Source organism: Myodes glareolus, chromosome 13 (assembly GCF_982192425.1).
Source record: "Myodes glareolus chromosome 13, mMyoGla1.1, whole genome shotgun sequence".
Classification (NCBI taxonomy): Eukaryota; Metazoa; Chordata; class Mammalia; order Rodentia; family Cricetidae; genus Myodes; species Myodes glareolus.
In genome coordinates, this window is record NC_142038.1 from 3,633,672 (window position 1) to 3,705,760 (window position 72,089).

At 37.4% G+C, this 72,089-nt stretch overlaps 1 long non-coding RNA gene across 2 annotated transcripts; it reads left to right on the plus strand.

Annotated features, from left to right (window-relative positions):
• The first annotated feature begins 28,428 nt into the window (after positions 1 to 28,428).
• Positions 28,429 to 57,995, plus strand: LOC125390321 (uncharacterized). 2 transcript variants are annotated; one of them, XR_015005293.2, is made up of 4 exons: positions 28,429 to 28,647; positions 30,755 to 30,848; positions 32,814 to 32,876; positions 57,664 to 57,995. It is a non-coding gene; the product is annotated as an uncharacterized LOC125390321 (long non-coding RNA). The 2 variants fall into 2 exon arrangements; XR_007228695.3 differs by lacking the exon at positions 57,664 to 57,995 and adding an exon at positions 38,928 to 39,780 and having other exon boundaries at positions 28,431 to 28,647.
• The last annotated feature ends 14,094 nt before the right edge of the window (positions 57,996 to 72,089 follow it).

Below are 72,089 nucleotides of genomic sequence, written 5' to 3' on the forward strand. Positions count from 1 at the left end.
ATGAGGAGAACAAGCCTGTGGGGTGAATCAGGTACCAACAGCAGGGGCACTGAAAACAGTCAGATTCTGGATATAACTGAGTTCCACAGTGATTTTCTGACCAAACTGGCCATTTTTGCAACATATTTCAAAGAAAAAGATCCTTGCTACACACAATCACTTATTTAGAAAATCTCTTGAGAATCTGAAAGATCCTAAGTCAGAGAAGGCTATCGTTAGCATTTCTGTAAGAGAATAAAAAAGTTCTTAATCAAGAAAAAGCACCCTCCAACACACACATATACATAAACACAAACACACAGACACATACACACAAAATACACATACAAACAGAAACATACACACACACAAATACATACAAAAATAACAGCTGATACTCAGATTTACTGTGTTATGAGGTGTTAATGCATTTCTGTCTTTCCCATAAATAAATACTGTTGGGGTCTTTTGGAAATTTAAAATCATATTAATTTTGAAATTATAATTATATCTTATTGTTGAGGGCTATTTTACACTGGTATTGCTGTGGTTGGTGTAATAAAAAGTTGAACAACCAACAGTTCAACAGGAGAGCATAAGCGGGGCTTCTAGGTAGAGAGCAGACTCTGGGAAGAAGAAAGTTGGAGTCGCCAGTGAGACACGGGAGAAGCAGGAAGGCCAATATGGAGATGAGGTAATGACCACATTCCAGAACGCAGATTAAAAATATATGATCTAATATAAGTTATAAGATCTAGTTGAGAACAAGTCAAAGCTAAGGCCAAACTTTCATAATAAATAAGTCTCCATGTTGATGTTTGCAGGTTGGTGGTTCTACGGAGAAAGTAGAAGAAACTACTACAAAATTTGGTATCCAGCATCTGGCAGGTAAATCCACATGGAACCTGAAAGTGCTAAAAAATTAATACTTCCAAACTCAGCTTGGGGTGACCATGGTCTCTCTGGTAGGATAAGTGCTGGCAGTGTACAAATGGATGGATAGTTTTATATTATTTTTTCTTTATTTTACATCTCTAACACAGATTCCTATCCTTCACCCCCTCCCATTTCTCTCTCCTCCTTTCTGTTGCCCATTGGTTCCTCCTCTGTTTCTGTTCATAAAGAGGCAGGTCAACTGATGGGTGTCAACAAGGCGTGTCACATTAAGTTGAGGTAGGACTAACCTCCTCCCTTTGTATTAAGTGGGGGAGAGGCAACCAAGGAAGAATAGGTTTCCAAAACCAGCTCAAGTATTAGGGATAGGTCCTGCTTTGACTTCTAGGAGTCCCACAAGTAGGCCAAACTGTATAACTGTCACATATACATGTAGAAGGAATAGGTTGGTCAATGCAGACTCCTACCTGCCAGTCCAGAGTCTGTGAACTCCAATGAGGCCAGGTTAGTCATTTATGTGTGTAGCATTATGATGGCCTTGGCATACCCACCCCAAGCTAGGCTCCTGCAATCCTTCCTTTTAGGAGGACTTGCTACTGAGCACTAGAAAGGGGTTTATAAGCAGCTCAGTGACAGGAGACTAGGTAGAAACGCCTACCTATGATCTGGACATTTAGAATGTAAAGAGTCCAAGAATAAGAAAATAGAAATGTAGGTTCCTGAAAGATGAATGTAAAAATAAAGAAATATAAAGTTGTAAGCCTAGGAGAATGAGAGCAGACTGTCAGCAGCTTTCTCAGCAGCTTAAGGATTAACTATTAACAGCTTTACAAATAATAGCTCTTGTCTGCAAGACTGAAGCGGCCCTCTGCAAACTAAGGGTCTCTCTGCAAATTGAGGGTCAGCTTTGAGAAAAACTCCTGGCCACTCATGACTAGCAATTGATGTGAGCTGAGTTAACTTTTAAATGATGGGGTGTGCCTGACTTTTTTGTTGTGCATTGTACCATACCCTTCCCTGCTATGAAAAACTGTATCAGGGGCAGCGCAGAGCTTTGGAAAACACCATCAGAGGTGCTAGAGAGAAACAATGGGCTAAATACAAACACTAGTTTAACTGAAAAACCCTGTTAATGAACATTGTAAAAAAGGCAATTTGTATCTGAGTTTTACTTCGAGGTTGTAAAAATTCTTTTGTTCATGCCTAATGCTTGCTTCTTGCTATAAAATGTGGAGTTTAGAAATGGCCCATTGACACAGATACAGAAGCCCATTTCTGGTCGTGGTCACAGTTATAGCTGATAAACTTTGTGTTCCCCATGGTGGCTTTTTTTTTCTGGAATAAAGTCTGCCTATGGTTTAATAGACTTTGGTGATCTATCCCCCATCATTGTGCAATCCCTGGAACCAACAGTATGTGTTTCTTACTTGACATTGTTCTTGTTGGTTGTGAATACACTGGTTATGTAGTCCAGGCTATCTATAAACTTCTCTATGAACTCTAAAATACACGGTTTTGCCTCCAGAACTCTAGGATTCCCCACACCTGAATTTTCAATTTTATTTCTAACATTTTTATTATTTGTTTAGCAGCCTATAATATCATTGGTTTGATCTGATATCGCTACTGTAAAGTTTATTATCAATATATATTCCATTTACAATGTTAATTTTACTTTACTATATAAACTAACATGTTTTTAGGCTCCAGAGATTTGGATGTAAAAATTAGGGAAAAACCATTTTCTGCTTACCATACTCCTGAAGAAGGAAGCAGGACAAAATCAGAAGGGATATTTACCTCAGAAGCACAGATGAGACCAGACTCACATACCAGAATAATGATCAAGTTGATTTTTCAACTTAGTGAGGAAAATAATGAACAACATCTCTGAGATGGAGACTCAACTGTTAGTCACATTAAAATTTACGGAACGATCAGTGAAGATGAGTGGCAGACGTCTGGTCCTGAGAGGAGGGAAGAGGTGGAGACAGGCCTTGGTGTGGATGAGAGCCTCAGTAGATGGGAGAGAGGTTGCTGAAAACTCTGAGCCAAGAAATTTAGAAAAATGAATCCCGGATAATCGAAACAATCTAAAACTGCTGTATATATCACTAGGAAACTTAGAGAAAGAATGAATTCAAGCAGGAAAAAGAATTTTCTCCCCTTGAAAGTGTTTTGGAACACTATTGGATTTTGCTAATATAAATTGATGAATGCAGAGTTTTATCAGATACAAGGGATCCCTCAAATAGTCACTTCTAAGACTAAGCCATTTTTTATTCCAAAGGAAACTTTGATATGCCTCTTCCCATCTGTGTGTGTGTGTGTGTGTGTGTGTGTATGTTTATTCTCTTCTTTTATGTTTCATTAATATGTGATATTTGTGAATAAAGACAAAATATTTTTACTGAGAAGATGTCTGTTTCTAGCTCAGGAAGTTACACTACTGCTGTGGAACAATCCCTTTCTGCACTATGAATGCATAGTACTCTCATTGGTAAATAAAAAGCTGACAGGATGGTAGTTGGGTAGGAAATTAGGCAGGAAAGTCAAACTGAGTATGATGGGAAGGATGGTGGAGTCAGGAGAGGTGCCAACTAGCTGCCCAGGAAGCAAGACCTGCTAGAGAACTGGTAAAGCCGTGAACCACATGGCAATACATAGATGAATAGAAATGGATTAATATAAATGTAAGAGTTAGCTAGTAACAAGCCTGAGCTCTCTGCCTGTCATTTGTAATTCATATTTAGCCTCTGAGCTGGTTATTTGGAACCAGGCAACTGGGACAAGAAACGTCCGGTTATGACTACCTAATTGTACCAATTACTAGATTAAATAAATATTGGCAATGATTGCAAAGGAGTATATCTGTAATCAAATATTTAAAAAATAAAAGAATTTATTCAAAATGACTTGCTATAAAATATTTTATGTATTCTGCCCAATCTCATGTGCTGAAGCTCTATACTTATAAATGATGATAGGTAACTATATGTTTGCCCATTTGGGAATTAATTCTGTTCATGATGGGAGGTGTGAGTTCATGAAAATTAAGTCTCCCAAATGGAATTAGAGTCCATATAGTAACACTATAAGTCACCCTCCTGTATTTGTGTGTGTGTGTATTCCTTTATCATTGCCCACATCATTCCTTCTTTCTCTTTTTCTTTCTTCTTCCTCCCTCATTCCTTCTCTCCTCTCTCTCTCTCTCTCTCTCTCTCTCTCTCTCTCTCTCTCTTTCTCTCTCTCTCTCTCTCTCATGTAATGACACAGTTTATACGCTAGCAAAAAGACTCTCTTAACCAACAAGTTACCTGGCACATTTTACAGATTATACAATGAGAAATACATTCCTTTGCAATGGTTAAACCTCTAAGTTTCTTAGTCAAGGTATTTCAAGCCAACCAAACTACTCCTCAAAGAGATATTAAAGAACTGTCTTAAACTATGAATTCCTGCCCTGAATATCCTCTCTAGGCTATTTTAACTCAAATCTATCTGCCTTTTACACTATACACAAAGAACAAATCTTAGTTGAAGTATTTTGTAGTAGATAATCAATAAAATATTTTTTGCTATTACCTTCCATTCAACATCATGAAGAATATCTAGCATTACAGATTTGAAACTTAGCCTTTGAGGTCCATGTCGATAATTTAAATGAATGGAACATTTAAATAACTTTGTTCTGAACATTGACTCAGAGCAATTTCCCTGTAGGTGTTGATTAAAAGCTAAATCATGTACACATGTTTCTGAACACATGGAGATGTTTAAAACCAGGCCTGTTCATGCTTTTATATCTGTAAGTATTTGAATATGCAAGTTATTGCTTAGTTGTTTGGATTTCACATATTTACACGAAAGGAAATTGCTCCAGCTCAGACAACTGCAGAGGAATAGCAGGGCTGTTCTGGATGCCATACAGATGCTGAATAATAGGCTCAAAGCAGAAGTGCGGAAGATAGTTGAATACTGATGCTCAAATGGGAGTCTGAGAAAGCTGTCATTTAAATGTCTCAAACCTTTTGTTGGGCTTAAGAAAGCACCGATGAATGTGCATATAGACCTCACTGTGGAAAGATTATCGCAGCCAGACCCCCTCACAATGCAATTGCAGAGAGCTGGGGGAAAGGATTACATTTTTTTTGCTTCCCTGAGAACTTGAAAAGACTTGCAAATTGCAGATTAGGCCAAAACCCCTTATCAATCTTTTTTATGACTCCTTCGCTATCAGCTTTTAAGTGTAAGTGCTACTACATTGAGAGTCTCTGTTTAAAAAAGTAATAATGTATCTACTGATTGCCGTAGAAAAATCATGGAGGAAACTCACAGCAATCATTGACTCTAGTTCCATCTTTCTGTAAAATAGACCTTCACTGTAGAGTCAAATGATAACCACACAATGAAGACTCACTAAATTACCCACTCTGGCTCCCAGTAATTAAGACATGACTTGAAGATGAGACTTCCTCTGATCCATAAACCTGGTTTTATGTGACAGTTGAGTAGGGACCATAGCTATTTTTGAAACTGGGTATGAAGCAGATAGAGGAAAAAGATGAAGCACTACTGACAGAAAGGAAGAAGGGGAGTGTGTGGGCTACAGAGAAGGGAGGAGTTTTCTGAGCAGTAGCATTGCTGGTTCTCAGAGGCCTCATCCATAGTGACCACATGGACTACATTGACTTGTCTCTAATCTACACACAGTTTTCCTTGTATGATCACATCGAGCAGTGGGAGTGTGATACACACAAATCAGCTTGTCATTGGGGAAGTTGGGGTTCTTTTTTTGGGTTCTTAATCTCTTTGATAAAAGATTTTATAAAATGAACATAGAAGGAAGCTCAAGTACCATTTTATTAAACTTTAAAGGAATAATAAACAGGACAGTCAACTAATAAATCTTGGTAGTGTCAGACTCAAAGCTAAAGTTACCTGTAAGTCCTACCAGCCCAGGGACCAAATAACTTCCTGGGATACTACAAGCTGTAATTGGAATAACATAAATGTCAAGCTACATGGGTAAATACGGCAGCCATATGGGTATGTCCTGAAATATCTCCTATAATATGTGTCTTCTTGTACCAACTCTCTAGTGTCAGACCATCTTTCCAAGCATAATCACAGCATTAACTCTGAGTTGACCTAAAATATAAGTAATTTAAGAGGTCACAGATTTGAGTAACCCTGCTAGGATGCTGGAGACAACACACCTGGCATACGGCTTGTAATAATAGTGACTAAATAACTGCGGAGCCTTGACAGTGACTGCTCTGAAAAGCACTTGGCTCTTCACTGACTGCAAACACCTAAAAGACTTGGCTTCTGTCATCATATTGCACTTGTTCCTTTTCCTTCGTGACCCTTGCATCATATTCCTCTTGACTCTACCTGGAGATACAATTAGCCTTTGATTAAAATGTCTTATTTCCCGTTGATATGTGCCTCTTCCTCATTTTTGCTTTCTCAGCACCTACACTCCTTCAACTTGGTCCTAAGGCTGGAATGTCTCCACTTATTGGTGATATCAGTCATAACTGAGTGTATCTGCTTACTGCTCAGTATCTCACTGAGTATGCGAGCAGAATACTTGCACATTCCCCCAAATCAATAAAAGTCCGATACCCATTCCCCTGTTAAGTCAGAACTTAAGCACACCTTTGAACACGCTTTGTTCCCTTATTTCCTTCTGGTTGTGTGCTAAAGTCTAAGAGGTACCTTTACCTATGTATTTTTGCTTGTTTATTGTGTGCATGTATGTGGGCGTGCATGTGCGTGCCAGCGTATGTATGTAGGTTAGAGTAGAAACCAGTTCTGTCCTTTCAACATTGTCATTGCCAGAACATTTAGTCAAGTCAGTTGATTTGAAGACATCAGTAGCAAATGAAATAGTAGTAAGTGAAATAGTAGTAAAAAATGAAAACTTAAAATAGAATTACATGAGTTTTACAAAGTTCAATCATAGGATTTCAATATGTCAATTTCAGATAAACTGGTGGCCATGAATTTACCCACTGAACCTTCTCACAGGTCTGCACCTTGCTCATGATGTTTAGATTGGCCTTTATTTTGTTTTTTTCCAGATATCTGATTTCACTGCCTAATATCACAAGGATAGAGAAGATCATGGTGGTTTTTTCAACTGACCCATGTTATTCTCAGTATTACTGTACCAAAATATCCAAATTTGGGGGTTTCTAACACAACTGTATTAACTTACAACTCAGGGATAGCAGAAATATGCAATAGGGCTCTCCAGGGTAGAAAACAAACTGTTAGAGAGACAACATCATTAGATGCTCTAGAAACAAGTGTTCTCTTGCCTCTTCCAGCTCCAGGTTCCCCAAATGCTTCCTGTTTTTCATGGCTCAGAGTAATAGAATCTACCTTCACACTGAAGTGCTGTGTCTAAGAACAAGGAGCCTCATTAACTCACCTGAAGAATCCTCTGATTATATCAGCCCTACCCAATAAACCAGGACTCTACTGATTTAAGAATTAACTGATTAGAGAATGTAATTCCATCTCTTGACTTTATTCCCCTTGGTTACACAAAATGCACTTCTCCGTTCTCTCAGGGAAACTGCCAGGAGTCTAGTGATCGGCCTCTCACACCCTGTAATTGTCAACCTATTACATCAACAATTTGGTATAGTATTTCTCATCTAAAGTCATATCTTCTTTGGGCAAATTTACCTACAAAACATTTAATGTTCTCATGTTGATTGGAGAAAAAGAGCAAAAACTGGCATCTTTAATATGGATGGTCAATAAGAAAATCCAGACTCAAGAATGGCCAATGCCACAGACTTATTATGTTTATACTAAAGAGGAGAGTTGAAAATGAAGGCCAGTCAGGCAATGTAACATATCTTCAAACAATAGCCACCATCTAAAACAATGACCAATGTTCCTAAGACCAAACATAAAAAAATTACTGAAGATATTTTCTATTTAAGAATTCCTCAAAAATGAATCAAGAGTATCATGCTGACCATATACTAGCTATCTAATTGCTTTTAAATTTGGACATTGTTTTTTGAGGCAATGTCCAACTCTGTAGCCTGGGCTAACTCCCATTTAGTATGCAGCCCAAACTGACATCAAACTCACAGGATTCCTGTCTCAGCATCCCAAGTGCCGGAGTTGTAGATATAAGTCTTTATGTCAAACTAGAACATTTACTATGTATTTTTATTTTTAATTAACATACATCTTATTTTAATAACCCCCCAAATGCAGAGCTAGCCTTCCTACAACCATTCCATGTATACATATGGCAACCCAGTTAGAGGCTATGTTTTCCAGATTTCCTTTTCTCAGAATTGAGAATATTCCTTGTTTGTGCTTTAGTTGCAAGCAATAAATTCTAGAAATAGAGGCAAGCAAATAAACAAACAACAAATCAACAACAAATTCATGAGACTCTTGGGTCAGAAACGACGGACTTTGTTATTGACTGTCTAAATGTGTCACTTTGCTACGGATGTCTAGCAAACTGTTATTCACTGAGTAGCTGCGACAACAGGAATTTATTTTCTTCCTGACCTGATTAGTTTTCCTGAACCTCTTCCCCATGGCATGAAGATATCTGTATTCTCTGTCTTTCCACGTAGCCTTTATTGTGACTGTATCTAAATTTTTCCCACTCAAAAGAACTCCAGAAATACTGCAGTAGAGTCCATTACAATAACCTCTCCTTCTTATATACTGCATCTCAGGAGAGTGGAGCTTTGTGATAAAATCTGGGGAGACTACTCTTCAGGTTGGAGTATAATATACAATAAGCATTTCCTTATTCCAGTTCCCCAAGGCCCAGTCACCACAGAGGATATAAGAAAGTCAAATGACATCATTTGAAAATAGTGGAGCCATGCTTACCATCCTCAAGAGGTCCCTGAAAGCCTACAGAGATGAGATCTGTCATCTAGTATTAGACAGAGGTCATCTGTCTCTTCAGAGCATCTAAGGCATAGTCAATGGAAAGGAAGCAGGAGGTAGCCAGAGAAAACCTACAATTAGAATGCACCAACTACTGGACACACATGGACGCAATATGTTCTTTTAAGAAAGGCCATTACTGTGGACACCTGGTGACTTCAGTCAGGGGATCTTGCACTGAAGGTCTCATGCCCGTCTAATAAGAGCCATGGAAATGGGCTCTGGCTCAATACAGTTTGGACAAAACTATATTTCCTAGGAGTCCATCTTGCATTGGCCTTTCTCATCCATTTCTGTAACACTTAGGTTTCTATTCAATTTCAATATAAGACCTGGGTGACGTTTCTGGACAGAGATATACATAGAGAGCTTATGGGCAAGTTGTTGACTCCTTTTCCAAGAAATTCTTAAAGTCACTATCATTAGTAGTATAATCCCAGTGGAAGGCAGAGAGTCCCAGAATTAGACAATGCCTAAGTGCTACCATTGAATTGTGTGTGTGTGTGTGTGTGTGTGTGTGTGTGTGTGTGTGTGTGTGTAAAATTACCCCCAGGAATAAGAACCACCCAGGCTCATTAAATCAGCCAGGAACCATTAAATTTTTCTGAGAGTTTTTTCTTTACCTCTCAGTGAGTCAACGTTGGTAGAGTAAACAACAAGAGCTACTGAGCTGTAAAGCAGTTACCTTCCCTACTCTTCCTATAAAACTAGTTAATAAATACTTTCTGCCATCCAACATGGAAGCCAGCAGTGGTAGCCATAATTTGCCTGGCTCCTGCCCACTGCAGTCAAGAACATCTCCCATTTCATGATCATAGTGAATGTACATCTCGGGAATGAGTGTCTGAAAAAAAATTGAATCTTATGTTCACTCAGGACATATCAAGGTCCTAGTCACCATAGACCAGCAAATTGAGTCTCGTCATCTGACACAGCAGGACGTACTCCCACTTTAGGGAGGGAAAGGAGTCCTCCAATGCTCTGGACAATTGTCTTTAATCCTCATCAGTGTCAGCAACAATTGCATCTCTCCTAATGTTTTTCAGAGTCAACACAGTGGATTTCCATTATTGTCTGATAGGCTTGGGTCACCATGTATCCAAAGGATTCCCATGGGCTTCTTACAATCCCCATTACACAGCTGGCTGTACTTTTAATGCCTCTATTCCATAAAGCTGTATCCTTAACAGTGCCAACTCTGCCTAAAGGGACTTAGATGTAGCATCACTTCAAGCTGAGAAGTCAGCCTCCCATGGTGTCACTAATGTGTGGAAGAATATGATCATTTTGAGTCAGAGGTGAATGAAGTATAACTCACAGAAAGCATATATCTACTATATAAGAATTCACTGTGAATCTGTATCCTTATCCCCCACTGATTTATATTTGCTAGGGGAGCAAACAGCTCACAGACTATAGAACGCCTCACTTTAGCCTTGGCGGAAGACATTCTCTTCATCTCCAAAGATGCTTTCTTATATAAAAGATTCTGAAAAAAAATGTACTCACTCATAAGTGGCTTTTAGACATAAAGCAAAGAAAAACCAGTCTACAATTCATAATCTCAGAGAACATAGACAACAAAGAGGACCCTATGAGAGACATACATAAGTCTAATCTACATGGGAACTAGAAAGAGACAAGATCTCCTGAGTAAATTGGGATCACAGAGATCATGGGAGAGGCTAGAAGGGGAAAACAGAGAAAGGAGGGAGAGCAGAAAAAAATATGTAGTTCAATGAAAACAATCAAAAAAGAAGAAAGTGCCTCATCATAAAAAATATCCTAGGATAAAGCAGGACTGAAAGAGTCAAATGTGCTTCTGCACAAGACTTGATTGTTGCCAACAAGAAAGAAAGGTTATAAGCACCTTATTTCAGGTCTTACAAGAACTGACCACTCTGGGTCTACATGTCTATTTCATTTTGATATGGTCTGAACACAGACTTTTAGGGCTGCCTTTTGGGAAACTGGGTACTTTCCTCCATGTAGAACCAGAAACTGCAAGTAAAGAACCACAGACACTTCCTGTCTTGAAGATCCCAATAAGACTTATGGACACATTCTGCTTTAATAGACACTTCTAAAGGGGAGATAAGAATATCTCTGCCATGTGGTCTTTGTGTTTCAGTGTCGTTGTCGAGGCCTCCCTAATGCAAACAGGGGCCTAGCTTGTGATATGGTATCTGTTAGTTCTCCTGGAAGTGAAATGCCAATTCTAAAATGGTACATATTCAGCACTCCAAACTAAAATATGACAAATGGACTTTGGATTCTTTACATACTGTTAAGTAAAGAACTAATAGACAGTAGGCTGTTACATGGTCAGTTCAATGCATGAAGATACCTGAAGTAAAGAAACACTGAAAAATGAGATAGCTATAGCTGCAAATCATAAACCTCAAACAATGTCCATTTTTTATAGAAATAACAGTAAGTAAATGATGTGGGATTGCCCTCTGTGTGCTGCAAATACCACTCATTAAAAAAGAAACTGCCTAGAGCCTGCACAGTCAGAATAGAGGTAGGCAGGGAAAACTAAACTGAATGGGGAAAGGAAGCAGAATCAGGGAGACGCCATGTTGCTGCTGCCTGGAACAGACATGTTGGAACCTTGCTGGTAAGCCACAGTCACGTGTAAGAGCTAGCCAATAAGAAGATGGAGCTAATAGGCCAAGCAGTGGTTTAGTTCATACAGGTTCTGTGTGATTATTTCTGGAGTCTGGGTGGCTGGGAAATGAACAAGAGGCCACCTACAACAATTAAATGTAGTCCGACGTCGCTTATTCTTTCTCAGTCACCCAGACCCAAAATAATCACACATTAACTATATTATTTGCAATACAGGTTTACCAATATCGTAAGTGTATTGCTAGCTAGCTCTTATATCTTAAATTAACCCATTTCTATTAATCTGTGCATCACCACATGGTTGTAGCCTATTTGGAAGGTTCCATCTGACATTTGTCTCCTGCATCTGTTTCCTGTGTCTGTCTCCTGCTGTGGCTCAATGGCTTCTCCCTTGACTCCGCCTACTCTCTCCTCTTCTGTCTGCTTGGAATTCCCACTTTGTCTTATTCTGCTAAGCCACTGGCCAAAAGAGCTTTATTCATTAACCAATAAAAGCAACAAATAGGCAGAAGAACTTCCCACACCATGTAAAGATGATTGATTATATTTCAGTGTTCTGTTAATTATTTTACATTATTTAAATTTGTGAGAAACAAAGTAGGAATGACGTCATGTAAATGGGGAACTAATTTTGAAGCGTGTGACAGAAACTTAAAAATCTAATGTGAAGAGATTTAAGAATAATGCACTGAAAATGTAACAACTGAAACTCCAGGAACAGAGCATTAACATGGAAGAAATTACAGAGAGATATTTTAGGTTAATATGAAGAAGATTTAATAATTACAAGGTAAGCTGCCTCAGGAAATAATGGCAAAGTAATACAGCAATGATTCATAGGAATGGGGATCTGCATTTAATTTCAATATGAACAAAAGGTAGAAGATGTGTAATGTTCTAAGAAGCTGTTTATCAAGCCTGGTTCCAAGCTGCAGCAGCAGCTTACACTGACAACTTTCTATAAATGTAGATGGCTGGGCTTCACCTAATCCCTACTGAAACAGGGTCTTAAGAGTATTGGCTAAGAAAGTGCAATCTGTGATGGCTGAGCCCTCTTGTGTTACTGATAGAGAATGAGCTTTGACACCTGGCCTAAAGTGTTTTATCTGAGCCATAAAAGAATATGTTTCTCTTCTCTGATAAACTTGAGTGATGACCTTCCATCTTTTTTTTTGATCAATTCCTAATAGGCTCTTTAAAATAAAGGGAAGAATAAGTGTTGTCAGTATCTGCATAAAAGTACTAATTTTACCTCATTAGTCCTTCTTCTATTTCTATAACTGTCTTAGTTGAGGTTTCTATAGTTGTGAAGGGACACCATGACCATGACAACTTTTAACAAGGAAAACATTTAATTGGAGAATGACTTACAGTTCAGAGGTTCAGTCCATTGTCATCATGGTGGAAAGCTTGGTGGTGTTTAGGCAGACATGCTGCTAGAGAAGTAGCTGAGAGTTCTACATCCAGATCCAATGGCGGTAGGAAGAAAGATTGAGACTCTAGTACTGGCTTGAGCTTCTGAAACCTCAAAGCCCACCCCAGTGACATACTTCCTCCAATAGGGCCACACCTTCTAATAATGCCACTCCTATGGGTCTATGGGGGCCAATTTTATTCAAACCACCACAGTACCCAAGACTAAGTAATTTTGGTTTTGTTTTTTTTTTTTTTTTTTTTTTTAGTTTATTGAGACAGGGTTTCTCTGTAGCTTTGGAGCCTGTTCTGGAACTAGCTCTTATAGACCAGACTGACCTCATACTCACAGAGATTTTCCTGCCTCTACCTCCTGAGTGCTGAGATTAAAGGCATGCAATAACATCCCCAAGCAGTAATTTGTTTTTTAAAAGCAAGTACAAGTCAACTCAACTCCAGAGGAATCAGAAGACAATGGCAGGTTCTTCTTGCCTCTGGTAGCCCCTCATATCAGGTGACTTCCTGTGGCAGGGACACAGGCAGACTGGCACTCTTTATGTCATGGGAAGCCAGAGAGGAAATAGGAGATGATCCTACTCTTCCTAACAGCTCACTCTCATGAGAACTAACTCATTCTGTGAGAACAATATGGATTCATGCTGTGAGTAGGTCCCACAGTTATGTGGCAGTTTTCTACGGGGGGCTCCATCTCCAACAATTCTCAACATCATACCCCTGGAGTCAGCTGTCCAATCACAAATCCTAGGAAAATGTGCACCCTATCACAGCCTAACTGTCATCTTGAATATAACCTTGTAAAGACACAAAGCTCCAAGTTGGAAATTAACTCTGTTTGAAACTTGTACAAATAGTAAAAGCACATATAAATAAACATTAAGTATCAACAATAATACTATGTATACAATTATTATTAATGCACTATGTGGCTGTAAGGAGTTAGCACCAATTGGCCACCCTGTCTGATCTATGCTTTTCCAAATCTAATCACTTAGGAAACCAATGCTCTCATTTTCCAATTAGATTCACAGCTGGTGATTCTCAATTTGACCTTTTTAAATGACTCTATAAATTTCAGATGTTTAATTGTTATATTTGTAGCCAGCACATGGCTTTTACTCTTGTCCTTAGTAAATTAATTTCTTAGAAGTTAATCCCAAGCACAGTTGCTCTCAAGATTCTTTTTATGGTTGAGCAGTCCGCTAGCACAAAATATTAACAATAAGCCTAGGGAATTCTCCTTACTCTAAAACAAAACAAACAGAGAGAGTTGTCTGAGAAAAACAAACTGTTATGCTATGATAGTTGCCATGGATACTAAGCTGCTCCTCAGAATTCAGCTGTGTGGATGAGCATAAAATATTAGCTGTTTGATTAATCTCTGATTCTATTCAGAAATACTGCAATTCACAAGCTTTGATTATTCTGCCAACGATGAGTGTATTTACAGTCACAGATAACACAACATTGAGAAAAATTGTATCGGCTCTCTCTCTCTATCTGTCCCTCCTCTCTTCCATTTTCAGTTTCTTTGGAAGATGGATATCAGGAACGCATCAAAAATATATGAAATGTTTAGCAATAAATCACACACATGAAATGTTGCATAGCTGACAATTTTCATTTTAGTCTTTTGAAGTAGGAAATTAAGAACTGTCTTATAGAAACTTTACAAGCCTTAACAAATCTGCATGGATCTAAGAGCTATAGTAAAACCAATGGCTATCAGCACTGTCAGTAGTGTGTCTCTGTAACCCACAAGTTTACTTTCTGCTAATTTCTTTTCCTGAGTTAGACTTAGTCATATTAAGCTTTATCCAAAACACAGCACATTTCTTTTGCCTTATCAGACAGTCAGGCAATGAATTTCATCTCATCCTTCACACACACACACACACACACACACACACACACAGTCACACAAAAATCACTCAACTCAGAGGATTAGAAGTACACAATAATGGAGTGTGCTTAATTTCCACAAGCATCCCTGAGACCTAGGTGTTGACCGAGGTTTTCTGTTCCACCTGGTCCCCACAGTCATTAAGTCCCAAAGAATCACACAGAGGTCTACATTAGATATAAACTGATGGGCCCATTAGCTCAGGCTTCTTATTAACTCTTATAACTTATATAGCCCATTCTTTCCTAGGAATGTCAGAAGCTTCATCCATAAAGTTCTACCAACATGACTGCCTACACCTGAGCTAAGCAAGAACAACAGTAGACTTACCAAAGTGGATGGGGAGGCATGCAAGACCTGAAACCTACACCAAGAATGACAGGCTGATCAGGAGAGCTGAGAGCAGGACACACGGTCATTTATAGGAAAAGCACACCAATTGGTTATCCAATACCAAACGGTCAGCCTTGAAAACATACACACAAGTAACACAACTGAGCAGGCTGTAGGATGTACATGTACGTATGTATGTATGTATGTATATCAACAAAAGAGAACCAGGGAGGGTTTAAAGCAGTAATTCTCAACCTATGAGTCTCAACCTAAGACCATTGGAAGCACAGATGCTTACATTATGATTTATAAAAATAGTAAAATCACAGTTATGAAGTACCTCCTGAAATAATTTTATGATGGGGGGAATCACCATCACATGAGGAACTGTATTAAAGGATCAAAACATTAGAAAGTTGAGAGCCACTGGTCTAAAGAGAGGAAAGAGCAAAGGGAGTAAAGTAATTGTAGTATAATTTCAAAATGCAAGAAATAATAAAATTGATTCTTTTTATTTCCACTGGCTGTCAGGGCAATGGGAGTTAGGCATAGTAGCCACTGAACACAATTGTCACATGGACTCACTTAGAAAACATAATATCAAAAATGGTCTAAAATGAGTAGCTTTGTATCCTGAAGCATTTCTTTACTTTTTTTTTTCTCCTTTTCTTTAAAACTGTATCACATCACAGACCAGTGAGATGGCTCAGCTGACAACTTAGTTCAAGCCTCAGAGCTCGTGGATGGAAGAGAGAAGTGACTGCAGACTGCTGTCCTCTGATTTACACCTTACTGCCATGGTGTGTGCACATAAGGATACAAATTTAAAATAAATAAAGCATAATTATAAACAAAAATTTTAAAAGCCAGCAGATCTATGATAAGCTTTCTTCCTTTCTATCTATCCAATTTCACCCAAGCGTAGATCACATTCGTGGTTCAGTTGGATGTCGTTCTTCTCCCCAATCAGTCAGCTACTTTGCTCATCATGGTCAAGCTCTTAGGGTTCTTTTCAGTCTTGCAACTATTTGAGATCACAGTGCACTATCTACCAACATCTTGAATATTATCCCCACTCTTATTCATTTTAGTTCTAAAGAGTTTCTAAGTAAATGGTACTTTTCCCTGTTATTGCTTTTCAATTTGCTGTTTTATCCATGTGCTTTTAAAGTTAAAAGAATCGTGTTTGTACATAAATTTCTGAACATTTAATTGAAAAAATAATTAGTTTGGAAGAGATAAATACATTAAACAAATATTTTAAAATCAGATTTCCTCTAAATATATTTCAGTGGCAAACCAGACAGCAGGGGAGAGCACTGCAACAGAACAACTAGTGTTTAAATTTCCATTAAGGTAGAGCTCCGCCTACAAAGGAAATGGGGCATTATCAGTTATTTGTCCCTGGACTGGATAGAGGGCCTAGCACTAGGCAACAGTTGTTCTTGCAAAGGATTTAGGCTCAACACCCACATGGTGTCTCAGAAACATCCCTGACTCCAGTTCCCGTGGATCTAACAACTTGTTCTGGCCTTCTTGGAGACCAGGCAAAATATTCATACACAAAAGATGAAAAAAATACAAATACATTTTTAACAAATGAAATATGTCCTGCAACTAAAATACAGTGTCACAACAAACCGTTTGTACACACACCAACACACCATCTTAGTTTTCTTAGCTAAGACAGTGTAGACTTATGCTCTGTCCATGTGTTGATTTCTCATCATCCAGAAGACCATGACACCTGACTTGGAGGTTTGAATGACAGTGACTCCATAGGCTTACATGTTTTAATGAATCCAGCATGACCCACAGTTGGTGGAACTGTTTAAAAAGGATTAGGATGTATAGCCTGTTGGAAGAGGTGTGACACTAGGGGTGGACTTTGAGGGATCAAAAGCCTGACGCCTATTGAGTATTCCCTGTGTCCTGTTGACAATTCCAAATGTAAGCTGTCAGCTATTTGTACCTCAGCTTTACCTTAGGTTTGCCCTCATGGCATCATGGTCTCTAACTCTCTGGAACCTTGAGCCCCATTAAACCCTTCCTTGTCCAAGTTACCCTGGTCATAGTTTTTGTTTTATCACAGCAATAGAAATGAAACTAGCAGTGCAAATAGAATCACCTTAATGTGTGGTAGGTTATTTTTCTCACCATTCCAAAGAGATTTCAGTCTACCAAAGCCTAGAAGACATGTGACAGGAGTGTGGAGGCGTGTTCACATAGTCAGTCTACCATGGCCTAGAAGACGTGTGACAGGAGTGTGGAGGCGTGTTCACATAGTTAGGAGCCATGGCCTAGAAGACGTGTGACAGGAGTGTAGAGGCGTGTTCACATAGTCAGTCTACCATGGCCTAGAAGACGTGTGACAGGAGTGTAGAGGTGTGTTCACATAGTCAGGAGCCATGGCCTAGAAAACGTGTGACAGGAGTGTGGAGGCGTGTTCACATAGTAAGGAGCCATGGAAAAAGTTAATCTGTCTTTTCCAAGCATGAGTCCCTTAATAGATTATCCAATTCCAAAGAGTCAACCCTAGACATGTGTACATACGAGCAACACTAAATGGACTAAGTAGTCTGTATTTATATACATACACACACACACACACACACACACACACACACACACACACACATATATATATATATATATATATATACTTAATAATAATTAAAGAAGTCATGAATTTGGGCAAGAGAAGAGTTGCTGGATGTGCTGGAATTGGGAGAATAGATCATGGGAATGATGCAAATATGGTACTCACATATGAAATTTTTAAACAAAAGGGGGGGTCAAAATTTCATCTCAAAGAACACTTCTAATCACTTATTTCTGCCAGGATATTTTCATCTCCTATAGCATTTATAACCTTCAAAATAACACAAGTTAGTACTAAGGTTTCCAATCATGAAACTATAGGGAATATTCCAGATTTAAGCCAAAAGCAATACTGTGATTATTTCAGATATTCCACAAGTGCATATTTTCTAATTTCACAAATATGTATCTGTGTGCATAAGAAAGTGGGAGTGACAGACACAAACAGAGAAAGATTATAGCCACTTAAGCTGGTACTTGAGATTTATTTTTGCAAACTTGCATGACATTCAAAGTAACAGCTATGATTGAATACTACTCTGTACCCACAACTATCCACTCTCCTCTACGGAGAAATCAATGTGTGTCATCCCTGGCCTCAGATACTGTCACTCTTTTCAGACTCCAAATATATAGTGATGGTTAGAGAAAATGACACTCTCATGCCCAGCAAAAATCATTATTTTATCCATGACATACCCACAATGCCCTATCAGGATAGAACTTTGTAATCAGGATTAAAAGTTGTGTTTTAAATGATGAAGAAAGCAACCTTTGTTTCTATCTGTTCTCCATTGCATTTCCAGGCAATGAATATTATTCTGAGCATATTCTAGCCCCAGACTTTGTATCAATAGCCTAGAGTATTAGCCTCAGTACCCCCTCAGAGCTCAGAAGAGGATATCTATGGCAAGTGAGGATCTGAGGTTAAAAAATTAATTCAAGAATGTACCTCTGCACGTTCTTTATTTTTTGGGTAAGGGGGGAAAAGTGAGGTTGACGGGGCATGGAGAAGAAGAAGGGGGTGATCTCCGTAAGGTTTGTAGTTTTTACAAACATAGTTGGAAAATTCCATAGGTAAGGACAATGGTAATATGCATATAAAAATCACCAAAAGGGCTGGTAGAACCTGACAAAGCAGTGCTCTGGAACAGGTGACCCGACCAGGAAAGAGCCAGCATCCAAGGGGAAGTACCTGACATCCCAAACCATTAGGTAAGGTTACTAACCATCCCTGAATCCTGCATTCACCCATTCTTCTTATCTAATCTCTTTTGTGATAACCAACTTTGGGGATGCCCAGATTTGTTTGATAACAAAGGTGGGACATGCTGCCTTCCTGCTCAGTGCCTGTCTTCTATAGAAATTTCTGTGTTTTCTGTTAGTAGGTAATTTTGTGGGATTGACTCTATGTAAATTTGATAGCTAGAACAAAGAATGAATGCTACTGCACTAAAGCCTCATTGTGTGGGGAAACAGAAAGGTCATTCCATTGTGCCAATGTAGGAAAAGTTACACTGCTGAGCTGTTTGGAGAAGGAATCCCCCTTTGAAGGGAGAACATGGCCTCAGAAGGTTATTACAAATACAACAGTGACTTTCCCGAAGGGAAGTGTTCCCGTAGCTCTGCAAAATGAGCTATTTAATGTGGACGTGAGCACATATGCATCCCATGTATTCATCTATGGTTCTGTCAGCTGTACATTTCCATACAGTCTTGGAGGCCCCAACAACTTTCTCATTCAGTCCGTTATGTGCACTATCTACACCTTCTGAGAGCTGTATCACCCATTGCTCTCAACCTTCATTTGTCAACACTCTTTTCCTCTTCTGAGATCTCCAGGGTAGGCTCCAGGTTTTCTTTGTCCTCACTGTCCCTATTAGCACAGAAACTTCCTAATAATCTCTTAGAATGATGTTTAGAACAAAACAAATGTTCCAGGGATACTACAGCTGGTGTTTTCTTCCACTGTAGTCAGTATTGTTAGTATCTATAAAGGTCTGTTTGTCCGGCCTACTTTGTGGATGACGAGTGTCCTGGCTTTAGTATACTGAGCTGCTGGCTGATTTAACACTCTTGGACTACATGACTTCCAGCACTCAGTGAGGATTTCTCATTACTTGGATTAGAATGAGTCATCTTAGTGAAGGAGATGTAAGAATGCTTCCTACAGGACTCCTCTAACACGAGACACAGGGCAGTATGATACAGAGTTTGGCGTTAAAATCCATGTAAAAATCCAGAGGGGATGTTAACACTTGGAGTCATTTCCCCTGACATGTGTTAACCAATTCGTGAAAAGAAAACCTGCAAGCTAGGATGTGAAATAGGAATTTTTTGACTTTATTATTGGGCTCTCAAGATCATACACCCACCACCTGTTGCCTTACAAATCTCCAGTAATCTCATAGAAGTAAGGAGTTACTATTATTAAATTTCTATTAGATTTGAATGTGAACTTCTTAGAAAAATGGTAATATAATTTTGATGTGGGAGTCCCCTCTGTGTGCTGTGATTACCATTAATGAGTAAAGAAACAGCAGTGGCCTGTTGATAGGGCAGAACTTAGGTGGGAGAAAGCTAAACTGAATGCTAGGAAGAAGAAGGCAGAGTCAGAGAGAAGCCATGGAGCCACTGCCGGAGATAGACATGTTGAAACTTTGCTGGTATGCCACGACTTCGTGGTGATATGTAAGCCTCCGCACTTTCTGTGGATACCCAGGCCTAATCCAGGAGCACGTTTACCTGAACCAGGGCCACGAGAATGGACGATTGTCCTAAGGGTTTAAACAGACAAACACAAGAGACCTGCTCGCTTTCCAAAGAGTAAAAAAGTCCTTTATTAAACTCAACTATACCAGGAGGCAAGAGGGTTCAAAAGGGCATGGCCCCCTCCCATCAGGAGCAGTAGAATAGATTGATACATTCCCAGGGCCTCAGGTAGAATCAGCTAAGGGGGAGGCAGGCATGGGAGGCCTGTAAGGCCTGCAGCTGCAACCTTGTTTACAGGTGGAATTACCATAATAAAGACAGCCAAGTTCTTTCTAAGCTACCCTCAAACCAGTGCTAGTGCAGAATCTCCAGGGGCCAGAGGTCAAACAGTCCTGTGAAATGCCAAGGAAGAAAAGGGAAAAAGACCTGGGTACCTACAGTGATACACAGATTAATAGAAATGAGTTAAATTAATATGTAAGAGTAGTTAGACAATAAGAAGTTAGAGCTAATGGTCCAAGTAGTAATTTAATTAATACAGTTTCTGTGTGATTATTTCAGGTGTATGCCAGCCGGGAAGAACAAGCAGCTCTCTTCCCCAACATAATTTAGATATTTTTGCTTTACTTTATTTAAATCATTATACATGCAGTTTACATTTATAAATGACTTTGAAATGCAGTCTTTTAAAAATGAATCAAGCTTAGAAAGGTGAAAATGATAAGCTCAAAAACAATTTAAGAAACTAACATGTAATTTGTGGTAACATGCAATTTTCAAAAAAAACAATTTTTTACATTATTAGGTTAAATTATAGTTTATTAATAAATTCCTGGAATAAAAGTATACAATGACCTTTCCAGTGTGCTTCTTGGTGTTGATTAAATAAGAGACAATTTAAATTGATAAAATTGAATTTTTAACTATATTAGAATCTACATTTTAGGCAATCTTGGAGTTCCCAGTCACAGCAAAAATATTTAAAACAAAACTTCAGCATAGTACATAAGGCTTATGGAACATTTTTTTAAAAAGTAGAAACATCTTAAGAGCTAAAGAACCAGGAAATCTGCTGTGAGGTTGTATCTTCTAGAAAGGACAGGGAAGCTTCATATGTGATACCTCAAGAATATGGCTGCCTAAACATGGCTGCCTAAGTATGGCTACCTAAACATAGATACCTAAAGATGGCTGTCTAAACAAGTCTAAAACAAGTTAAAACATTGCTATCAGTGTTAAAGTGGGAGGTGGAAAGCTCACCAAGCCCCATCCCTTAGTTAGGCAAATAACTAACAGAACAACACAGTCTTCCCCAGTGATGAGGCCCTCAGCTGGTTATCTACTACCAAATGGTCAGCTAAAATATCATGTATATATAAGGAACACTAAAGAAAAACAGAAGGTTATATTTATTTATTTATTCATTTATATGGATGCTTGCAACAATAACTAGTAAAGAAAAAGCCGTGAACTTAAGAGGGATAGAGCACTGGAGGAAAGAAAGATCAAAACAATGTAAACAAAATATTAAAAAATGAAATAAATGATCCTTAAGTTATAGGTGAGATATAACACTGAAAAATAAACCAGTTATTTTCACTAGGATAATCTTTTTCTCACAAGAGCTGGTGGGCTGGAAGCTTTGTTTCTAGTGAAGTGCTGCTTATAACGTAGTCAATCTGATAATGAACAAAGTGGAGAGAAGGCCATGAGACTCCAGGTAAGAACGTCCTAGGGTCCTCACACTTGGAAGAAATTGATGTCCATCTTGAGAGCCTGAATTTTACAATCACATCCCCTAGGGCTGTATTAATCAGTGTATATGTTGATCATGATAAAACAAGGACACTATATGACTTCTTACACAGGAACTGCTTGAAACCCTAACATTCATGTCTACCTCTAAGCAAAGTCACCACTCAATCCGAGACTTTCATGCCTCCAAAATCAAGAGCTTAAATAAATTAATTTTTCTTATACAAAATTTAATAGAAAGTGTTTTGTTATAGCAGCACAAAATGAGTTAAGATAGCACTTGAATATAGATAGTATTTCTCTAATTTTCCTAAGATAATAACACTTAAAGATGACCTCACTAGCTGTGATAGAAACTGTATAATGTACAAGATAAGTCTATAGGACAAACACCACATTTCCAGGGCTCTTGAAATGAAAAAGGCAAAGGCATCTTCCTTTCCCAAGAGGAATTTGTCTAGCTTCACAGAACAAACATCAGTGACTATGCCAGAGCAAGATATACATTGCAAAAACAAATGCATAATACTGAGACTTACCACTTCACCAGAGCGGATAATTAGGCAACTGCATTAATTATGAGTTGGAAACACACAGGCAAACCTGTTGAATTGTTATCACAGGTCACAAACACAGAAGAGTGGATTTGGTAAAAAAATATTTTTTGGGGGACAGTCATAAAATTAAAGTTTATTAAAATTGTGTAAATTATGGGCCTAAATACTGTGCCACCTGTTAGCCCCCAGAAAGAAAAAGAAAATTTTTCTCATTGTAGAAAATTATAATTGCACAGGTGGGAGATTTTTAAAAATGTGATTAAAGATAAAAACACATAATTTCAGGTGTTATGAAAAATCCATCACTTTACTAAGTCTCTCTTTCTCTGTCTCTCTGTCTCTGTCTCTGTCTCTCTCTTTGTCTGTGTGTGTGCACACCCATCTGGGTGTATACCACAGTATATAATGCCAAAAATTTCAAGAGTGTTTCCTGCCCTTCTTCCACTTCATGAGCTCTAAAACCAAATTTAAGTCACAGACTTTTCAGTAAGTCCCTTTACCTGCAGAACAATCTCACTAATTTCTAGGTGTTTTCTTAATGTTGTCTTTACTTTTTGTTGTTATTGTTGTTTAAATTTATTTCTATTCTATTAATTAAATTATTTTAATATAAATTTATTCTATCTGTACAAGTGCTTTTTCTATGTGTATGAATGTATACTATAAGCATTTGTCATATCTACTAATATCAGTAGAAGGCATTGGATTTTCTGAAATGGGAGATATGGATACTTATGAGCTCTATGCCAGTGCTGGAAATAGAATCTGATATTCTGCAAGAGTAACAAGTGCTCTCAACCACTAAAACACTTTTCTAGTCTCAGTGTTTGCTGTGGGACAATGGTCTGTACCCTGTTAATTGTATTTTAATAAAATGCTGATGGGCCAGTAGCCAGGCAGGAAATACAGGTGAGGCCACAAGTGATGTGGGATTCCTCTCTATATGCTGTGAATACCATTGGTGAATAAAGAAACTGCCTTGATCTGTTGATAGGGGAGAACTTATGTAGGCAGTGAAAACTAAACTGAATGCTGGGAGAAGCAAAGTGGAGTGAGAGAGAAGCCGTGTAGCGCAGCTAAAGACAGACGCCAGAATTTTATCTGGTAAGCCACAGCCTTGTGGCAATACACAGATTACTAGAAATGGATTAAATTAAGATATAAGTGTTAGCCAATAAAAAGTTAGAGCTAATGGCCAAGCAGTGATTAATTAATATAGTTTATGTGTGACTATTTTGGGAGTCTGGGTGGCTAGGAAATGAACAGAGGGTGCCCAGGAACTAACAAGCAGCTTCTTCCAACCCATGAGAATAGGAAAATTCTGGGAAGAGGAAAGACACAGTCTGCAGTTGTCACCCAGACACAGAGTAAACAAGATGTTACTGCCTTGCTGAAAAAAGGTACTAAGCCATGTGGCTAACATAGACAAGAATTATGGGCTAATATGAGTTATAAGAGTTAATAAGAAGTCTGAACTACTAGGCCAACTGTTTATTTATAATGTAGGCCTCTGTGTGTTTATTTTGGACTAAAAAGGTCTCTGGTAGAACAGAGACCTTGGTCCACAAATGAGGTCTTAATACACGCAATTTTTGAGTCCAGAAATAGACAGTACTATTTAAGGTTTTCAACCAATAGTAAAGGATCAGAATAGTCAATATTTTACTTCCCAAATTCTTTTTATAATCTTTGACCTTTTCAACATTACAAAAAATTGTTCGGTGATATTTTGATTACATTTTGACAATACAGTTTGTTTTGAATTAGAAGGCAGAGCTAATCGCTATCTGACCAAAATTAACCATAGAGGTTTTCAGGCTTGTAGAGTTCAGGTGGCAGCTTGAGCTGTTGTAGAGAAGGTGCAACAGAGAAATCCCAGAATTGCTCAGAGAGTTTGGGGCAAGAGAGGAAATGCCAGCCGACTCTGGCGGCAGGGCCTATGGTGGCTGTGTTGGCTGCAAAGCCAGGGAACAGGGACTGTCTCGTGCTTTCATGCACTGATTGGATGCCGAGTGAAGCATTTATCTAACTATTTTTTTTACCAATAAGAGATTGGGAGACAGATATCAGGGTAAGAACCTGAAAGACCAGAGAAGCAGCAGAACAGCCACCAGTGACTTCCTACCTCTTCAGTTCCTCATCAAAAACAAACTGAATTTGTACTCCCATCAGCAATGGAGGAGCCTTTTCCTTACCCCACATCCTCTCCAGCATATGCTGTCATCACTGTTTTTGATCTTGGCCATTCTGACAGTAGTAAAATGTAACCTCAGAGTTGTTTTAATTTGCATTTCTCTGACAGCTAAGGAGGTTGAGCATTTCCTTAAGTGTCTTTTAACTCTTTGGATTCCTCTGTTTGGTGTTCTCTGTTTAGCTTTGTACCCCATTTTTTATTAGATTATTTGTTCTTTTGATGTAAAGTTTCCTGAGTGACTTTTAGACATAAAGCAAAGAAAAACCAGCCTACAGGCCACACCCCAGAGAAGCTAGACAGCAAAGAGGATACTAAGAGAGACATACATGGATCTACATAGGAAGGTGAAAAAGACAAGCTCCCCTTAGTAAATTGTGAGTGTGGTAGTCACAGGAAGGGTAGAAAAAGAGAGGGAAGGAAGGAAGGGGAGTAGAGAAAAATGTACAGCTCAATAAAAAATATTTTTAAAAGGACTGATATCCTCTCTAGTTGCTGCGTTATTATTATCTCGGTCCTCCAAAACCTCTATGGCTAATTTTGTCCTCTCATTCCTAATTTATTGTCAGAATGCAGTCAAAACACCACACAACGAACAACTTCTTTCTTTGTCACTGAGAGGACAAAACCTGAAACGGTTTGGCTTTGAAACATTTCTTCTCCGGAAATGAACAACAACTCTGCCTAGATAACGTGACCTTCTCAGAAATTATCATAAATGATAAGAGACATGCAGGGTCCATTACAGCTTCTTCAGGAACACAGTCTAAAATTCTCCTAAAATAGTAAAACACAGAACTCATGTTTTTCTAGTAATTAAGGAAATCGGCAGTAGGCGTTACTGTCTCAAAATCTGTCTAGGTGCCCCTCAACCTTCCTGTTGTTAAGGTTTTGTGGCTGAGAAAAGTTTCAGAACTGAGCACTCTGGGTGTCAGAATTCTCATAAGTACAAATGTCTAGGAAGGGAGTTCATCTTGAACTACACAGAAGCACACAATAAGATCTGAAAGAATGTAGTTGATTTCCCACTGCAAATACTGTAGAATTTTCACAGTTACACACAGAAAGAACCCAAAGCATGTATGTGGTTGTACAGGCAATATGTACATTCTGATCCTACCTGTATTCCTAGGGAAAGGGCAGCAAAAGGAAAGTGGATTTCCCTCAAAGTCCTATGGAGGAGAGAATGAAAAGATAGTAATATCTAATAACTCAGATAATGGGCTGGAAATAAAAGGGCAAAGTAATAGCACGATAGAAAATGCTGATCAGAATGTCCTAAAGAAATGAAAAATCTGTCTTCCTTTGTCATTTTCAGAGGAGTTTACATGATGATTGTAATCTGAGGAAAAGATACTTAAGCAAAAACAGAAGAAAATATTCCATTACCATTCTTGAAAAATATTTTATGAATAAAATGTATAGACATATCTATTCACATTTATCATAAAATATAAATTAATGTGTAAATATATATATATAGGGCAAGGCAGAAAAAGAGAATGCAATTGACCCTTAAGGATTTTGGATATTTATTATATATATATATGTGTGTGTGTGTGTGTGTGTATATATATATATATATATACACATATATATATTCATGTGAAATAAAAAAGACAGAACTTATTAAGAGCATAAGTTTGACATCTAATTTATCAACATAGGTTAACATGCTAAAAACATATCAAAAGCTTCTGTGCTATGTATCTTATACACAAATATATATAGTTTCTAAATAATGTTTCTGTCTTAATGATAGATTATTTTTACTAAAAAACAGAGGTACACTTAAACTTTTTAAATGAAATGTAATTTAAAAGTTTAACACAATAACATAAAAATGGAACATTCTAAAATACTTTTCTTTTAAACCAGAATAAAAGAAAATTAAGACTTCAGAGACATGTTGTTTAGAGTCCTTACAGAAGTCCCCTCTCCTCTAAAATTTCCTGTAAGGACACAAATATTCTACATCTACACTAATTGTCTTCACCAGACAGCAAAACTTGTGTTTAAATTCTATGTTAATCAATACAAAGTGACAGGCTCTAATGGCTTCCATACAAAAGCACTTCTGTAAAATATAACGTTTATAGATATGGAATACAAATATCTCCGTGACTATGAGAAAGACAATTCCAATTAAACAAGCTAACAGCTGGGCCAGCTATTCATGCAGGAGAGAAAATATATAACACAAGAAAGTGGTAGGACGCCAGGTGGTGGTGGCGCAGCCTTTAATCCCAGCACTCAGGAGGCAGAGACAAGTGGATGTCTGTGAGTTCAAGACTAGCTTGGTCTACAAGAGCTAGTTCCAGGACAAGCTGCAAAGCTACACAGAGAAATCCTGTCTCCAGAGAGAAAGGAAGGAAGGAAGGAAGGAAGGAAGGAAGGAAGGAAGGAAGGAAGGAAGGAAGGAAGGAAGGAAGGAAGGAAAAAGAAGGAAAAACAGTGGTAGGAATTCCCCTGGAGAGTGTGAAGAAATTGTAGAATGTTTTTGGCTTTGGTTGATGATACCGGAGAGGCATTTTGATTGGACATAATCAGTATGACAGCTTCAGGATTGGGTATGGAGGTAATCATATATAAGGAAAGGAGACAATATGAGTTTAACTTCATAGTCTCCAAAAATGCATAGTGGTCATGTATGTTACTGGCCAAAGAGGAAGTGTTTGTACTATTCTGTGTGGGGTTCAATGGTATCATCGAGTGGACTCATTATAGTTGATTTCATCGCTTTCAACCTCATCTAAGGTGACTTTTTAACAAGAGATCACATGGTGTAGCCGGGACGTAGTCAGGGTCTGATGGCTCTTCCTTCCCACTCTTCCTCCCTCCTACCTCTTCTCTGTATGCCTGTCTGTCTGTGTGTCAGTCTGTCTCTCTTTCATTTCTCACCAACACAGGGCAAATATAACTCAATACAACTGATAAATTTTATACATTCTTTTATAAAATTCCAACTTAAAACCAGCTAACTAATATTATAATATAAAATGATGTCAAATTGATATTTAGAAAACTCAGTTTGAGAAATTCATGTTGATCACTGGAAAATATATAGTGAAAATGTGTTTCCTGTTGTTAAGGAAAGGTTTGACCTTCTCATTTTCTATGTGCTGTTGTCTCCTCTACTTGGGTCAAGAATGGTTTCAGCACTGAGTCATTCTTATAGTATCTGAACTTTTCATTGCGGCCAAAAAAGACCTGGCAGATGCAACGTGGGGAAAGATTTATCTTGGTTCCTAACCCAGAGATAAAGTTCAAAGTGAAAAAGCCTTGGCAGCCAGAGCGTGGGGCAGCTAATCACATCGAGTCCCTAGGCAGAAAGCATAGACAGATATATTTTGGTGTTCAATTTGCTTTTGCCTCTTTATGTGGTGCAGAATGTCAACCAATGGAATGAAGCTGCCCACATTCAGGATGTGGCTTCCCACTTTCATTAACCCAGTATAGAAAAGCCTCCCCAGACATGACAAAGATTGGTTCCAGTGGACAGTGTGAACCATCTTACTTTGCATGCTTTATTTCATTAGCTGTCACATCTCACATCCAGGAAGCAATTATTAGCAAACACAAGAAGGAAGGACAAATGTGCCATGTGACTTTCCTGCCATGGTATTTGTAAGAAGGCTGCCATTGCCTGGGATGTCTTCCCGTGGTTAGCTGAAGTGTCATTTCAGAAATATTTTTCCTGACGTCAATTCTATGTAAGTTTCTTTGTAAGTGCCCTCTTGTCAAAATCTATTTTCTCTTGGCTGTGCTAAACTGTCATTATACATTAGCTGTCTGGACATTTGGTCAATTTCACATAAGAATATAAAATAAAAAGTACGCTGATGGTTTTTTTTTGTTGTTGTTGTTGTTCAGTGTTCTTTTTTTCAGCAGCCTGCCAGGTAAGTGCTGGAGAACGAGTGACTAAGTGAAGATACCGACTTCCTCAATATCTGTTCTAATTCAAGGGCCCAGGCCACACTCAATATCTCACTTAAATGACATGTTTTAAAAATGAACTTAAGAATATATTGCTTGTTTTATAACAGGAGCATCAACGGAAGCATAAAACAGTAAGTTCAAATTAATTTCTTATCAGTCTTTGATTATATTTAGAGAATCCAGCCCACTGTGGTATTGTATCAACACTGAAACTGGTATACATGTAAATACATTTGATAAGCAGGGTAACAATATCTTTCTTTCCATAGCTCTGGCTACCATACACTCTTCCCTTTCACCTCTATCACTGAATCATATGAGTGGCACTTCCATCATCCATATTAAAATAATGAACGTATTTGTGATTCTTTCATTTCAGATAGAAGTGTTTTAACTTAGACACTAGCAAAGTAGCTATTAATGATATTGTTTTAAAATGTGTTGTTATATATCTATAATTTAGTGGCAATATGAAACTGAAGGAAATTATATAACAAAATAAAAGGAGCTACATGGAGTATATTTTGTTGAACTCCATTGGGTAGCAATAAAGGCACATAAATTAATAACTAATATACTTTAGGAAGAAATATGAAAAAGTGGTACTTGGATCAGCCAAACAACCCTGTCGGTAAAGGTACTTGATGTGAAACTTGACAATTAGTGTTTTTTCTCCAGGGATGAAATTATAGAAAGAGAAATGACTCCTGAAAGTTGTGCCCTGACCTTCACAGGCTTGTAATAACATGTGAGCATGCACACACATGCACGCATGCACACACACACACACACACACATGCAAAGGTGAAGCATACACAAATGCACACACACACAACAGACATATGCATAGGTGAAGCATGCACACATGCACACACATACTCACACAGACAGACACATGCATAGGTGAAGCATACATACATGCACACACGAGTGTCCACACATACAGACACATGCATAGGTGAAACACACACATGCACACATGACTGCACACACATACAGATACACATGCAGACATATTAAATATTTTTGATGATCTTTTTCTATAATATTTCCTTTTTCCTATAAAATTTCTTTACTAATATTTTTCACTTTCAAGTAATTTTTTTTCACTCCATTTTTAAATGTATGGCTCCCAAATTACATTTTATATGGGGAATTGTCCATTTAAATCAGCAGTTCTAACCTGTGATTCACAACCCTTTTGGGAACCAAACAACCCTTTAAAGAAATCACTTAAGACATTTAGGAAATAGAGATACTTTACATTGCAATTTATAACAGTAACAAAATAAAAGTTATAAAGTAGCAATTAAAATAATTTTATGGTTGTGTCAAAGGCTTTGAGCCAGTCAAAGCCTTGGGGACAGTCTCTGTTCCTATTGTTAGGAGTTCCATGACTAGACTAAGCTACACAACTGGTACATATATGTAGAAGGCCCAGGTTGGTCACATGCAGACTTCCTGGTATTGGTTCAGACTCTGTGAGTTCCTATGAGGCTGGTCAGTTGTTTCTGTGAGCTTTTTTGTGGTGCCCTTTAACCCACTGGCTTCTCCAGTTTTTCTTTCTTCTATTAAGCAGGATTCCCTGAGCTTAGCCTAGTATTTGGGTGTGGGTCAATGCACCTGTTTCCATCAGTTACTGGATAAAAGGCTCTTTGATGACAATTAGGATAGTCACTAATCTGGTCAGGAAACATACTCACTATTACTAAGTGTCTTAGCTGGGGGACCTTCAGTTTTCGACCTGACCCTGAAACGCTGCCCGTTTCCAGTCATCTCACTCAGCACTCTCCCCGTCCATCCACTCACCTGAAACACCAAGCTTCCACTCCCGCCTGATCCCAGTCCACAGAGGAGATCTGTTCTATTTCTCTTTCCCAGAAGTTCCATGTGCTGCTCTTGGACCATCTCTGATATGTGATCTCTGAGTCTGGCGACTAGTTGGTGAACCTTTACAGCTAATAACCACTTACAAGTAAGTACATACCATTTTTTTTTCTTTTGTGTCAGGGTTACCTCAGTCAGGATGGCTTTTTTCTAGATCCATACATTTGCCTTCAAATTTCCTGATGGCATCATTTTTAACATCTTAGATATGCCCCATTGTGTAAATGTGCCACATTTTCTTTATATATTCTTGCATTGAGGGGCCTCTAGATTGTTTCCAGGTTCTGACTATAACTAGTGAAGCTAAAATCAATCTACATATTCAATGCAATCCCAATCAAAATTACAACACAATTCTTTGCAGACCTTGAAAAAATACTACTCAACTTCATATGAAAAAAAAATCAGGATAGCTAAAACAATACTGTAAAATAAAAGAATTTCTAGGAGTGTCACTATCCCTAATTTCAAGCTCCTCTACAGAACTATAGTAATAAAAAACAGCATGATATTGGAATAAAGACAGAGGGGATTAATGGAATCAAATCAAAGGCCCAGACATAAATTCAGACACATGATTTTTGACGAAGAAGTTGAAATAATAAATAATAAAATAATAAAATGGTGCTGGCATAACTGGACTTCAGCCTGAATAAGAATGTAAATAGAACTATATCTATCACCCTGCACAAAACTCAAGTCCAAGTGTATCCAAGACCTCAACATAAATCTATTTACACTGAACCTGATATAAAAAGTGGGAAATAGCCTTGAACACATTGACAAAGGAGAAAACTTCCTAAATATAAAACCAGTAACACAGACACTAGGATCAACAATTAATAAAAGGGACCCCATAAAACTAAAATAGTTCTATAAGGCAAAGGACAAAACAGCAGCCTACAGAATGGGAAAAGATCTTCCCAAACCCCACTTCTGACAGAGGGCTGATCTCCAAAATACATAAAGAACTCAAGAAACTAGATATCAAAAAAAAAAACCAAATCATCCAATTAAAAAATAGGATACAGACCTAAACATAGAATTCTCAACAGGAGAATTTTAAATGGCAGAGAAACTCTTAAAGAAATGTTAAACATCTTTAGCCATCAGGGAAATGCAAGTCAAAAAATAATTCTCAGATTCAATCTTGCACCTGTTTAAATGACTAAGACCACAAACACAAATGACAGCTTATGCTGAAGAGAATGTAGAGCAAGGTGAATACTTTTCCATGACTGGTGGGAGTGCAAACTTGCACAACTACTTTGGAAATAAATTTGGTGGTTTCCTCAAAAAAAAAAAAAAAAGCAATGGGAATTAATCTACTTCAAAATCCATCTATACCACTCTGGGACATAAACCCAAATGATCCTCAATCATATCACACGGGCACTTGCTTGACTATATTCATAAGGTTCTTATTTCTATTTGGATATTCTAATTTCTAATGAAACAGGATCATTTACTTTCTACTTTTTATCTACTTTCAACTTTGATTAGGTAAAGAATTATGGTGCTTATTTATAACATTCTTCAGTGCTCTTTTTCTGTTGAGCAACACATTAGTCCAGTTTCTTGCTGGGAAGGTCAGATAATTGGTTCAAAGTACTATATCATCAGAATTATGGTAAGGTTTCTTTGGAGAGTCTGGCTTCCAGCAATCTCGCACAATCATATCTCAGAACAATCTTTATCGTAGTCACTTAATTCTAAAGCTGTCACTGCTGGTCACAGTTAGCTCTAACTTTCCTCTTGGCCACGCCTACAGTCACCTGGGAAGGGAATCTTGATGGAGGTGTTTCCAGAAGAGATTAGCGCAATGATTGGATTGGCAGCACACGTGTCTTGATTGTTAGTTGACACTGAAGCTGGGAACACTCTGGTGTCCAGTTCCCTGGGAGGGTCTCCTTGGACTGTTTAAGACAAATGAGCATGAATCATTCCATCATGGGTTTTGCCTCAAGTTCCTGTTTGCGTTCCTACTCTGCCCTTCTTCTATGTCTAACTGTGGCCTGGAAGTGTCAACTAATTAACCCTTTTGTTTCCTTAGATACTCTTGTTGAAGAAACTTGGATCATAGAAACAGAAAGGAAATATGAAAACTATTTATTCTGTAAGTGACAATATTCTTCTCCTTTCCCCAAACTTGCCTTCTACCCACAGCAGATACCTCATAGTCTGAGCCCTTTCATTCAGCTTGACCATCCCTGGAACTGTTCTCCAATTCGTCTCAGTTCTGCTTGCCTTCCCTCCTGGGACAGCTTTCTTCAGGGAGAGTGCTCTCCTGGGAAGGGTCTTGCCTTCCCATTTCCCTGCCACTCACTACTCTTGTCTACTTTACTCCTCCATAATTATCTCACCTCTGATGGTCTCAGAAGTATGTCTCCAACTTAATAACAAATTAAAATTTGACATAGTCTTTACATCAGAATCAGCCCCTTAGTAAGGACTTTTGAATTTACTTGCATTAAGCATCCAGAGAAAACTTAATTTAGCAGTGACAGCTACACCACGGGACACAAGAAATCTCTGTAATCGTCAGCTTCCAATCACTATCATCAACATTGACATCAGCTGGCTTCGGAACGGCAGCCTTTTACAAAACAATGTTGTTGCCGATGGCATTTAATGTCTTTACTCACTTTTAAGTATCTGCTGGCACCTGACTTGAACATTAACTCTTTAACCTTGAAAGTCTAAACACCTTCGTTAAGCATTTCTAATTTTAGAAAATAGTTGATATTCTACTACATGAACTCAGCAAACTCTCACAACTGTTGGTTTGATCTTCCTTTTTAATGCTTTAGTGTCAAAATGAGAGAAATTATACTGGAATGAAGGCATAATTCAAAATGAAGACAGTGTGCTGAGATATAAAATGTCTATAAAGGAAATGTGAATCAGATACATCTATTGATTGATACTGTGACATTCTCTTAATTTAAAAGTGTGTTGAAATACCATTTAAACACGATTCATGCAACTTCAAGCACCTCTCTAAATGACTGTGTTGGGGTATGAAATTCTCTAACTTCATCATTCGCAGACATCCAAGTATGAAGGAGGCATCAATTAACTAGTCATCCTCAGTTATTTTTATAATCTTCAATTTAAATAATGATTGAATATATCATTTAACTTAAAAAGATAGAATCATGACATTTACAGAAAAGTGGATGGAACTGGAAATCATTATGCTAGAAAAGTACCCCAGAGTCGGAGAAAAATATTAAATTTCACTCATATAAAACAATCTAGATTTAAAAGTCTGTGTGTCTCTCTCTCCCTCAGCCCTCCCCCTCTGCAAGAAGGGAGACAGTGATCTTTAGATAGGATATGAAAAGATTGTAACTGAATACCTGTACACAAAAGCAGGAAGGAGACAATTCGGTAGGGATATGAAGCAAAGCAACCAGAAGAAGGCAGGGATGAAAGGGGAGGGCCTTAATGGAGGAAGAAAAATAAGAACAAAGTGTAAGAATGTGCTTTAAAAATGGAATAAAAAGTCCAATACTTTGTATTCTAAACGTTAATAAAAATGACACTCCACAGCACTTATGATCCTAACACTGAAATATTAGATTAAGAAGAAACCAAATACGACAGTATGAAGTAAGTATGGACATTATTACAAAACTGAAAAATGGCAGACTCGTCATTTAAATATTATACCAAAGATGACACAGCTGATGGTTATATCCAACCTTGTCTCTTTGCAACATAAGACACCACCCTTCATGGGAACTACAATTTACCCAATATCGCTGTCCTATACTTCACATCATGCTGGGTGAATACTAGACAGTCACAATTGACTGAATCTATCCTTTCATTTGTGAAAGTCTTGCAGTCATAGAAATAAGAGCATAACCCCAGTGACACATCATAAATAGAATGTAATCAACCAAAAAGCTTATATTATTATGAGTTTAATCAGTTAAACTATTTATTGATATTCATTATATGAACAATGAGTGGAACTGAGTCCATGCATTCAAGGAACTTACAATCTCCTGGGAAACTGTCAGGTTAGGAGCATAGCTTAGTGTTACACTGCTTGTTTTGTAGGTCGTGGCTTTAGTTCTAGCACAAATATAAAGCAAAAATAAATAACTCTATTCTAATAGAAAAATTCATATACTAATGACTTCAGCAAAGCTGAGCACGTATAAAACAATGGTAAATATAGAGAAACATAAGGCACATAATGACAAATCTAGTGAAATTCTTACAGATGTGCTTATGCCTTATATGAATTTGAAATGTTTATAAAACTATTTAGTTTGGCCATGAATAGAAAAGTGCTTCAAAAAGTAGAAACAATGTCCCCAAATCTGATTCAATAAAAATGAAAGAGTACCGTCAAACATCCTCGCAGTCAAGGGAATGTAGGGGTTAAAGAGGATCTGGAAGTCCCTGAATGTGGTAGACTGTCTTAGACACATTCCTAGTGACATTTCTACTGGCACTGAGAGCTGTCTTAGACATTCTCTCTTCCATGCTTGGACCTAGTGATAGTCATCTAAGAGAGAGAACGTGGACAAAGTGATATGACGTCACTTCCTGATGCTAAGATGCAAAAGCACAGTGACATGCATCTTGTTCTTCCTTACTCTGAGTCTCAGCTTTCACCGACACAAGTTTCTGTTTTCTGAGTAGCCTCAGTTGAGCTACAGTGGTGAGAAACTGGTTTATCATCTATCTAGGTCATGATGTCTGCCTCAAACCAAAGAAAATGAAAATTTGAGATCACTCTGGCTAGTGTGCACATTTATTTTACGGCATGATGGATACTCTCCTAGTCATCTCCATTGTGGAATTGCCTGGATTGTCTCAGTCAGGACATAAAGCATGTTTCCTGGTCTCACCTACTCAGCAATTAATATTTTAATAGGAGAAGATGATAAAGAATTTAGGAAGGTCACACTGAAGATGATGTGATTTGATTGAAAAGTAATGGTCTATGATTAATATATATTTTTGGGAAAAACCTTGAGTGCTGGCCTAACAAATCACTGACATGTGACCTAGTATGTACAAGGAGTGTTACAGGCAGGACTGTCAAATATTGTGGTGATTTGAATGAAAAAACACCTGATAGGCTCAATGGAGTGGGATTATTTGAAAAGATTAAGACATGTGGTTATATTGGAGTAAATGTGGCCTTATTGGATGAAGTGTGTTACTGGGTGGTGGGCTTTGAGCTTTCAAATACTTAAGCTAGGCTCAGTGGCTGTTTCTCTTCCTGCTGCCTACTGATTGAGATGTATGACTCTTGGCTTCCTCCCTAGCACCATGTCTGCCTGTTTGCCACCATGCTTTCTACCATGACAATAATGAACTAAACCTCTGAACTTGTAAGCCAGCCTCAATTAAATGTTTTCCTTTGTAAGAGTCGCCATGGTCATGGTGCCTTTTCACAGCAATAGAAAACCCTTACCATCGTATGCTACAGAGAAAATTCAAGTAGAAGAGGATCTGAGTTTAGTCAAAAGCTTTAAGCTTGACAAAGAAGAACTGAACTTGGAAACACTTAGAGGCAGACATTTATGGTGACAGATTCTGGGGTGGCAAGACAGGAAGAATCCAAGATGATGTTCAGTTTGTGATTTAAGTGAGTGAATGCTTGAGCAGACTTTCATTTATCTTCAGGAAAACAACAAAGGAAGGGGAAGTTTGGTTCGGGAGAGAAAGAGGAAGGCCCAGAATGACAAGTCTTTTAGACATTGACAATACATTAAGTCCTTAAGGTACCATAATAATTAAGTGTGAATGAATGGAAAACGGAAGAGTAAGATAAAACAGGGGATGGCAAATACAGGCCAATATTTCCACAGAATACTAAATGTATTCTTTTACAGGGACAAATATGTGTGTGAGGAAGTTAGGAAAAGTTCCAGGCATCCCAGAGACACAGAAATAAGGGAGGAAGAAAGGCTACGGTAGACATGAGCAATATGCCAGAAGCAGCAGTAAAAATAGCTGCTGGATGCCTGGCAAGTGATTGGAGAGATCTGAGGCATCTGGCAGCCACAACTCCATAGCATCTGGTAGCTGCACCCTCACAACTGCTACCCATACCCTCCGGAGCATCCTTCTGTCTGGCTTCCTTGCCCACACCTTAATTCTGGGGTTTTATAACTTTCCCTTTCACACATCAAGATCGGCTCTAGACGGAAGTCATGTGTCCATGGGAATATGCACTTGTTTTTAAGATTTTCTGCTTTAGATCATTGTGTAGAAACACAACACTGTGACCAAGGGGCTGACTACTGAGGGTTGCCCCAATTCAGGTTTTGCTGCAAAAATCACTTCTCAATCTTGTGGGGAAGATCAAGTAAAATTGTTTCATTCTGCCTGGAAAAGAAACATTTAAAAGAAACACAATGCATATTTTCTTATTTCCTCCGTCTGGTATCTCAATCATTCTTACTTTATTCACATAAACCATCTTTCTATTTATTAGTTGGAATAGCTAAGTAAGCAGTATGGTAGTTCTTACTGGAGTAGGCAATGCAAAATCTCCAATTTCAAAGTAAATTTTATTTTTAAAAAACCAAACTAAGTTCACCTTTCTGCTGAGCAACATTGAGACAAACACAATTATGTTTTTTATGTCATTTTGTGTCCTCTGTTGCCTGTCTTGTCTCCCAAGGATTCACTCATTTGACCTAAGAAGTGCATTCTATATTCACCCTGGGTGTTGGAAGAAGTGTTAAGCAGCTGCTGGGCCATATGTGTTGCAAGGCAATGCTTGCCCTTGGGATATTCTTTCACGATTATTCGGTGTATCAATTGGAAAGTTAGATGGCTTTTCATTTACATCCATCTGAGCGAGTACAGAGAGCAGTGTGCTCCAGAATCCGCACAAGCTGGGGATGCCAAGTCCCGCGGTTCACTCACTCAGCTGCTCCTGATCCTCAGGTTCACTGTGCTCCCTGATGACACAGAAATCATTCAGCGCCTCTCCACGGCAAGAGCAAGATCAATGTGTTGTCTCTTTCAGTGGAAAGGGTGATATTTTACACCTACAATACCAGATGGATGACAATTTATTTTTTAAATAAGTTTTTGAAGGTAAACAGCCCAAGAGCGAGAATTGAGAAACATGTTTGTTCCTCATTTAAGAAATGGAGAGATGTGATTATGTGATGTTAAGTTGAGTTTCTCAGTTGTTGTTTTTTCTTCCACTTTCTTTGAGTGAAAGGCATTTAGGTTTTTATTACTTGTTTATTAAGTAGAACTGGCTTAACTTGAAGGGATAAGTTTGCACACAATAAGCAGTGATTTTAAATTCACAAGAACACTGTAGATTCCAGCTATTATTCATCATCTATGAAAATAATTGACTAGTCACTCTAGGGCATTGAATATGAATGAATGATGCAATACAGCTGCTCTGAGCTGGGATCTTTGATTTACTTTTTCAGAACTGGTTGAATTTTGGGGGTTTTAGGGTTTTTTTTAGGTATGTTTTTGGTATTTTATGGAACAATGACATTACCCAGACTCACCATAAGTAGACAGATTGTGACACAAGTGACACGGTCTGAAATTAAGTAATGAGAAGTTAATTAATTGACAGAAAGCTTATAAATGAGAGATGCCAAAGAAATGGAGTCACATTCTCATTCCCGGGTTTTGACTAGTTTTCCTTGCCTGGCTCATGTGACCAAAATCACTAAAGAGTTGATCTGAAGATTTATCCATATTGGTCAATTAGTACAAAAGCTCTTATACACAGAAGAGAAAACCAAAAAATGCAAAGAGCTACGAGGAAGATGTTTCAACTTCGGACATATGGCAAGGAACAGTACCGCTGAGTCATATGGTAGATTTATTTTTAGCTTTTCAAAGATTTTTCATACTGATTTTCAGCATGGCAGCATCCAATTCAATTCACATAATCAGGGAATGTGCACTCTCCTCTCCCACAACCTTGCCAATGTTTGTTGTCATCTGTTTTACTGATCTAAGCCATTTTCACTGAGGTAAGATGAGATCTCTATGCTATTTTAATTTGCCATCTCACGAACTGCTAGGGATAATGAACACATTGTGATGTATTTCTTAGCCATTTCTATTTATTTTACTGAAAGTTCTTTGGCTAGATTCTGAGCCTATTTCTAATTGGTTTGTTTGTTTCTTTGTTTTTTGTTTGTAGAACTGGATATTGATCCTCCGTCAGATGCACACATGGCAGAGTCTCTCCCATTCTCTGCATTTCTTCTTCACTTGATTATTTTCTTGGCTACATAGATTTTTAAATTTTCTGAGGGCCCCACTGTAAATTTTTGGCCCTGATTTTTTGACTAATGCAATGCTGCTCAGAAAGTCCTTTCCTAAATCTATATCTGACAAAGTACTGCATCCATTTTTCTTCTAGCAGTTTTGGTGCTTGGGTTTCAGATTTCAAACTGAGATCTTTGATTCATTTGGAGCTAAGTTTTATACAGGGTGATTTTAGTGCCACATAAAACTAAGTGTAATGGCTTGATTCAAGGTGTTTAGCGAGGTTTACTTTTAGTTTTATATGATGTAATCAGTCTTTGTATGTATTATCACTTTTACAACATTTGAACCTTCTTGCTGGTATGGGAAAAATGTTTTATCATTTAAGAGATTTTTACACAACCAGACTACAATCCATACACATTTTGGTTTTTTTCCTTCCATTATCTCACTTAGTTACAGCCCATCGTCAAGGAAGCTGTCCCTGACAGCACACACAGACCCTCAGAGAGAGCTAGCGAGTGGTCCCATGCTGCTACATGTCGACATCCAGTTTCCCCACTACCATTTGTTGAAGATGCTATCTTTTCTCCAGTGTGTTTTTTGTCTCTTTGTCAAAATATCAAATGAAACTAGTTACCAGTAACTCGTTTGAGTCTTCTATTTTATTTCATTGCTCTACATGCCTATTTTGAGCCAGTACCTTATTGTTTAAATAGGTCTACAATATACCTTAGAGTCTAGAATTCAATACTGCCAATATTATTCTTTTTGCTAAGGATTTCTTGAGCTACACAGGGTCCTTTATGGTTCCACATGAATTTAGGATTTCTTTTTCTATTTGTGTGAAGAATACTTTGGGTATATTTTATCAGGATTGCAGTGAATCTGTAGATTGCTTCTGGTATGATGATGATTTTCACAATTTTAATGCTACAGATTCATGAGCTTGGGAGGGGGGACAAATGACAGAAAACTTACATGATAAATCCTCAAGTAGCTTTGCATTTTATATGTAAATAAAATCATATATGATACATATAAGTGTATGTGGATATGCACACATCTATCAGAAAAGTAAATTAAGTCACTTGTGCTGACAATGTTGCCAATACGAACCATAAACTACCCAACAAAAACCCAGTGCTCTGCATAAGAAATCCACACAGGAAAGGTCAAGATAGCCCATGTGACTCCTAAAACAATATAGACCATGGCTGTTACACGTAACTGCCTCTCAGAGGTTGAAGGAAAATATTCACCGCAAAAGACTTTTGTATACTTAGTTCATATGACTCAGATGATTCAAGTTGGGTCTAATCTGAAAGCCTCTTTCCTGTGGTTTAGCTTATATGGTACTAGAAACTATTCTACAAGGGGCCGGGGAATGAAAACAATTAAGAGTCCTACCTAGCATCCACACCTATAAAGCACAACAATGGGCAGGGTAGAGAGTCATGAAGTCGCAGAAAGTGTTACTCACAAGTAGGTGGTGGCCACCTGCTGTTAACTGAACGCAGAGTCCAAAAACAGGAGGAAAATTATACCCGGTACTAAAATCCCAGACAACTTCCCAGAGATAATGATGTCATAGAAGAAAGAAAATAATTTACTACTACCAATTTTCCAGGCCAGCGTAATTCCAGTTACATTCTAAATTTTATCCAGGCAGAAAAAATCCAATTAGCACCCCTAATCAATTAAGTTGCTCTTACAGCATATGAAGACCATGACAGAAAAATACAAGCAGACAAACAGGTGTGTGTGTGTGTGTGTGTGTGTGTTGTAAGCAAGTGCATACACACACACACACACACACACACACACACACACAGAGACACATCAGTAATATATAAAACAACAATAAAAGAAAGAGAGGATATTTTGAGAACAGGGGCTTGAGGAAGGAACGGGAAAGAGGGAAGTGCTGTACTTATATTTTAGTTAAATGTATTATTCATAATACATTTATGAATACATACATAATACAACAACAAAAAGAATGGAAAGGTATTATCATAAGTTGTATCTTAATCTCTTTGTTCTAAAATACTGTGATAGATAAGACTATTATGTGGCATGCTTCCTGCTGTTGTTTCAAAGGAAAATTGTGGCAATTTAGGTTGACTCTGATATTTGTCTCCAGGAATCATGTAGAGCTCAATTCTGATATTTTAGTGCCACATAAAACTAGGGCTAATGACTGATTTTAGTATTCTTACAGTTGATTGGTGAGATTTAGTGTTAATTTTATACAAAGCAGTCAAATTTTGAATGGATTATCACTTTTATATCATTGAACCTTCTTGTTGATGGGAAGTGCTTTAACAGAGAAGAGATTTCAATACACACCCACACAGATTTTATTTCTTTCTTTATTTTCATGATAAAACATGTAGATGGCCCTTTTTAAGAAAACATTAGCATCTTCTTTATCTTCAAAAGGAAGTTTGGGAAAGACAATATTTAATATGTCTATATAAGTTAATGGCATATGGACATGCACAATAGTGATCTGATTTTATCATAATTACATTTCTGTATAACCTTTTAAACATGTTTCTCATAAAGAAGGTTTAGCACACGTTGTTATAAATCTCTGTGTTGAGGTTCTTTTTCACTTTCTGCTACTTTGAAATTTTCCTGATACGCATTTCCTTTCTCACTGTAGCTTGAGGTAGACACCTACACAGAGCTTACAATGTCAGCCCATGGCTTACTGATACAAGTCTTTTCCTCCCAACACGATCATTATTTACTATTTCTATAATGCAAAACATGAGCATGGATCTGTCTGGAGCAAGACTCAGTTTTTATCCCTCTGTGTACAGGTCAAGGAGTGAGATTTTGTTCCAGATTACCCTGAATAAACGTACTTATTATACTACGGTGCAAATGCTTTTGTGCTTGCAATTTACGATTCTAAAACTAATGCTGTTTTACAAAGCAAACACAGCGTTGTTGACTAAAGGGAACAGAAATTTTTAATGGGATTGCAGTGTAGTGAGGTCAGGACACATGCTCTGAGGTGGTTACAACTGTCGTGGTGTGTAGTCTCAGAGGTGCATAAGAGTTCCTTTGTCAGAAAAAAAAAACAAAAACAAAAACAAAATGAGTGTGCTGAATATGTTGTCAGTGTTGTTCATAAAAAAACCCTGTGGGTATTGTTTTGGTCTGTACATAATTTAAACACGCTTTTTCATTTATAAAAATGTTAAGCAAATGCTGCTCCTTCAGACTCAGAGAATTTGTTATTCAAAGCTACAGTCATTCTGAAATTCTAGGTTTTTGTTAGTTTGTTGGTTTGTTGGTTTGTTTGTTTGTTTGTTTGGTTGGTTGGTTGGTTGGTTGAGTTGTGGGCAGGTGGTTTTTTATTTTTTTTATTTATTTATTTATTTATTTATTTATTGAGATGGGGTGTCTCTGTAAAACAAGGTTGACTTTGAATTCAACAGAGATCCACCTGCCTCTGCCTCTGCCTCATGAGAGCACCAATCAGTGTAATTCTAACCTTTATTTGGATGAAAGAATTTAATATGCATGCAACCTCAGGTATGAAAACACACATCTATAATCCTAATCCTTGAGAAAGTAAATTAAGAAAAATCACGAATCGAAGGCCATCCTGGGCTGTGTAATAACACCCTCTATTTAAAATATCAACATAAAAGGAAATATTTAGATGTAAGCTTTAAATTCACTGCAACTGCAATGTTATCAGTGCTGAAAACATCAAGTGATACCTCACAAGGCTGAGAGCCCGGGAAGAATTCATCTGGATAACTGCACAAGGAGTGCTCACGAAGAAAAGAAAGGGACTTTGCATCAATGCCCTGCTTCATAGCTCTGGCTACAGTGCCTCTAAGGTCTGTGACAGCGGGTAGTGAAAGCCAGGTTTCTCAGTCTTGAGGTTGTTCTTAATACTAAAAATCAGAAATGTAAACTGCTGATTCATACAGTTTGGATAAATTTACTTAAGATCATAACAATAGGACTCTAAAGGACTCTAAAATTCTTTTCTTGGTCCATTCATTTTCCAAAATAATAATAATAATTTTCTGAGTAGATATCATGGTTTTCACCCATTTTGTGTCTGAGAAAAGATGAATGGCTGGTTCATGATGGGACTGTTAAAGGGGCTCTGGTCCTGACTTCAGGTAGTGATCTTGAACACCCTATCCTGCGGCTCCATGAAGAAGTTGATTACAGATGTTCGAGACATAGACGGACCTGTCTTAGATCTTGAAGTGCTACTGAAATTTTTTGAAGAGATAGATGAGGGAAATCACAACCAGAATGATACCTTAAAATATTATATCTGATAGTCATCATAGAGAAATGTACTTGTAACAAATAGCTTGGGGTATTTTTCAAAAGTTAGTCATTTCCATTACTGATTTGTTCCCTCAAAACTTGTTCATCTATAAAGAAATCAGTCTAAATTGTCAATGCATTACAAAATGTAAGAAAATGGAAGTGCTTTCCTTCTTCAATTTAGTATGGATGTGGTAGGTATTTTATGAAAAAAAAATTAATGAAACTTTAAGTTTGGTTCATCTTATTTTTTTCTTCTAAATTTTTTTTATTTATTTTACATACCAACCACAGTTCCTCCTTCCTCCCCTTCCCTGACTCCGCCTCCCCGCTACTTCCTGCATTCTACCAACCCCCATTCAGTCCTCAGAGAATATAAGTCCTCCCATGGAGGTCAAACAGCCTGGCATATCAAGTTTAGGCAGGACCAAGCCCCTACCTGCTCCATCAGGGATGAGCAAGGCATCCCACCACAGGCAATAGGTTTGAGAAAGCCAACTCATACACCAGGGATAAATGCTGGTGTCACTGCCAGCGACCTTCACAAACAGAGCAAGCCACAGAACTGTCACTCACACTCAGAGGGCTGGGCTCAGTTTGGCAGGCTGGAGACATGGCTCAGCAGTTAAGAGCACTGGCTGCTCTTCCAGAGGTCCTAAGTTCAATTCCCAGCAACCACCTGGTAGCTCACAGCCATCTGTAATGAGACCTGGTGTCCTCCCTCCTCTTATTATTAAAGTGTTTTCATTGAATTTGTAACTATAAAGTTTTTCAAAGCATCACAACTGTAAATTATACCTACATATGTGCTTTTCTCTCTCAGAAACCTAGGGGTTTTTTATAGTCTTAACAAAATGTTTTATTTGATTTGCATGTGTTCATGTATATGTTCGTGTTCTTCACCACCTCACTAGGAGCAGGACAACCAGTCTCAGCATCCCTAGCTAAGGACCACTATCCGCAGGAATTACCTAACCATTTCTCCCAGCAGACTAAATTTTGAAACAATCTTATTGGCTTCATTGTATGATGGACTATGCTGAATATATAAAATACAATTCACATAATCATGATTTATGTTTTAGCATCATTTGAATGCAGCGGAAAGAATTCTAAAGCTATTTGTTCCTCAAATATGTTACACAACTTTGGAATCGCTTGCAAGTTCAAGTGCGTCTATCTTCTTTTGTCTGCTTCATTCCTCAGTTCTCATAATGGAAATCTTTGAGAATTATTGTTGAAGAGTTACAAGAGTCATTGGATATCTCTCCCTCAGTAAAGCAGCAGCTCCTGTTTACCGACTGTCATTAAATCAGGAATGAAGGAAGATATGCGCAATGGAATAACTTCCCAAATTTCCCCTAAAGCATCATGGTTCCATTTTCAGTAAAAAAGAACAATTGCTGGTCGCAGAAGCAGAAGATCCTTCCTGAGGATATGCACTCAAACTCCTGAGTTTAGCATTCCAACAGCAGCAATGTCCAGTCTGTCTGGTCTAGCATGTCATATGCTCTGTGCAGGCAATAGAACCGAGGCCTTGTGTGCACAATCAGTGCTGAGTATCATAGACCTGAAGGTGGCCAGATCACGAGTCTCCTTGCCGGACACATGACTGTTTAGTCTTTTCTCAGCAGCCCAGATCCTCAGTTTCCTTTATGTTGGAGTGATATTAAGATATCCCCAACCCATCAAGTCACTGGGGGAGAACACGGAAGACAATGGAGATGTGCTCAGGCCCCTGCCAGCGCCTGGTGAGCTCCACCCTCCGCCGCTGTTGTTTTTACTTCAGCTGTTCTACTCTTCCCTGTTCTCTTTCCAAAAAGCACCCATACTTACTTGTTTTACGGTTTTCAGTTTTATTTCTGTGGCAGTCCTCTCATTTTCCAGAATATAAAAGCCCGAATAGTATTTGACTTCAGTTTAAGAGCTTGAAAGTCAGTCATAGTCAAATGCTTAAGGAAAATAAGGGTGTAGTTAAAGTTCTCAGAAAAATATGTGGACTGTCACACAGCACAGGGAAGTTAGTGACAGGGTCAATACAGGTGCATGTAACCTTTCTCTTGCATTTTTTTTGCACATCTGTGTGAGCTCAGAAAGGAAACTTTAATGCTGAGAGGACATGTAAGGATTCAAAATGAGGCAACAGAGTTTGTAATGTACATTTGTAACTAGAAAACCTGCTTGGTTCTCTTCTTGGGTTTAATAGCTTCTCAGAGATTGTGAATATGTTACATGAGCATTTAATATTCCTTTGATATGTGAATTCATGCGCAGCTTTGGATTACATAATTAAAATGGCTTTGATGTGAAATTCTTGGATTTATCTTAGCAAATTAAGTATTGAAGCACTGATCTCTAGGTTTATTCAAGTGGCAAATGGGTCAATAAAATTGGGGCTGATGCTGGGCTATGAGACAGCACAGGGACAATATACTAAGTTTATTTTAATCTAGTTATACCATGTGTCATCTGAGAGAGAGGAGACCAGAGTGATCAGTTTGCTGGGTGTTACCTGTTCCACTTAGTATTTCCACAGAAATACCATTTAAAACATGTCAAGAGTGAATATCATATAACCAAACCTGATGAAAGACTCAGAAAGCAGGACATGAGCTTTAAGAAAAATACCATCCCAGAGGAGGGTGGAAATCTCTTCAAAAATGACCCATACTTAGTAGTAGACAGAAAATATAAATTCATTTACTTAAATAACGGTGAAAATGTAATTCATTTTTTAAAGAAATGGGACACCTTCTGTTTCTTATGTTTAACACTATTCAAGATTAACAGTTCCGTGCTATGCTGTGCGGGTCAGCTTCCTTTTTGCCAAACATGAACAGATACTCTTTTATAAATTTAATTATATGTAGTAATTACCACATATAATTATATAATAACATATAGTATAATGCGAAATAATATAATACAGTTAATGTAATACATAATTACCTATTTTTTATAAAGAGACAGAAATGCATATGGAAGAGGTTACTACAACATATTTAATTACAAAGAATCCACTGTAGTTCAGTGTAATGCTGTCTATCTTGTTATCACCTGGACAGACACAGCGGAGCTTTTGGATGTGCAAAGCCCAGGAGATATAAGTGACACAATTGTCTCCTTGGGCATTAGGCGAATATTAGAAGAATCCTTTACGTGGAAACACCTTAGACATAAGGAGTGTGATGTTATATGCATGTGCTGGTAAGTTTTAGTCAATGTGCGCAAAGAGACTCCAAATGAATCGCCTCCACCAGACTGATCTGTGCATACATCTGTGGGGCATTTTCTTGATGAATGATTGATCTGGGAGGGCCCTGCTCACTATGGGTACTGCCACTCTTGGGGAGGTAGTCCAGGGTTGTATCTGAGAACAAACTGAGCAAGCCAATGAGAGAAAGCCAAAAATTTATACCCTCTCCCCATGGCCTCTGCTCAAGTTCTCACCTTAAAGTACCTGCCTTGAGTTCTTGCCCTGGTTTCCCACCACAATGGAGTATAACCTGCAAGTCATATAAAGCTTTTGTTCTCAAGTTATTTTTGGTCATGTTATGTATCATGGCAAAAGAAAGCCACAAGAATAAAGTGCATTTGCTCTATTTTGCATAGAAAGAGACAAAGAAAGAGAGGGAACTGGAAGGAGAATAAGGTTGGGAGAGAGATAGGGAAGGAAAAGAGAGAGAGAGAGAAGAGGCCTGGAGGAAAAGGAGAGAGAGGTGCCAGAACTGATTCTTCTTTAGATTTTATTCTAATAAAATAATGGATTTACAAAATATTTACAGTGTTTTACATAATACCATAAAATTAATTTCCCACCCATATGCTGATATTTAAATATATATACATACAATATAGTTTAAGTTTTAATTAAAATACAGGTACTCTTGTTGATCAAATACTGAATTACATTATCTCTACAGTTTCTAAATATCTCTTCTTCATCAAAATGTTGGATCCTCAGTGAAAACATAGCTGGTTCATCAGTGAAAACATAGCTGGTGCAAACAATGACTTGAGTATGATTTGCTGATCTGTATCCAGAATTCTGAGTGTATGATAGATCTTGATTTAAAGATACATGAAGATAGACGCTAAAAAAGAATTCCCACAATAGCTCAGAATTGAGTATAAGAAAAGGTTATTTATTTAGACTCACAGATCACAATCCTCTGCTCAAACAGGAAACTGCAACCGAATCCAGCAACAAGGAAAGAGGCTAGACATGCACTTTACATTGACATATAAAGTCTAAGAGGCCATGCCGAGGTGGGTGGGTAACTTAAAGGCTACTGGCAGTAGGAATTCCTACAGCACATATACAATTCAACAGACTCATTGAGCGGTGCTTGGAAATTTTATCTTATTTTTGAGACTAAAATGAAAACACAAATTGAAATACTATATCATCACATTATTATAAATGCCTCAAAATATGCACAGACAATCTCATTTGTCCCAAAATAACCTTTAAACCTGACTAAAATTAATGAAATCAACAATATCCTGAAAGCTATGAAGTTTGTTCCTGTCTACTAATGTGCTATGCTATTTAGTTATCTCTTGAGAGATTAACACTTATTAATATGCTCAATGTAAACTTCAGAATCCTTTTACATGAGAAATTAGTCCAAGGAAATAATGATAAAAAGTGAAACTTTTGTCAGCATTAGATAGTGAATTCTTTCATATTCTTTCAGTTATGACACAAAACAACTAGAGAAAGACTATTCTGATCTAAAAGAATAATTTCAAAGCATTTAAGATGTCCTGAGTTAGTATAAGTCACTTTCTCCCTCCTTCTATCCTTTCTTCTTAGCTTTTCTCCTTTCCTTTCTCCCTCACTCCCCCTTCTCCTCTTCCTCTTCCTCCTCTTCCTTTTCTTCTCCTTCCCTCCCAACCCCTCTTTCTTCTCCCTCTCCTAGCCTTTCTACTTAAATCATCAAGTAGCATCTGCGGATGACAAATAAATTTTCACCTTTTCTTTCATATTTTATCAAGACTTTCAAGTTTGAGAAGTGGAAGAGAACATAGCAATTTATGACTTGCTTTTGTTAAAAGAAATATAATTTAATAAAAAGATCTTTTATTAGCAAAAATTTTCTTTTAAAATGTACAAATTATCCCAAATCACATTTTAAAAAACACATTTTATGTTATTTTCTAATGAGAATAGAAACTTGATAGAACACAGAGAGTGTTATGTCTGAAAGACATTGTAATGCCATGGGTTCGTTTTTCTAAAATCACTACTGACTAATATAGACGAAAGCTTCTGTCCCTCCCAGTCCCACAGTCATTCAGTCCTAAAGAAACACACAGAGGTATACATTAATTATCAATGGTTTGACCTATTAGCTCAGGCTTATTATTAATTAGCTCATAGAGCTTAATTAACCTTTAATTCTTGTCTATGTTTAGCCACATGACTTGGTACCTGTTCTCAGTGAGACATTCTCGTCCTGCTTCCTCTGTGTCTGGCTGGTGACTCATTCTCGGCCATTCCTTTTCCCAGAATTCTCCTTGTCTGGTCCTCCCACCTGTACTTCCTGCCTAGCTACTGGCCAATCAACATTAATTAAACCAATACCAGTGACAAATCTTTACAGTGTATAAGAGCATAGTCACATAGCAGACTAAGCCAAATATTCCTTTATCACTTGGGACATAATGAAAAGAACTGTTGATATTTCCCTCAGAGGCTCAGTGTGTTAGGTAATGAACGCACTGCAGTGGTTCAGCTGGATGGAGGCTGTCACTGAAGTACACGGGGAGAACATGTGTTAGATAATGAATACATGTTCAGTGGTTTAGCTGAATGAAGGCTGACATTGAGATCTCTGAGAAAGACACACGTGTCAGATAATGAATGCGTGTGCTGAGGTTCAGCTGGATGGAGGCTGTCACTGAGGTCCATGGGAAAGACATATATATTATATAATGAATACATGTGCTGTGGTTCAGCTGGATGGAGGCTCTCACTGAGGTTCATAGGAAGGACACATATGTTAGATTATCTAATGCTCTGCTTCAGCTGCATGGCACTGACTCAGAGTTCCAGGGGAAGAACCCAGAAGCAGTTCTGAACAAAGTGGTACAGCTGGAATGAACTTTAAAAGGCAGAGACTCTGAGCTGGTATTTTTCAGTTTGTATTGTAGTCATGGCATGCTTATGAGGAAGATTGCTCTAAGAAAACAGAACAAGACTGTGGAACATTAGAGAACTTGAAGAATTCTGAGAAACAAGACACAGTGATGTGCCTCGGATCCAGTCGAGAATGTCTCTTAGACAACAAAGCTTCCAGTGTGAGCTCTTACAGCTTCTTGGAAAGACACTGCCAGTCATTCAAAGACCTTGAGGAACAGAGTAATATCTTCCAGTATGGATTTCAAAATACAGTGCTGCAGAGGACTGAGAAATTTCTTGGATGAAGACAGCACTGAGTGAGGTGAAATGTTTTGGAAGGCTGTTCCAACAGTTAACAAAAAGTACACCACAAGGACACTGGAGAAAAGAAAGATCCAGAGACAAGGAATTCCAAGGCTGTTTGGAAAGTTGACATGGTTTCCTTGAGAGAAGAGTGCATGTTGAGACCTGGCCAAGATGTTCAGTTAGAGGAAGGCAGACAGGTATGAACTTGTTGCTGACATCAAGCTGTGGGTGAAAGCAGAAATGCTTGACATGCTGGACACCATTGTCTCTGGTAGAAGAGCGGAAGCAGTCGGGGTCTGCTTGAAAGGGGAAAGGGTTCAAGGCCCACCAGCAACAATTAGTGTTCCTCAAACGTTATGACCATCTCAGTCCTTTTCAAAGGAGGAGATTCGTTTGGAGAAGTCACAGTGGAAGTCTTGTGATAGTTTCCACCTCCAGATCTTCAGCTGTGGGGCCTGACCTTTTTAGCACTCTCACAATGCAGGCCATACAGGCGTCTTAGGTGTATTCTCTAAGTCACAGTCATTCATGACTTCAACATGGGCACTAATCTCTTGAAACTAGTGGGAAGAATTTTCTAAGTATTTTAGTCAAGTTAACACTTTCATATAAATTTTTGATGAATTTTAATATTTATGACTATTTTGTGAGAAAGTAAAGGAAGAACAGTTGAATGGGAAAATAGTAAATAGTTAAATTTTTGCTAAAGCTATTTAATGTATAGCTAAAAATATAACTTCGATAATGTTATTGCCTTAACAGAATTACTAATTCAATAGTTTTAGGCATTTTTATTAAAAACATTCAATTAAAATTCTAATAGTGAGCTACATCCATACTATGATATTTGAACTCTTTGAAAAAATTAAAATCTCATTCATTTAATTGTGATAACCTTTCAATAAAATGTCACTGGTAACTTTGCAGACACTGAATATATTTTAATTGTCTTTGTCTTGACTTTATAATAACAACAGAACTAACTCCAATAACTATCTGTGGTATTTTAAGAGACATATGAACATGTAACACATTTTGTGAAAAGCTTCTTATATTAGTAACATAAAGCACTGAAGAATACTTTATTAAAAATGTCACTATGATACAATTACTACAAAAACAATAACTGAGAAGATAGAGAAAATATATAGAAATTGTAGTAAAGAAAGATAGCTTATTTATTTTCTCATAAAAGATGGTAGATATCAAGTTGTTATATTTAGTTTCTATGAATAAGAAATATAGTTAGCTCATTTCAAATTAAAATTATAATTTATAATTATCTAATATTTTTCTAATATTTTAATATTAGAAATTACCTCATTTATGCAGAAGACCTAGCACAGACTCACATAGGCTCTATGGTTGCTCCATCAGACTCTGAGAGCCCCTGTGAGTCCTGCTTAGTTGACTGTGGGCTGTGTTTTGGTGTTTTCTAACTCTCTGGCTCTTACAGTCCATCCTTCCCCTCCTCTACAGTGTTCCCCAAACCCAGGACAAACAAAAATATAAAAACAAATTATATCATATATAAATTCGAAAATTGCTGTAAATAATTTAAACATTAACTTCATACATATGGAAAACAGCAACTTTTAAATGTATCTGAAAGAATGAATTAGTCCTTTAAAAAGTAAGCTTTTTCTGCAATGAAAAATAACTTTATATCAGTAGCTTAATTCCTAGCAACTCTTTTTTCACACACAAAATACCTTAAAGACACGCATGAGGGTTATGATATAAATGAGACTCTTTTGCTAGATGCTCCTGTACCTTGCGTACAGTCGCTGGCCTCATCAGAGAAAATGCAGGATCCAGAGCTCACCTCCATGATTTCCAAAGTCTGGAAGTGAGTGGTCATTTCAGACACTGTGGTCAGTTTTAACCACAGTTCACCATCAATGAGCTAAATGTCATTGGAAATATCATTTACCGTCTTCTCTGAAAAACAGAGAATATAGATATTGGTAATATCTACTTGCTGCTGTGAGGTAATCCTTGTGTGTGTCGTGAATATGTGTTGCTCTCATTGGTTGATAAATCAAGCTGAATTGGCCTATATACAGGAAAAATAAAGCCAAGCCAGAAATCTAAATAGAGATACAGGGAGAAAGAAGGGTAGAGACAGTGAGAGACTCAAACCATCCACCTGAGAAGCAAGATGCCAGAGTACTAGTAAAGCCATGGCCATGTGGCAATACGTAGATTAATCAAAAGGGGGTTAATTTAAATGTAAGAGTTAGTAAATAATAAGTCTGAGTTATTAGCCAAACAGTCTGTAATTAATATAAGATTTTGAGTGATTATTTGGGACTGGGCATCAGGGACAAAGAAAAAGGAATAAAAGAAAAGTTCCATCTTGTTTTATAACTAGCAGTGTTCGTCACGAGGTTGAGAGAACAGTCATATTTGAAATCAATATTTGATGTAAGTGGCAGCATCTGCTTGCCATAGGGAGTTTATTCTGGATCACACAGGAGAGCCACATCTAGCCATCTAAGCAACGGGGTTTCTCTACGAGAGAGTTTGCAAACAGAGAACTGAGATAAAAAGATGTGTGGACAACAGCAGAGGTCAGAATGGTGTGGTCTGTGGCTTTGAAGCTGAGGAAATGTGTCACAGCTAAGAAAGCTGGGCAAATTCTTGAGACTGAGATAGGGAAGGAATTAGAATTCTCTTATGAATTCCTAACAGAATAAATTTGAATGACATCTCAATTTAAAAAATCAATAAAGTAACTAAAATACTAATTGTTTGTCTCTAGTCATTATAAGTGGTTGATTTTTTTTTTCACTTAGTTTGAAGACTTGCATCCAAATCTCCTCATTATTTTTCAAGGTCTGGGTTAGGTATCAAGTTCTCTGTTCCTCCCATAAGACATTATCTCATACTAAAAGCAACAAATATAATATTCTACAGATTTTATACTTCACCATTCTTGAAATATATCTGAGTTTACAGGCTAACTCACAGAGATGCGGCTTGGCATAACTGTTAATTCCCTAATTATTTTAAGATGTAGATATTAGTTAAAATATTTAATGTGTTATCTAAGAAAGTGAAGCTAATTTTGAATATTAGTTTTGTTTGTGTAGATAGTTCTCAGGAAACATTTAAAAAGCTACTTTAAATTCCATATTCAGTTGCAGAAAATGTAAAAAGTCATAAAAATAAATCCTTGCATAATATAATCAAGACAGTGGATGCTGGGGAGTATAAGATATTAAATGTGGGTTGCTTAAAAACACAGAATGTGTACTTATTTGTTGTAGAAACAGATTAATCCCCCCCTTCATTTTGCCTGAGGTATGTACTGTTATGTATTTGCTCATGAGATGTCTGAGTCAAGGGTGGCTGCAGTCTGCTCAGAATGGCAAAGAGAAGAGCAAAGGTCTCAAGGAACCTCTCCAAGTTATTCCATTCTCTGGTCCTCTCCATTGCTACCGTGAGAGGACCATGTTTCCCAGAACTTCACTATTAAAGTACTGTTCTCTTAGTATGAGCTGGTTTGACTTCCAGGAGGGTTTTGAGAATTCAGGTAAGACACACAATGTAAGTTTCTCTTGGAAATAGATGATGGAAGTCCTAGATAGGAGTAGAAAACCACACACAGAGGAAAATTCTGTGTGAGACTTGGGGATATATGAACAGGTAAAGGATATGACATCATCACCAAAGCCAAACGCAGGGAGAACATTGGAACCTAGTCATCTCTCTTAGCCTCAGAAACAGTCAAACCTGCAGCCCTGTGGTCTTGGATGACTGAGAGCTCATCACACTTCCATGTTGTGCTGGAGATACTTAGCTGCTGCAGCCCAGAGGCTCGCGGGACTCATTCGTCTTTTTCCCACTGTGGTTTCTTTTAATTTTCAGAATCCATTGAATTGTTTCCTATTCCAGACTATGGATGACTTGTGGTAATGGAGTTTCCCTCAGGTTGTTTCCTCTGTTGTCTGTGGAAACTACCTATTCATGTTTATAACTTGTAACCTATTCAGAGTAAATGCACAAGCACTTGTGGGTCTCAGTGTCTCAACTAAATTCTGTTTAAGATTTGCTCCCTTTATGAACAATGAGGTTTGTCGCTTATCTTTCCTTGTTGTTAGTAATTTACACCATAGAAACATTAAGATCTCTGTTTAATTTTGGGTCACAGTATAGTCCTCAAATTTTCTCTCTCTGATGTCAAAACTAGACATTCTACACACTAATTTCTATGTCATCCTGTCTCCTGTCATAGCATGTAATCGCATACAAATTATAATATAAAAATTTCCTTGCCTAGATATTGGCATAAATATAAATTCCCAGATTAATTTACAATATCAAACCTATTTCAAGAATACTTAATAGGATTTCTTCAAAAGTAACGTTGATTCTACTTCAACAACTATGAAATCATCACGCAAGTTAAGTTCCTTCTCACATTACCTGTCAGTACATGAAGATAATAAATGAACATTAAACTCTGTAGAACATCATCATGATTGCATGGATATTGTTACAGGCTTTTATATTTCTAAATACAACATCACTGAACTGCATTTTGTATAAAACTGACCCTTAGTAGCCAATCAAGAAATGTTTCCTGACTGTGTATATGGGAAGCAAGAATTCTATACATCTCTTTAGAAATTTCATCAATAATTTTCTTGGCCTATTACTCTTTTCTATGAGAATAGATGGCATGTCTCCTTAAGATTCGATAGCCCTGGAAGATATGACTGCTGCCCAGTTTTATTGAAGTGTAAATAGTGTTCTGTGTTTTATGTGACAACATCATTTTTCTCTTACTTTGAAATAATATCACAGAAAATGGTTGATAGCGTGGTTGAAGTAATCAGATGGAGATATTTTTAGCCCACATTGAAGCAGTAATTCTCCAGGTGCAAGATAATTCCGAAGAATTGTTTTTACACAAATGCTACTAATTTTCTGCTTATGTAAGTTTATTAGGCCAAGTTGAACTGAATGTGAAAAGCATTTATTAGCTTTGCGTGAGTCACATGTGCCATCAAAATGTCATTTAAAAATAGCAGGGAAGGTGTGCAGATTAAAGGAGATTGACATATGCCAATCAAGAGCAGACTGCAGAAACACAGGGAAATCACAGTCTTGTGACAAAACTATTATTGCTCTGAAAAGAGCAGTTTGCCTTCAGAAGTCCAATAATCGGCTTTGATTGTCTTAATTTTGTCATTAGCATGATTAATGTTAGAAGATTTGTAACACTGTCAAAGCTCTAGTAATCCAAATGGTTAAGCATTTGCTACTATTGACATAATGTAAGATAGAAAGAGACAACACAGAGGCCCAGCACAGCATGATGCTTCATCAAACTGGAGGCAAAGAATGCAGCACCGTGCTTGTGTTGTTAAATGTGGAAATGTTTGACTGGGGGTTTTTAAAGATCATGTTAATCAGGAATAGGTCAAATATGTACGCTCATATCTCAGGAAGATAAACGGGCTGATAACAGAAAAGAATGTGACTTAAAATCTGTAAGACTGCATCTTGTTTTTATGTTAGTATCCGAATGACTGGTTTGATCCCCGGGACAGACAGTCAATATGGTTAAAAAAATTAATTATATTAGTATATATTAAATGTATGAAGGTGTGGGTTTCAAAATGACTTTTTTACTTGTTTGTTTGATTTTTGAGACAGGATTTCTCTGTGTAGCCACAGCTTTCCTAGAATTTGCTTTGTAGACCAGGCTGACCTTGGACTTCCAGAGATTTGTCTCCCTCTGCCTCCACCACCGCACAGTTATTATGACATTTTAATATAATATATCCCCTGCTCAATAGTGTCACATGCCTTTAATTCTAGCACTGGAGAGGCAGAGGCAGGCAGATCTCTGGGAGTCCGAGGCCAGCCTGGTCTACAAAGCAAGTTCCAGGACATTCAAGGCAACACAGAGAAACCCTGCCTTGACAAAACTGTATGATGTATATGTGTATGTGTGTTCTCCCAAAACTGTATGATGTATATGTGTGTGTGTGTTCTCCCCAAACTCCCCTTTCTTGTCCACTTTCTTCTTCTACTGGCCCCCTTCCTCTTCCTAAAAATTCCCCTTTCTATCTTTGTACCATAAATAAACTATAGAAAATAAATGATAATAGAAAAATAAATGGTCATAAGAAGAGAGGTGGATGGGCTGATGGGTGGAAGATATACAAATCATGGACATACAGATAGAAAGTTGATAGATGATAGATTGATGATATATAAGAGAAAGAGAGATAGATTGACAGATAGATAGAAGAGAGAGACAAAGAGGTAGACAATACATATGAAGAAAAAGTTGTGATAATTGTCTTGCTAGGTGTGGCTTATGCCACTAAACATTCTAATTTTCAGTTAAATACACTTTCTATATCATTTTAATCCCTTATAGCTGACCTAAAGCATTATTTGTCCATTCACCTGCTCATGGCCACCATGGCTAATTGCAGAACGAGAATACACAGGCTGTGGGAGGCTGACCCGGTTCCTTTGAGTGTCTTGCCAGGACCATATGCAAGTTCTCCTCTCAGTGTCCACCCTGGCTGCACCAATCCAGTCTCCCACCAGCTGTGTAGACGCATATTTCCCTTTTCCTGTATTGGTATTTGTTATCTGTTTCTTGACAATATCAAGTATGACTGCAAAAGATGGAATTTCTGAGTCTTCAGCTTAGAAAGAGTGAAAATTAAAAATATGTTTAAGTCATTATCTCATTACAATCACCTTGTACAGTAACAGATGATATAACAAACTTAATAAATGGAAAAAAGACTCATCACTAAGTATAGTGATAGATGATTCTAATTCCAGCTCAAGCAAAGTGGGGACAGAAGGATCAAGAATTCAAGATTATCCATAGTGAGCTCATGGCTAGCCTGGGCTACTTAAGACCCTGTTGTCCTCCCCACTGAAGACAAAGGAAAGGGGAAGAATAAAGGAAGGGAAAAGGAAAGGAGAGAAGAGGATGAAGCATTAGGTATAAGGCATAACTCTACCAGATAATATCTCCATAAGTGGCCTGAAGCCATGTCTTGTCTTTTTCCTTTCCTCCGCTTCCCTTTTCTTCCTCCTTCTCCTCTCCTTTTCAAGACCCTTTGCTCCATAATCCCAGCTGACCTCAAGCTCAAAATTGCCTGCCTCAGCCTCCTGGGTGCTGAGCCTATGCGTATCCATCAGCACGCCTATAATGAACTGTTCTTCAAACTAGGGACTTCTCAGTTTCCTCAGATATAGAATATGAATAGTAATAATGAGCATTTCACGAGGCTTCTGAGAGTAAAAATGCTCTGTCCAAGTATCAGTTAAACTCATTGATGTTTTCAGCCTGGTACCTGACATGGTAAGTCCTCACTGATTTTTAACCTTATCGTCATGGTTTAGAACAGTTCCTTAAAATTCTATTCAAGGCAACCCCTCCTGTGGAATCTGCTCTTTATCCTCTTTCCTGATACTGAATACGTGTCAATATTGAACACTTAGAATGTGGAGGGCACGATTGATTAATGGAAACTTTTATTTAATTAATTTAATTAACTGCTGCAGATACTGAATTTTGGGAGTCTTTCGTCATCTTAGTCTTTACCTGGTAAATACCATGGATATGCCACATCTACATCTCATATGAAGTAGCTAATGTTTATAGAGTACTGCTCATGAATGCTAACTAATTCAGCTTATCACATCCCTATGGCATTGTCATAGTTACTGTAGTTACACTGTAGATGAGGTGAAACAAAAGTTCGATGATTTATGTTAAAGGGGAAGTTGGAAAGATGAACTTCATGTTTCCTTACACCTAGCCTTAGGGAAGTAGCTTTCTGAGGAACATAACTATTTTTAACAAAATCATCACCAGAGTGTGGTGAGATTTCTACTTCCACCTATTCTTAATTCATTGTGTATCTCACCATAGGATGGGGTCCAGATGGATCAGCAAAACCACAAAAAGACTACCAGGAAGAAGCTGTAGCTGCAACCAAAGCTGACTGAAGAAGTGACACATGGACCTGCAGATGCAGCTTTGGGAAAGTGAATATAAACTAGGTCATATAAATGCTAGTTATAAAAATTGCATATGATCAGTTCTGAGTATGAAGACTCTCCCTGTCTCTTTGTCTATGTTAGCCTTATTCTTCTGTTTACCCTCTCTAATATGTGATATATGTTTGTGTGTGTGTAAACCTTTATGTAATATACACACACAGTGACACCTGCATGCATGTACAAACATAGACACACTAGGCAGAAACATTTGACAATAAAAATAAAGCAGTGTATTTTAGTACAAACTTGAAATAAATTGGGATATAAATCTGTCTCTTTCTGGGTTATCTAGCAAAGCTAGAGTGTTCATTTCAGGAGAACTTGAAAGACTCTTTCCAATGCTCTGATTGCATGGAATGTCAGACACTAATTTGACTAATTTGAACAGCTTGAAGAACACATTTGAAAAAAAGTCAAAGGAGCCCAAAATGAGACCCCAGAGGGGTGTAGTACAAGATGTTTGTGCTTCCCTTGTTTAATTAGAGAATCAGATATCTCTTGAAGATCAGAAGGAACACACACACAAAAAAAGGTCATCTCTCAGCCAGATGACAAGAATATATTTAATCTGACAAATATCAAAGAATCCCATTTTCTTCTAAGAGCTTCTGCTTTGGATGTAACTCTAAAACACTGATGTGCTCAGTGATAACAGGGCTAAAAAATCCAAAGACTTTTATGAAGAGGAGATTATACAGGAAATAAACAAACACTCAACTTCGCTGGACACTCTTATAACAGAAAAACATTGCCTCTTTTGGTCAAGTATCAATTTATTTTTATACTTTTAAATATGCTCAACTTTTGGGGAATGTCGATACAGCTCAAAAGTTGACTGCATGTCCAATGCATGTGGAGCCTCAAGTCCAATATCTAGGATAGCTCTCTCTGTCTCTCTTTGTCTCTCTCTCTCTCTCTCTCTCTCTCTCTCTCTCACACACACACACACACACACACACACACACACACACACACACACACTACAATTGGATTGGCAGGATGGTTCAGTCACTAAAATGCTTGCTGCACAAAGTATTAGGACCTGACTTCAAACCCCATCAAACACTTAAAAATAAAACAAAAGACAGTCCCAGCACAAGAATATGTGGCTGATTGCTGATCAGCTGGGATAGCCAAACCACTGAGTTCTGATGTGGATGAAAGAAACTGTCTGAAAAAAATAAAGTGGAGAACAATTGAAGAAGATATAACCATCCACACATGTACACACACGTGCATACACACACATGCACGCGCGCGCACACACACACACATATGAAAGAGAGAGAAAAAGAGATAGAGAACATTCACACAAAAACATATGAAATAAAATGTCATCAGCTCTCTTAATCTTGCTTTGAAGATACGGAATAATCTCATAAAACAAAGTAGGACATTGCTAACTCTGCCCAGAGAAATGTTCTTAGAATGATGATGCTGAGAGGCTGGAGATGGAGATTAATCAGTGAAGCTGAGTCTGGTCACCGGGACCTGTGTAAAAAGTCAGGCTTGGGACTTGTGCTCTCAATCATAGTGTTCAGAAAACAGAGATATGAGGGTCTCCCATGACTTTCTGTAAATCTAGGCAAGCCTAGTTAATGATTTCTCAGATCCCTCTAGCTTAAAGTTAATGGCATCTGAAGAGCCCATGATTGATCTTCACAGGACACATGTGCAATACAAGTGTATCTGTACATACACATGCACCCCTATAGACACATGAACATACACATGCAAGATTCTCCAGGAAGAGAACATCAATATTCTGTTTTTTTAAGCACTCTGGAGCTAACTAGATAAAAAATAATAATCAAGGTTTGTTACTCATAGAATGGTAAAGACTTAATTGTGTACATGTTACAGCAAAGGTGTTGAAGTCAGAGGAAAGTGTTTGGGAGTCCATTCACACCTCCAACCAAGAGGTAGGGTCTCTTCTCTTTTCTGTCCCTGTGCTATATATGCCAGGCTGTCTGTCTGGTGACCTTCTGTGGATTCTCTGACCTCTAACTCTCATCTCACAGTCATGAGTGTGAGGGTTGCAGATACATGACAGTATATTTAAGTCTGCTGTTTGGTGTGGGAAGTCCTTCTGTATATGTGTTGTTTTTATTGGTTGATAAAGAAGCCGCTTTTGGTCAATGGCTTTACAGCGTAAAGCGAGGCTGAAAGAGTTATATATAGAGAGAGTAGGCAGAGTCAGGGAGAACCCACATGAGACAGATGTCCCCACTGGAGCCCACCAGAACCGTGTTGGTAAGCCACAACCACACAGCAAAACACAAATTAATGGAGATGAGTGAATTCAGGATATAAGAGCTAGGTAGAAATATGCTTAAGCTACTGGCCAAACAATCTTATGAATAATATAGTTTCTGTGGGATTATTTCAAGTCTGAGCGGCTGAGAACAAACGAGCAACCTTCTCCAACAGGTGTTGTTGTGTGTGGTTTTCTGGGGATTGAGTTCAGGTGGCCACACGTTCATGCCTGAGACATTTCTAAATCTTCAAACTCATTTTTAGTACTTACATACTTTTAAAAGAATCATGTCCTATTTCACATTTTCAGAAATATTTTTGCCACAATGAGCAGTGATTGTTTTCTTAAATGGAGTTGCAAGTGTTCTTTGGACAGCAGAAGCTGCTCAGTCTTGCTGCGTGGCCTGGACCGGATCCTGAGACCCAGCCACCAGAACAGAGAGGTGAAACTGACAGCTGTCCCCAATCCTGGGAGCCCTGGTGCTGTTACTGTACATTTGTAAATAAGTTAACGAAATTATAACATTAACCATTTTTTAAAATTACTAGCCAACATACAAATACTTAAAAACAAATGCATATTCTTTTATTTTGATGACAATTCGAGTGTCATATATAAATGCACTTTGTAAACTATTGTTGATTGCAGTTGGGATTTAATTGAAGTAAATTATTTGGCAAGTATGGAACACAGGATCATAGTCCTATCAATTTCAATTAAGCTGATTTAAAGTTCTGTGTACTAAGGCATTTTTTTACTCATGTATTATAGTACATTATTATATAGACAGTTTGTGAAAGTGTGTGTGTGTGTGTGTGTGTGTGTGTGTGTGTGTGTGTGTGTGTGTGTGGACTTAATGTGTTTGTCTTTCTGAGTCTGGGTTAACTCACTCAAGATAGTTTTATTCTAGTTCCAACCATTTGCCTGCAAATTCCATGATGTTATTAAAACTGCCCCTCTTTTAAGCTGAGACATAAACTACCAACATCTATTTTTATGAACAATTTTTCCAAAGGTTCAGATTCTATATCTTTTATAATATTCTGTAATAAACATGGAAAAATAGCCAAATCTCTTTAAGTAGATACATAACTAGATACACGAACTCTTATAGCCACAGAAAAGGAAGAAGGGAAATGGTAAACCTTTGAATTTTGCAGCCAGTTGGTAATGTGTACATCAAAGTCAGTGCAAGGCTGACATTTATACAATTGCTATTATCTTGTGTAGATAAATGAAGTTATTCTCAATATCTCAATAAGAACATCATAGAAAGATTTAAAAGATCCAAAACAAAACTTGTGAAACTGTAGGGAGAAAATATAGGCATGTTTAAAATGTAAACTAAACAGAATTTCTTAAACAAAACACAAATCTAAAATCCATAACTGGAAATATTAATACAGTTTATTTCTTCCTATTTTAAATTGTATTATAAGAAAGTATAAATTTAAAAGTCAAATAGATCAAGAGAAGTCATTTACATGTAAATAACAGAAAATTCATATGCAGAATATTTTAATACCCCATATATCTTTGTGCACAGGCACAGGAGTAAAGCGCGAAGCAAAGGACATGAATAATTGACTCCACACACATAGCCAAGAACCCTGGGAAACCATAGCCACCTCAGAAATAATGAATGAAATGAAGTAAATAACGATGTACAGAGTTTCTCAGTCACCTACTGGGCCATGAAGAGAAGTCTCATATTCAAAATTTGTTAGAGAGAAGTAATAAATAACATTGAGGGAAAAAATTAAATTAAAGTCTAAGCATGGTGACACACGCCTTCAGTCCTAGCACTTGGGATGCAGGGAGAGATAAATCTCTAAAAGTCTCATGTCAGCCTGGACTGTAACGTGAGAGTCTATCTCCAAAAACAAACAGCAAAACAAAACACTAAAAATAAACAAATGATGAAATTAAAAATACAATATAAATCTGTTATGGAGCTGGAGAGGTAGGTCAGAGGTTAAGAGAACTAACTGCTCTTCCAGAGGACATGAGTTCAATTCCCATCGTTGTTGCCTGGGGGCTCCCATCGACCTGCACCTCCAGCGTCCAGGAACTCAGTGTTGCACACACATGGCTGAAATTCATGTATGTGTAGACACAAATTAAAATGAGCCTTTAAAAGTTTAAAAACATGCTACAACTCTTCGGCAAAACATTTTTATTATAGTACAATAAGAGATCCTAAAGACAATGTTATTTATACATCTACCAAAGATTCCCCAAATTCCAAAATTTTTATATTTATTTGGTCAAAATATACTGCACAAGTGTAAAGAATATTCATAATGTTGTACATTGCATGCCTTTAAAAAAGCATGCAGAAACATAAATTGGCCAGATATACAGTTAATATTTATAATATATAAAATAAATAATACAATTTAAATAATAATATAATTTGTTGCATATGCTCAAAATAGATTACAATTAACTTAAAATTAAGAGGAAAAGAACAAAAAAACAAAATTAACAAAATCTATTTTATATTTAAAATGTTTTATGATCATTGAACTACCTTTCTTTAAAATGTATACTATATATAATTATGAAAATATCACACTGATCTTAATATTAACAATAACTGGGATTAGTTATAAATGTATAAAATGAATGCGTAAGACAGATTAGGAAATCAGAAAAAATGTAAGCATTTGTATACAGAGAATCTGCAAGAGGTTAGATGGTTATAACTCAATATGATCATAATGTCTGTCGATAAAAAAGGTGAGTTGGGATTAGAATAGATGTTTGAAGAGCACCTTGATAACTTAATTTTCAACCCCCTTATATATATATTTACAAAAAGGAATATGGTTACAAGTCCTCACAATTTTTCACAGATCTTGAAAAGACAAATTTCAACTTCAAACAAAAACACAAAAATACAGCCTGGCTAAAACAATCCCGACTAAAGACAATATAAATTTACAATTTATAATTTTGTAAATTTTGTAAATATAAATATAATTGTAAATATAATTTTGTAAATATAAAATTGTAAATATAAATTTACAATTTATAATTTATAAATTTGACAATATAAATATAAGTGTCAAGGAGCATGCAAAATCACCAGCACTGATTACCTTTCATACACTTTAAAGCACCTGATATCTAATTAAACTTTTGTAGCTTATGCGTAATAACTCTCAATTGATAAATGAGGTAATTTTTTGAACATCTACAACACAAGTATTGTAGAACATATGTTTAATTAACAAAAACTACTTAGAATTTCAGCATACATCTTTAAGTTATAGAAATTTTGAAGAGAAATCAACAATTGTTGAAACAAGACAAAGTTGCACTAGTTCCAGAATCCTTTTTGTACATCTCATTTCTGCTGAGTTCAGAGCACTTAGCTCTTTTGCGTTTCTAGGAACTGAAGCCAGGAAGGCTTTCTATATGCTAGACAAGCATTCTACCAGCCGAGTTATGTGTCAGGCTTCCTGTTTTCACTTTCATGCTGTTGTAAGATCCTTCCAAGCCGAGATAGCTTTAAAGTTGCTATGGTCTTGCTTCAGCCTCTCAGGGAGCCACTAGGCCTAGCTCAGACTTAGCTTCTAATTAATATTAGGTTATTACTTTGTTAACAAATTGAATGCTATTGAGAAGTTGGCACTGTATCTCTCACTTCTTCAGTATAATCAGCTCAAATCGGTGTTTAAAGAAAGGAAATGCAAACCAATAGCACAGGGAGAGACGTATGCTCTATGCTTACATGTGACCTTGCATAGTTAGTGACTATTTCGATATTTATGTAGCACAGATGGGCCAGGGTTTTATGAAGACATTTATTTACCCTAGAGCTTCTGCCTTCGTGTCAGAGCAGACGTTCCCCAAATGTATTATCTCTCATATCTATGTCCATTTACCTAGAGGAGAATCATTCTGTGTTTAGTACCTAAATATGAGCCTAAACTAGGCTCATATTTCCTGTATCCTACTTCACCATTCTCTTAACAACTGCCTTTCTTTGCAGAAACATCCTGTGGTGTGGGAAGTCCTTCTGTATATGTGTTGCTTTTATTGGTTAATGACTAAAGAAGCTGCTTTGTTGGAGTGAGGCTGCTAGTTAGTTCCCAACTGCTTAGCCCCCAAATAATCACACAGAAACTGTATTGATTAAATCACTTCTTGTCCCATTAGCTCTAGCTTCTTTTTGGCAAACTCTTACATATTAATTTAACCCATTCTATTAATCTGTGTATCACCAAGTGGAAGTTGCTTATCAGGTTAAGTTCTATCCAGCTACAGCGGAGCTACAAGGCTTCTCCCTAACTTCACCTTCTTTCTCCCAGAATTTAGTTTAGTTTTCCCTGCCTACCTCTCTTCTGTCCTATCACGGGCTCAAGACAGTTTCTTCATTACCCAATGGTATTCACAGCATACAGAAGGAAATCCCACATCACTGTATTAGCCTATAATAGGGCAGAGTATGCTAGGCAGAAAAACTAAACTGAATGCTGGGAGAATGAAGGCAGAGTCAGAAGCCATTGTAGCCACTATAGGAAATAGACGCCTCCACTGGAGCCCACCAAAACATGGCCAGAAGACCATAACCAAATGGTGATGCACAGATTAATGGAGATGGATATAATAATAAATAATAAATATATTTATTATTTATACCTATAGCTTAAATATAAAAATATATTATTTATATATTAATAACATATTAAATATAATATAATAAATAATAAATAAATAACAGTTTAGAATATAATAGCTAGCTAGACCTACACTTAAGCTATTGGCCAAACAATCTAACAAATAATATAGGTTCTATGTGATTCGTTTGGGTCTTAGCAGCCATGAATGAATGAACAGTCTCTTCCTACAATCACAGAATCCTCATAGTATTATAACGTAGGAGTAAATTCTTTTATTACTAATATATCTCTACCATTATTTCACAACTTGTTTGTTTACTACTTACTTCTTTAAATCTATGAATGGATGGCTAAAACACAAGCACATGCTTAAAAATCATTAAATGACAATGCCCATGAAATAGCCTAAACTCCACAGAGGAAAACATCAACTCCCTGGTGCATAAGGACAGGACAGCAGTTTAACTTGAGACTTTTGAAACCCAGGTATAGATAGAATTTCCTTTATAGCAGTGAACATCATTAATAGTTCCAAAGAAAACTATTCTCCACTTCTCAAGTGGTAGACTGACATAGGATTCCCCTCTGTATGCTGTAAATACCATTGGTGAATAAAGAAACTGGCTTGACATGTTGATAGGGCAGAATTTAGATAGGCAAGGAAAACTGAACTGAATGCTAGGAGAAAGAAGGGCAGAGTCAGAGAGAAGCCATGGAGCCCCACCACAGACAGATGCCAGAACTTTATCCAGTAAGTGTCAGCCTTGTGTCAATATACAGATTAGTGGAGATGGGTTAAATTAAGATGTAAGAGTTAGCAAATAAGAGGCTAGAACTAATGAGCCAAGCAGTGATTTAAGTAATACAGTTTCTGTGTGATTATTTCGGAGCTGAGAAGCCGGGAATCAACAAGCAGCTTCCTCACAGCAGCAGACCAGAAGGACAGACCCCTGATTCAACCCTTAATGTACTTGCTGTAGGAAATTCTTCAACCATTAGGCCTTAAATTATCCATCCACTTGGGCATGGCCTTTTATACTATAAACGCTGATGTAAAGTGTGCACTTGCTCTCTCGTTTCTGGCTGCTGAATGTGGTTGCTGCTCTCCATTTGAGCAGAGAACTGTGAACTGTGAGTCTATCTTTAAATAAATAACCCTTTATTATACTCAATTATGAGATAGTGTGGGATTTCTTTTTAGTGTCCCTCTTCATGTACTGATGCTACACTGAATCTGTTTTTCCAACATTCATAATTCTGGATCATTTTATTTTAAATCTTATTTTTTATTTTTTAATTATATATGTTTATAAACAAGAATATAAATATGAACATAAGTCTAATTTGCTCACAGAAGCCATAAGATATTAGAATCCTAGAGCTGAATTTACAGGTTTTTCTGAAACACCAGATATGGATACTATGATACTAGGAATCAAAATTGGACTCTCTGAAAGAACAGTACTCACTTTTAACCACTGGCTAATATTTCAAGTCCTCTGTTTCTGAAATTTTAAACTGCCAGAATAGCAGGAATGAAAATGTATAAAGAAAAGTCAGACATTCTCTGATAAAAATAAGATATGAAGCAATGGGTTAGTGATATAGTGCAGCATATAAAGGTTCATGAAACAAACCTGATCATCTGAATTGAATCCCTGAGACTCACATGCTAGAAAAAGAAATAATTATTGATAGTTTCACGTACTTGAACACACACACACAAATAAATATAATAAAAATAATATTGAAGCAGTTCTAGGAACAGCTTTCTTTATTACATACTTGCATTCTGCATGCCTTTGTGACATCCATCTCTTGCTCGAACATTTCCAACAGGGCTCTAAAGCATGTGAAAGTGAACAATATTGATTTGCAGTGTGTTGATTGAACACTGTTGATCATACATCATCAAGACTCTTGCTGCATTTTTAATTTCAAATAAAAATGTATGAAAAGAAAAGTTAATGGCTTTCACAATCTACAGAAACTTCAATGAGTGTCACTGTCAATTTTAAGGGCATGAAGATATGATGACATTAAGTTCTCTAGGGAAAACAGTGAATACTTACTCATAGGAAAGGAAGAAGAACTCAGCAGGGGGCATAATCTACCTTTGTCCAACAGTAACACATAGTGGAGCTCAGTACTAAGTCACATTTTATGCTACTAAAATATACTTACTACTCTTCCTTAAGAGGGGTAGTCAAGAATTATTTGAAAATTGTACAGTATTGCTTTATCATACTTCCTAAAGTAGTTGGTTTTTATTTCTTTTTCTTTTTTTTTCTCTGTAGCTTTGGGGCCTGTCCTGGAAGCAGCTTTTGTGGATCAGGCTGGCCTAGAACTCATAGAGATCTGCCTGTCTCTGCCTCCAGAGCACTGGGATTAAAGTCATGCACCACCACCACCTGGCAAAATAGTTGTAATTACTAACTAATCAAAATCATGTGTATAAGAAGTATGAGGAAAATCACCAATGAAATGTAAGCAATGTTTCTGGAATAGTTAGTGGCTCAGTACTGAGTTCAACACTTTTGAATGAGGTTATCATAGCTAGTTTATATTGCAATTCTCCATTATACATGAAAAATTAATAATATAAATCTATTAAAATATATTAACATTAAAATGTCTTTCCCAATTTTGTGATCTTCTTATTAAGACTAAATTATCTTATAAATTATAACTATAACATTTATTTGTGTAGTAGGGAGATCATAAATAACAGCCAAGTCTCATATTCATTTCATATACAAGTGGGCCTGAACATCCATTCCACTGTGGTAAGTAGTTTGTGACATCAACAAGCATCCCATCAACACATCACATGTGTCCCTTAGTCTGTTTAATATATTTGGGGATCACAACAAAAAGAAAATTCAACTCCCAACAGATAGTCAGACCACAACTTTTAAATCACTTCAAGACCATAAATAAGAAATGCAAAAAATGAGTATTATTATCTGGTGACTGGTTGATATAATTTGAACAAGAGTAATTGACTTATGTATCACAGGCTGGAGTCAGTTGCTATGAACCTGCAGATGACCTTGAACTCGCAAATCCTCCTGCTGCTACCCCTTGAGTCTTGGCAAGCATGTATCATCATGCCTGATTTGATGTAAAGAATCCAGCAATCCCCACATGCTCAGTCCTCTCCCAGCAGAACCATCTCCTAAGCCCTATTGACCTTTATTGTTCCCAAGACACTTGTCATTTGTCCCTAGAGAGGCGCAACGGAGAGAGGACGATAGATGATAGGAACCTTAAGAGGCAGAGCTCAGTGCGGTCTTCTTCTGGAAATTAGGGACATGTTCTTGAGGAGAAAAGGAGCTTTGCCTTTCTTCTGCTTCTGTTTTGCTCTCACGTGCTCACCCATCACCATTTGCTGCCTTGTCATAGGTTCTCAATGACAGAGCCAACCACAGTCACAGACTGGAATCTCCAAACTGAGAGTAAATCTTTTTTTCTTTACAAGTTGGTCACCCTAGTGCAGAAAGCACTGCAAAATCCTATTGTGGTGATTAAAAAAAAAAAAAAAAACACTCGGGAATATAAGAAATAAAGTCCATCTTCAGATACACAGGATCACATGAAATGGGTGGATGATGGAATGAGTGAAGGAATAGAAAGAAAAATGAAGAAAAAGAGAATGAAAGCAAATCTATTTTCTCATGTATTTGTTGTCGTGAGCAAAAAGTAACACAATAAATGACGGTGTAAGAACAGTTACATACGAGGCAGAAAGACTGTAAGAGCCACAGCAAGGATGACCATAAGAAAATAGTCTAATTCACCCTTAGACAAAATCAAGCATAGTGTTTCAATGTTAAAAAAAAGTGTCTGTAGTAAATGAAGTACCATATCCTTATTTTATGGTTGGGAAAAAAATTAAGGAAATAAAATACTGTCTTAGTTGGTACAGCAACGGGCATTCTTAACTTACTTGTGCTGGTATTGATGCCTCTCTATGGTTACTTCTGCCCTCACAGATGTAAATCTGCTTGTGTTTTTAACGCAGGCTGTTTTTGGAATGGAAAAAAATATAAGTCACACTAGCAAAAAAGCAGACACTAGAAAAAAGAATTCATTCAAATTTGGAAATTCCAAAGGATCTCTTTAAACAGATACTGAACCACATGGTATGGACTGACACATTTGTCCTGACATGTACAGGACAATTAGCTGACTGCATTCAAACAGAACAAACTGATTAGGTCCCACTCAGCACCGAGAGTCTAAAGTTTAGTTTAAATTTGAACTGCCAATATTTATACAGCAGTGTAGTTCCTTTGTGTGCCAAGTGAGCTCGTGAAAATGGAGGACAAAGTCACTTTGAAGAAGATCCAAATTATATTATATATATTTTCTAGTCTCTGTGGATGTGAGCATACGTGTGTGTGCTCGTTCATTGTGCAAGTGTGTGTGCACGCACACGTGCGCGCGCGTGTGTGTGTGTGTGTGTGTGAAAGAGAGAGAGAGAGAGAGAGAGAGAGAGAGAGAGAGAGAGAGAGAGAGAGAATTATACATGAAAAAGTGTGTACATCTATCTGGAGGTCAGGGGTCAGAGGAACCATTCCTCAGGAGCCATCCGCACGGATTTTTGAGACAGAGTCTCTCACTAGACATGGAGTAACCAGTTAAACTACTGAGTAGCAGAGATCCACCAGTGTCTTACTTTTCAGTGCTGTGATTGCAATCACAAACCACCACACTTTCTGTCCTGGGAATTGAACTCAGGTCTTCATACAACAGAACAACAGTTGAGCAGGCTATCCTCAGGTTATCCTCAAAATATGGACTTACGTTTTTTTCCACATTCCTCTTGGTGCCCTGTTGGCTGTGAGGTCATGAATAGCTCCTGAGATGCTCAGTTAGATATCCGTACAACAACCTCCTGAGATGTTCAGTTAGATATCCGTACAACAACCTCCTGAGATGCTCAGTTAGATATTCGTACAACAACCTCCTGAGATGCTCAGTTAGATATCCATACAACAACCACAAAGTGAGAGTTTGTTTTCGTTACAAAATAACCGCAGTACAATTTAAGCTTAGCCTTACACAATGTTTGCTTCAGCAGTTTCAATCCTCTCTTTTATCGAATATATTTTCTAAGATAAATTACAGATCAATTAAGTTACTGTTAAAGTTTCATTTTGCAATGATCTTTCCATTATAGATATTTCTGCATTCTATTTATATTTCCAGTTTTAATCATTGATCAGATCAGTTATTACATCTTAAATTTCAAATTTAGTTGTCTATGAATGATCGCTTTTCTGTACAAAAAGTCTTATTTTAATTTTAAATTTGGTATCTGAGACGAAAAATATAATTTTGTTTCATAATATATAGATTGGCTCTTGAGTCAAAATATAAATTCTCCTGAACACATGAACATATATTCTCAACACCCACTTTTGCATAAATTCTTTCACTCTTTTTAGAAACTTAAATATCATTCACACATCTCTTTCTGATGTGATGGAATGTTCACTAAGAAATGCTGGTGTGTTGATTCAAACAAATCTGTCATCTAGTCTCAGTTACCTTACCTCCTGTTGACCTACCGAGTATGAAAGCAAGCCCTAAAAGTCTCAGTCCAGCTCCACATATAGCAGGAGATTCAGTTACTAAATGTGTCTACAGATAGTTCCCCAGTTTAGTGCTTATGACAGACAGTAGAGTTATTAGAAAAACCAACATAAAGAAAAGACAATAGGACTGGCCCTAGTTATTTCTGGTACATACTTTAATGTTCTAGATACCATTAGATAGATTAAAAGAACAGATAATTAACTGTGTTCCCCAGAAATTAATTACTAGAAGATATTTTAAGTCCAAAAATGTATTAAATTAGGTAAAGTCTTTCCCCCCTTATAATTATATACAAATAAAGATGGCTATGAGGAATCTTAACATACTGTTTAACGCTAGGTAGTGTCATTAATCTCATGGCAATTAGCTAAGAAGCCTTTATAGAAGTAAAAATCATACTATAAGAACTACCCCAATAAAACAACGTGACCAAGTGGCTCAAAACCTCTCCTGGACTGAAGTCCTATCAAAGGAGGGATATTTAAGGAGAGAATAGAAGCTTTCACCAATGAAAGACCTTTCTGTTTAACCTACAAGCAATGAAGACCTTCTGCACTTAAAGAAAATACATGAGTAATGCTATCTTTTATTGGAGTTGATATAATACATACAATAGTAAATGACTTAAAGAAATTTATGGAGAGATTTGTGGACTCTGGTTGTTTAAATGACTTGTCTCAGATTTTCTAATTAATACTAGAATAGTAAGTTCATTCAAGAGGTTATTGAGAATGATTGTTGATATGGATTTAGTTCAGGTTGAGATGCTCTACCACCGAGAGGGTTAAGGAGTGGGGTCTCCATCAGTGTGCCTGTGCTGTCTCTTTTCATAGCTATTGCCTGGATGTATTTGCAGCACTTGGAACTGGAAGCATCTGCTCCATTCTGTTTACTGCAACATAATGTTAATGAAATTCACTGCTCTGAGCACATCACTCTTTTGCCATTTAATGTAAAGAAAGTAGACTGCAAAGACTCACAAACAGATGGATTCAGGGATCATCGTTCTATCCTCAAACATACTTAACTTTTAATTAAAAATTTTTTTCTTATAAATGGCATTAATACATGAAAGCTTCCGGACCTGATTAGTAGATATTTTGTCTGCAGTTAAGCAGGATCTGTAATTACAGTAGGGCCTCATGGCTGCCATTTAGGAAATTACAAACACAGTTCACTCACTGGCACTTTCACCAAATGATTGACTCCATTCAAGGTTTATTCACATCCTAGACAGAATCTAGATGCAGGATTTTCAAGGAAAAGTAAAGTAGATCATTGCCAACATTCAGGTTCACATCACATCCAACAAGGTTAATTTAGAGGATCATTAAGTTTCTGTAATAAAAACAGCCTCATTTTTATTCATACACCAGCACTATATTTTATATACCATATCTTCATACCCACCATATCAATTATTAAATAAGCATATCAAGGGATTTCTGAAAGTTGAAACATTACTGTAAATTACCTAACAATTGTTTTATATCAAATTTAAATATGTGTGTGTGCATGCATGATTTCAAAAATGCCCACAGATGAAATGCTTATTCAGTTAGATATTTATTGGTTCAAATTCCACTAAGTAACTACTGCACTGAAAATTGTACTCTACAAAGAAACGTACCAAGTGAGCAATTATGACTATAAAACAAGAAAACGCCAAAGATAATCCTATTTCTAGATTACTGTTATCTAATTCCATTCTAACATTAACTTTCCGCGCTAAAAGATAGTAACGTACATATCACAAAGCAGGAAGGGGGAAAAGTGAAACTGCAGTAAATCCATAAGTTAAGC